Source organism: Phyllostomus hastatus, unplaced genomic scaffold (genome assembly GCF_019186645.2).
Source record: "Phyllostomus hastatus isolate PE091 unplaced genomic scaffold, TTU_PhHast_1.1 phas_scaffold_760, whole genome shotgun sequence".
Taxonomy (NCBI): Eukaryota; Metazoa; Chordata; class Mammalia; order Chiroptera; family Phyllostomidae; genus Phyllostomus; species Phyllostomus hastatus.
The window spans coordinates 186,167-253,181 of NW_025334040.1; the positions used below are offsets into that span (position 1 = coordinate 186,167).

A 67,015-nucleotide genomic window follows, 5' to 3' on the forward strand; every position below is an offset into this window, starting at 1 on the left:
ATATATAATGAAAACAATTGCTTTTATATCCTTGAATATGAATTACATCATCAAAGAAATTTCAGGACAAGTTTGGATTCATTGATTTTTGTACTTAAAATAGCTCATATTTTCCTAATTCTTTTTGAGAAAATTTTTTATAACATGTAAGGTATTGTGACTTTTCCCTTGTTGGGTATTCATATCTGTATTTCTGTTGATGTTTTTGATTTTTATATTTGGATTCAGGAAAGGTACTTGGACATATGATTGTTTGTCAGCTTGCTTTAATCACCTCTCCAATGGCACCAGAGCAACCTTTAGTTTGGGGCTAATTTTCTCACCACTGAGACAAAGCTCTTCTGACAAATCAACCTGAAGCCTGAATTGGCAGATTCTATCCCACTGGGCACAAGCACTACAGGCTGGTGTGCTGACCTGTGACTGTCCCCTCCCATGTCTTTGGGTGGCTCCCTCCTGAGTCTCAACTGGTTTCCTCCCACGTGCACTCACCGGTCTCGAGGAAAGGCTTGCAGAAACCCAGGGTACCATCTCTGTGGGCCCTCCCCTCTTCCACATGCTCCCCCTGGTCTGTTATTTCCTCTCTGAGGGCCCTGGAGACTCCCTCTTACACGGAGAACCTGTCAGGGGATTTGTCTGGAGGGAGGCCGAGGAGGGCAGACCCGCCGTGTGCTAATAACTGAGGACTGAGCAGGAAACTCTGCACAGTTATCCTCAGTGGAAGCAGGGCCTGGGGATCCTGGCATCAGGCAGTCACTCGACCTGAGTCACACTCAGAGGTAGGACACACCACCTGTTGGGGGTACAATTCTCTGCCACCACTGACTTCCCAGCGAGGGCACAGTGTGAGATGCCTGGGGCTTTCAGCAGCGGTGCGTGGGTGTGAAAGCCTTGATTAGGGATCAAGGTGGACACCACAGTGTCCACTACACCAGCCTGTTCCATTCAGAATCCCAGGATGCCAGGGAACCTGGGGCTTCAGAACCTCAGGTGAGCTGGGAGGGTCTGGGGATTACTCTAGTACATTTTGCCAAGGGGTAGCCCAGTCACCATACATGGAAATCCAAGGTCCACTGGACCTAGATTTCCATCTGTTTGTCCTTCAAGTCAAAACTTTCTGCAACTCGTACTTTCTCCTAGAGACATCAGAACAGCCTGGACCAGCCAGCCCTGAATTCACTCCTGACCCACCCTCTGCAGAGCTGCCCGAGGGCTCAGAGCAGGGGCAGCATCGGAATCTCAGATCAGGGGACCTGAGCAGATGGCTCAGTGATTTCCTGCACAGTCGCCCTGGGGCTGGAGGAGAGTGTGACACAGACAGAGGAAGGTTTGTGTCTCACTTCCCCTTTGGCCTGTGTCACTGTGAGCAGCACCACTGCTGTCCCATGACTGACAGTAATAGTCAGCCTCGTCCTCAGCCTGGGCACCACTGATGGTCAGGGTGGCTGTGTGTTCATAGCTGGAGCCTGAGAATTGGTCAGGGATCCCTGAGGGCCTATTGCTACCCTGGTAAATGACCAGCACAGGGGCCTGGCTGGGTTTCTGCTGGTACCAGTTCAGAACATATATTCTCTCCCTGTCTTCTTCCCCTATAAAGTCATAGTCCACGAAAATTTCTCCCTGGCAGGTGATGGTGGCCGTCTGTCCCAGGGCCACAGACACCGAGGAAGGCTGTGTCAGCTCAGAGGAAACCACAGAACCTGCAAGGGTGGGAGACAAGACAGGGATTGACAATTAAGAGCTCATTCCAATAAGGACCCACCTTAAGTCTGCATCTGGGTTGAGATCAAGGTTTGGGGGGGGGGCAGCTCCCTGTCCTGTTGGGCTGAGAGCCTGGCAGGGCCTGGGGGCAGCACCTGTGCAGAGAATAAGAAGGGGGAGCAGCAGAGGGGTCCAGGCCATGGTGCAGACACCCCAGAGCTCTGCCTCGTGAGTCCTCAAGGCACCGTGGGCTCCCCAGGCCTCTCTTGTGCCCTCTCAGTCCTCTGGGGCCCTGATGTTTCAGTGTTTATGCAAATGCACTCCCCATCTGGGTTCCAAAGTGAGCAGTTAGCAGAGATCACTTTTACCACTCCCAGGGGACAGGCCGGGTGACTGAGGAGGAAGGGCTGAGTGTCCAGATTATTCTAGCTGCTTCTCAGGTCAGAAAATTATCCCTGGACTCTCAGACCCCTGATCACCGTCACCTTCCTGGGGTCTGACTGAAACCCTCCCAGCCGGGCGTCTGTCCTGGGCCGGCACAGCAGGGCTGCAGGCCTTCCAGGAGCCTGGCCACAGGGCTGAGCTGGGCCCTCTGAGACATAAGTGACAACTCCTGACTCAGCAGGTGCAGGGCCCTGGTCCTGACCTCTTCCTACTCCTTCTTCACATCCTCTCTCTGTCCCCACACACGTACGAGTGTCCATCATCACCTTCATTAGACGTGGTTCCGTGGGGCGAGGATGTGTGGCGGTGCCTCTGGTGTGATGTGTTCCTTGTTCAATGTGCTCCTGCTTCGAGCGATTCACACCAGCTCCCAGTCTCCCCACACTGGTGTGTGTGTCCCTTCCTCCGAGCCCCTCTCCACACAGACTCGCTATGGGGGCTGTTGACCCTTTGGTCCTTCTAAAATGCTGCATCAGGGTTTTAGCTGACCTGGGAAAAGCTCCAGAAATCCACCTGACTGAGACCCCAGCTTCAGGCCCCATGTGCTCTGTGAGGGTCCCTGGGGACCTGGTCTTCACTCAGGTTGTGATGTCTGGGGACCAGACATTGTGGTCTCTCCTTTGAGGCGAACTTGTTCCTGACAAAGGACAGCCTGATGACCAGAGCTGGACTGGAGTAGGGAGAATCTACTCCATTCAGTCTCCTGAAGTGTCTGTGCTGCTCCAGGCAGGGACCAGAGGTTCTGACTCTGCCCACTTCTCCTGAGATGGCCCTGAGCAGAGCAGCTGCAGCCCCAGGGTCAGAGAGCACCCAGAGGTGGGAACAAGAGGCAGAGGGTGGCAGGTTACGATGTGTCTTTCCTACCCAGACAGGGAGTCAGGCCCAGGATTCCTTCCTACAGAGAGGTGACCTGCATTTCATGTGAAGCATTCACAGGTGCCTGTCAGGGTCCAGCAGTGACACTGTGTGAGTCTGACTGTCACAATGTGGTCATTGGGTCTCAAGGGGACAGATGGAACTTCCTGAAGTCCAGCGCCTGCACTGAGCCTTGGAACTGCTGACCCCAGGGCTGGTCTCCCTCTGAGGCTCCAGCTGGGCAGCCCCAGCTTCTGCCCAGGCTGCTCCTGGATGCAGCTCCACTGCCCCCTGCTGGTGGGAAGAACTCAGACTTGGAGTTTCCCTCTTGCAGGTCACCCAGAGTGCTTGTCACCTGAAAGAGTGTGACCCCTGCCCTGTGCAGCCCTGCTTTGAGAGGTCATATAAAGACTGCAAGAAGGCGGGAGGTGCAGTTCTGGTCACACTGTCCCAGGGGTACAATGGGCTTCCTGCTGATCGGTTTAGTTAGTAGAGTGGAGGGTGCACAATGAACTCTCCTGTTTTGCAAAGTGTCAAATCCCGTAGAAACCCACATGTTACCCTACAGGAGTCCAGGCTTTCAGTGTATCTCAAACCAGAGCTGTCTCTACCCTTACCCCAGTAAGGACTGTGGGACACAGATTTTCCTACACTGACATGAGCTGGGCACTGAACTCAGTGTCACTGCCGTCACCCCTAGGGCCGTGATTGCATCCCTGCTCTCACCTCCCAGAGTGAGCAGTGGGTGGGGTCTGCTCTGGCCCCTGTGGCCTTTGACCAGACTAGGAGCCTCCTGCTCCTTCCATCTGGGAGCGACCCCTTCCCACAGATGTCAGCATCTGCTGGTCCCTCTCTAGGTCCCCAGAGGATGGACTGGAGGTGCCAGACCTGAGCCCCAACTGACCTCCTGCCCAGTCTCTAAGACACTTTCTTTTCTTTTGTACCATTTAATTTGGGGGAATGAAGGAGTTTCCAAATTAAGTATAAAAGTTGCCACTTAATAGCAGGTAAAGCTGAGGCCTAAAGACTAGGTCCCCAGGAATATTGAGAAAATGCGGTGAGTCCAGGAGAGGAGTCCCAAGGTCCTGGACCCTGACTTTGGCTCTTTGGGGCCGAGTGTGACCAGAGGTGAAGGGGTTACGTGAGGGCCCGGCTGGGTGGTAGGGTGGTGTCCTCCGGGCTCATTGTTGTCCCCATGTCCTCCTGGCTGTCATGAGAATCCCCCTCACCAGGGATGTTGGGGTGTCAGTAGCTGCTTCCAAGTCAGAGCTGCAGAATCTCTGGGGACCCTGTAGCTGTTTTGCTCTGCAGGGTCTGGCCTGGGTCCTGCTGGATCTGCTCTGCCATACTGATTGGTCGTCAGCTCCCTAACCAGTGGGAGTGACAAGTGTGTCATGGCCACTCCAGTGAAAGCAACTGTGTCCTCAGGAGACCATGAACGTGCAGGTCCCAGAAACAGAGGGTCACTCTCAAGGGTCCTACCCCTTGCAGCATCCCCTGGGCTGAGCTCAGGCTCTGGGTTCAGTGAGTGTCAAGCCCACAGGCAGGGCCTGGGGCACCAACTGTGCAGAATGAGCAGGAGGGGGGCCCGGGCCTCAGGGGTGATGCTCCAAGTCCTGCAGCTGGTTCTGACCCCGGGGGCCCCAGCCTCCCTCAGCGCTCAGTAGTCCCTGTGAGAATGCTTTTCAGAGGCCTGTGCGGGACAGAGCTCTGTGTGGGCGGGATGTGTGGGTGTAGGTGATGCCAGGCACTTACCCCTTCTAACGTACCGAACCTTGTACTGACGTGCTCTGTTTCTTTGTTGTATTTGTCCTTTATTGCCAATCCCACAAGGTCAAAGCTCCAGGGGAAGGGCGTTTTGTCTGTCTCCTTCCCTGTAGCAGCAGCACAGTGCACAGGGTGTGAGACCGTCAGAGACTTGGCCCTCACTTCATACTGTTGCTCACGTGAAAGCTTCACGTGTCTGCAAGACATCAGATTACCACGCGTTATTCCAACTCCATTTCACATTGTCTGACAGATGGCTTAGTCTAATTAGTGACTTGGAGAAAAAGCAACGACTCAGCCTCAATGTTCCTAAGCAGCGGAGGCAGGTCACGGTGGTCCTCACGGGACCCATTCAGCCTTTCCAGGGCCCTGGGACTCTGCCTTTCTCTCCCTGGTGAGTAGTGGGACGTGCCAGGTAGCCTCTATCAGGTTCCTAGAGCACCTGGGCTCATGATCTGAAGAGTTTCTTCTCTCACAAGAGAAATGCAAAATCCTACAATCAGATGCAGGCACTCCAATGTTTTTCTTCAGAGAGAGGAGGACGAGAGGGGGAGGGGAAGGGGGAGGGGAAGGAGAGACACTGATCAGTAATTACACCCCTTCCTGCTAAAACAAGAACCACAGACACAGTGGTTTCATGGTAAATTCCATCAAACATGTGAGGAAGAGTAACTCCCACTCCACGGGGCTCTGCCACCACACTGCCACAGGGGACGCCCTTTCTTATCCATTCTCTGAGGTCAGCAGGGCTGTGATCCCTGAGACACCTTCACATAAAGCAAACTGCAGAGGAGCACCCCAGCAGCGAGTCCACAAGCCTCAGGGACCTGTCAGGGGGAGGGACCTCATGGAGCTACTCTGTGCACCCCAGGGTCCCCTCCGGACCCCCTAGACTCACTCTCTTTCCACCTGTGTCTGTACCGCAGTCCTGTTCACCTGGCAAGGTCATGTGGGTTTCTGGTAGGCAGCCTTTAGCTGAGTCTTGCTGGAAAATTCAGTCTCACTGTAACTCTCTTTGAATATATCTTCATGATTTCATGTTATTGCCCTTGGTGGCATTAAGTCTAACTGATGTTTAGAAAGGCTTTTATTTTAAGGGTTGTGGTAGCATCTGCAGGACACACCCGACTTACCAAAGTCCCCCTTCTAGTGCTGTCGTATCGCTTCACATATGACATAGGGACATTACATCATGGTTTTCACCCTCCAAAAATTTTGCTCACATTGTCCTGCATTTTGCTTTAACTAACATTATAAATCACTTCATACCCTGTTACTGTTCTTTTTCTTTGAACAATATAATAAAATGTTTCTCTTCATCCACGTAGTTACCTTATCTGGTGCCTTTCATTTCTTTGCATGGATTCCTCTTTCTGTCTGGGTCACGTCCCTTCCGTCGGAGGGGTGTCCTCCCTCCCTCCCTGCACTCAGGGTCTGCTAGTGGTCAGCTGTGCACGTGGCTGTGCGTGTGAGCAGGGGTGGTTCTGCCCCTTCCTCAGAGGCGTTTCTCTGGGCGGAGCTGGAAGCCGACAGCTTTTGTGTTGGGTTGTTGTCTGTGTTCTGAAGACGCTGCTCCTGGCTCCTCCTGGTTGTGTTACTTCCACCGAGAACCCTGTGCTCCCATTACGGATCTTCCTGTTTGGGGGACGTGACTTTTGCTCTGCTGCTTTTTGATGGTCTCCTCCACACGGGTGTGAGAGGTTTGGTTGTCATGTGTGTGGGCGCCGTTTCCTTTGTGTTTTAGGTGCTGGGGAGTGTGATGTTTCTTAGATCTGTGGGTTCTGAATGCTCACCAAAAGTAGAACGTTCTGGCCCATATTTCTTTCAGCTTTTTTCCTTTCTACCCTCCCCTCCCCACCCTTCACATCTGTTCAGGATCCCAGGCAGCCGTCAGATCCCAAGGCCTCAGGAGCTCAGAGCAGGAGGACAGTTCTGGGGACTGATTCAGAGCCGTGGGCCTGTGAGTGACACAGCCTCCATCACGTGGACATGCAGTGTCCTTCACTGCTGCGTGGATGTCTCCCTCTGTGTCCTTTCATTCAGGCCTTGTGTCCCTACTCACACCCTGGCCTAGAAATCCCCAGGACATCCTGGTCCTGCCAGCAGTGAATTTACTGCTGTCCCACCCTCTGCAGAGCTGGCTGAGAACTGGGAGGAGGGGACAGCATGGGGATCTCACACCTGGGGCCTGAGTGAGACCTGCTCATGGCCTTGTCTCTGGGCATATTTGGACAGAAAGCGAGTGTGGTGCACTCAGTGTTTTTTGTCTCACTTCCCCACCTGCCTGTGTCACTGTGAGTGTTACTACTACTCTCCCTCACCGCACAGAAGTAGTCAGCCTCGTCCTCAGCCCGGGCCCCACTGATGGTCAGGGTGTTCATGTCCCCTGAGTATGAGATAGAGAATTGATCTGGGATCCCTGAGGGTCGATTGTTGTTATCATAGATGACTGTTACAGGGGCCTGGCCTGGCTTCTGCTGCACCCAGGTAGGATAATAGTTTCTCAGAGCTTCCCCCTGGCAGGTGATCCTGGCCGTTTGTCCCAGGGTCACAGACACTGCTGAGGGCTGAGTCACTTCAGAAGAGGCCACCAAACCTGAAAGAGAGGACAGGAGAGGTGAGTGTGAGGATGAGGGTCTCCTTCCCAGAAGACACACACCCTGCAGGGTCCCCTGGGCTGAGCAAAGTTCAGGGCCAGGTCTCTCCTGGTTTCTTTGGGGGCTTAGCCTTGGGAGTCAGCACCTGTGCAGAGAGTGAGGAGGGGGAGCAGGAGCGGGGTCCAGGCCATGGTGGAGAAGCCCCAGGATCTTCCTCTGACCCACAGCTGAGGATGTGGCTTCGGGGCCTGTCTTATCCTGCATAAGGGGCTCCATGCAAATCCACTTCCTTCCCCTCGTGGCCTTGCTGAGTGGCACCCGCTGGGCAGAGAGCAGCTGGGGCCAGTGGAGGGTTTAAAGTTGGGTCCTCACCTCCAGGTCTGTGCCCAGGTTGCTCAGAGCTCTCTGTGGTATTGAGGGGACGGTGCTGACCCCTGACCAGCCCCTGCACCCACACCTGGGCTGAGTCTCCTGTCTGGTCTTGGGGAGAGCGCTCAGACGCCTCCAGTGATGAGATCACAGTGTGGTGTGGGGTGGGGGTGCTGGAACCAGGAGCCGGTAGGGACAGTGGTCAAGCTGGTGTCAGAGGCTGGACTTTGCTCCAGGACACAGTGACACTGGTCACGTGCCTCTGGGGGAGTTTCTATTATTTTTTTAAAAATCAGAAAATCATTTGCATCTTGGTCTTGGCAAAAGATCTTAGACTCATAAAAATCCTTGATAGGTAAAAAGAAAGAAAATAAGTGGAAACCCTTTAAAATTAAAAACTTTGTCCTACAAAAAGTCCTTTATGGAGCTAATTTAAGAAAACAATGAAGTGGGATAAAACACTTGGCAATCCCAGCCCGCCAGGGAACCATGTGTATAAAGTTTCAAAACTCATATGCAAAACAAACAGGCATGGCTGGGCCAGGGGTTGTGTGGCTCAGTTGGTTCGAGTGGCATCCAAATGCAGCAGGGGTTCGGGTCTGGCCCATGGTTGAGGGGCAGATGGGAGTCGACCAATGAGGCCACGAATGGGCAGAGCAACAGACACATGGTTTTCTCAAATCATTAACAAAATTTAAAAGATAAACAAAACAAAATTCTATTTGAAAATGGGCAAATGACAGAAATAGACAGTTGATGGAAAAATATACAGATGTCAAAAAAACACAGAAAAATGTTGATAAGTCGCCACCAGGGAAGGTAAGTTAAAACCGGAGCGAGACACCTGCACACCGGTCAGCACGGAGCAGACTGACTGAGGTGAAATCGGGGCAGCTCCAGACACTGGTCAGGCAGTGAGAAGGGGGTCACTCACTCAGGGCTGGTAGGAAGGTCAGATGGCAAAGCCACAGTGGACAAACAGCCGTGGACTTAGTATAACATGAACATGCAATTATCATACAGCCAGTCACTGCATCACTGGGCATTTATTTCATAAAATTAAAAACTTATGTTTACATAGAAATGCATACACAAGTGTTCACAGCACCTGTCGAGTCTCCTCAGACTGTAGTAACCAAACACCACTGAGTTGCTTAAAGTTGGAAGTCAGAGAGAGAGAGAGAGAGAGAGAGAGAGAGAGAGAGAGAGAGAATGACAGAGAGAGACAGTCTGGTCAGTGATCCCATTATACCAGAGCCCCACCCATGACACATCCTGTGGCTCCCATCACTTCCTTAGAGTCCCCGCCTCCACATACAGCTACACTGGGAGTAAGGACTTCAACGTCTAAACTTTGGAAGACACAATTGCTCAGTTCATACCAGCGCCTTTACACATAAGAACCCCAAACTAAAAGCAATTCAGAACTCCTTCAGGGTGATGGTTAAACAGACACTGGTACATGTAAATAACAGAATATTATTCAGCCAAAAAAATGGACTATGGATACACACAACACCATTGATGAGTATATGAGGAAATACAATGAATAAATGACCAATCAAAAATGTTACGTTCTGTAGGATTCTATTTATACATAATTTTCCAATGACAGACTTTGAGAGATGGGGAAGCAGGTGATGGCTGCAGGGCTGAGGGGCAGGGGAAGGGTCTGAGTGGGAGGAGGTGGGTGTCGTAAAAGGGAAACATGAAGAGTCCATCTGTGATGGGACCACATGGAATCCTGACCGCTGTGGTGGGCGTATGAGCCTGCACGTGGGAAGGAAGTGCATAGCGGTGGCTGGTGTGGCTCAGTTGGTTGGAGCATCATCCTCTGATCACAAGGTTGTGGGTTTGATACCTGGTCTGGGTGCCTATGGGAGGCAAACAATCAATGTTTCTCTCTCTCATTGATGTTTCTCTGTCTCCCTTCCCCTCTGTCCCTTTCTCCGTCACCAAAAGCAATGCAAAACAAAGTCCTTGGGTGAGGAAAATAAGTAAGTAAATAAATAAAATGTATAAGAAGAAATACACACTGACACACCCACAAACAGGAGGATCCAAATTTTTAAAAATATCTGTAGATCTGATCCAACACTTCACCAAGAAAGAAGATGCACATGTGAAAATAGGCACCTGAAGATCTGCTCACCGTCACAAGTCACTAAGGTGATGACATGACAGACAGATACAGAGGCACACACACCACGTGGAACAGGAAGAAAGTGGAGAAAGGGGTGCAGGACACGAGGTCAGGTAAGACAGGGTCAGCTGCTCTGGAGGGATGACACAGAACATGACTAAGAGGGAGAAACCCAGGTCTCACCAGAGTGACAGACAGACAGACAGAGAGACAGTCTGAGAGATGCAGAATGCACCAAGTGAAGGGGACAGCTCACCAAACAACTCTCACTTTCGGCCCAGCCTGACTGTCACCCCCTCAGCCACATCCCCTCCAGCTGCCTCCCAGGGCGTGCCCTGACAGCTGTGTCAGCTGCTCCCTGGAGTTACTGTCAAGGGCTCAGCAGGCTTTAATTATTCCCCTACTGTACCAGTGACACCGTGTGATGGCCATTCTGGAGATCCCAGCTAGATATCCTAGGATGAATCCCACAATCAAGAGACAAGACTGGCCTGAACCTGCTCAGGTGAGTCCCAGCATTGCCCCTCACCTACCTGTGAGCAGCAAACGAATCACTGTGGTCCACGCAACTGCTCCAGGCTAACTCTATGGTGTCGGTGTGAATGAAAGGTTCTGGTATTTCAGTTCCCGGAAAAGTCAGCAGAATATCAACCCATCCACTAGTCCTGTCTCCATCCCCCCACAGATGCAGTTGAGGCCGGTGACCCACAGGGCAGGGACTGGAGATAGGAGGTTGTTGACATAATTTCCACCTCAGCATTTCCATCCCCTGTGTCCCAGTGGACATTGTCCTGGCCTGTCCCTGGAAAACTCCCGTGGGCAGATGTGGAGCTTTCCTTAGCACCACGGGCTGAGAGTCTGGCACAGCTGGAGGACCCAGCCTGTGCTCCACGTGGGTCCTGCCCCAGACCTAACAACAGGCACCCGCTTCCCTCCTAGACCCAGCTCTGCTCCCAACATGGCATCAGGTCTCTCAGTCCTGCCTCCACTGAGGGACAAATGCTTCTTGCAGAACCTCAGTCCTGACAGCGCTCCTGCTTCACTCCCAGGTGTTCTGAGTCAATACAGTCACTGTCCCCACTTCCAGGGTCACCCCTGGAACACCAAAGTCTACGTTCCTTCCTTGAGAAGAACCTCAAAATGGGAGCAAAGGGCCAGGTGACTCCTGGAGACACAGTCATCTCAGTCCAGCCAGTTGGTCAGGGTCATGTTTTTGTCTGGGCTGCTCACGTTTGTCCCAGCATCCTGCATAGTGCCCTGTATTGGAGGAAACAGGACGTTGCTTTGTGAAAATGACCTACATTGTGACCATATGTGACTTTCCCCAGTGGGGGAGGAAGTACAGGATGAGGGGATTTGCAGGGGAAGATGTAAATGTCTCAGGGTCCTGGGCAAGGACAGGGAACAACTTAGCCCAAGTTCCTGTGGGAAAGGGGAAGGGGGATGGAGGTTTGGGCCACTTCCCTTTCATTTGTGTCACTGTGGCTTCTGTGAAAAGGCCGTTGTGTGCGTGGCTCTCACCACAGATATACTCAGTCTCCTCCTCAGACTTGATGTTGGAGATGGTTAAGTAGCAGTCAGCTCCAGAGCTGGAGCCCAAGAAACAGTCAGGGATCCTGTCCCCCTTGTTGTGACTTCCATCACTCTTAATGTACATCATGTACTGAGGGCCATTTCCTGGTCTCTGTTGATACCAGCAAATGGTGTAGGGTCTGTGCTCACTGCTGAGGGTGCAAGGGAGCTGGTCAGAAGCTCCCAGGGAGGCTGGGTCAGCACAGGTGCAGCACAGAGACCTGAAGACACAAAACATGGGGATGATGCCAAAGGCACCCAGACTGGACAGATGCCCCTTGGGACTGTGCTTGGAAGGAAACTATTGGGGAATAGGACCCCTGTGTGTCCAGGAATGCCCTGACCTGTGGAGAAAATCAGGGGCAAGAGGGAGAAGGGAGCCCAGTCCATGGTGGGAGTGGATTCCAGGAACTCTGCCCTGAGGCTGCTCAGCTGGCCCTGGTGTCTCCTAGCCCTTGTCTTATCCTCTGTCCTTGCAGCTCAACAGGGAGGAGCATGAATGCAAATCTGTCTCAGATCTCCTCTCAACCCCAAGCCTGACAGCCTCTTGCTGGTAATTTCCAGAGAAGGAGGAAGGTCCAGATGTGGGTTTCATTAAGAGTTGATTTTATCCAGTAAAACTATCTCCAAAGGAGCATCAGTCAAACTCTTTGCACTGAGCACAGCCCAGGGTTTTACACTATCAGAGTTCCCAAGGCAAGACCCATAGTGCCCCCTGGTGCCCCCAGGATTAATGTCATTCTCCATGTGAGTAGCTCAACCTATTGACTACTTTGGAGGCCTTAATAGGTGTCACATGGTTGGTGCGTGTTTGACATGCACCCCTCACCAGACATCATAATTATTCAACATGATCTTTGTGCTGAAGGCACCTTTCAATGAGCAGGGGGCCAACCTTGTAAGGTTATGATTTCCCCAGGGTCCCCCAGACTGTGATGCTGAGTCAAGGCTCCAATCCAGGGATGCAGGAGCTGGTTCTCAGGGCCTGACCTATGAATCCCCTGCCTGCCCAGGCCCTCTCCATGCCTACTGTCCTGTCCTCCCCTGTCTCATGTCCCAGCCTCCTGAGTCCCTGAGTCACAGCCCTGCCTTCTGTGTGCAGGTGCTCCGTCCCCCTGAGTCTGCTCTGAAGTGCGCTCGGATCTTCACAGTTTTGGAATCTGTGCTTCCCAGTGAAACCTGAGTCTCTCTGTGCACAGAGGTGGGGCCACGTCCACCACCACAGACAACACAGTGAGACATTGGGGATCAGGTTGGGATCCTCGGGAGAATTAGTACAGAATGCCTTTTGTAACATTGTCAAGGCCATTGAGTTTTCATGACTGTCAGAATAAGAAGAGAAATCTTTTAATATTAAGAAATACGATTGGCAAGGCACATTATTACCTAATATCTCAAACAAATGTATTTGTTTTCACATCAGTACGTTGAGAATCTAATGCAATTAATTTCCCTGAAAATGCTGGAGGCATTGACCTTGGAGGTGAGGGTGCAGCCTGGTGTGACTCCTGTGCACAGACAGACGGACAGACAGACAGACCCCTGACTCACTCCCTGAGTTTGTTCTGAGAGACAGTGGAAAGGGGACCAGGGTCTGGTGCCTGAGACACGCCCCCCACTGTCCCTAGCTGAGGGGACCACAGCAGCTCCTCTCTGCCCTTCCCACCCTGGGCATCCACTCCTCACACTCATACCTCAGGGTCCCCATGGAGCCCACTGGCCAATCCTGCAGGCCAGTGCTCACACCTTTGCTGTGGGTCTCCTGACCCCCTGGGAGGTCAGCTGTGAGTGCCATCCTGGGAGATTTCACCCTCAAAACACAATCTGTGCATGTGAGGTAAGCAAATGTATCCCTTTGTGGGGCACAGCATGTGACCCCAAATCAATAAAATCCATCTATTATTCTCCTTCTCTCTAGATCTTGGCACAAAATATAACCTTATGACTTGTGTTGATGTTAATGGAAATGATTTGCCCACTGAAGGGGTTTCTTGTACCAACAACTACTTACAAATGTATATAGACTGTGTCATTCATTCCACTAGTAAGAAAACCATGCTAGATGGATCAGAATCGTGTTTAAAATCATATTTGTATTTAGTATCGGGTCCTTGAGGACAGAAGTAGTGTGGACAGGTGACATAATAATTCCCCTTGTTCTGTCCTCAATATTTGTGGTGTAGTTGGCAAGTGGAGCAGACATTCCTTCCTAGTGACATCTGGTCACAGGATCCCCGCCCTCCTCATGCCCTGGTGGCTGCAAGGATGCGCTGCAGGGTCAGTGACACTGTCCTCTGCCCCCAGCCCAACGAGGATACGTCTCCCATCTGACCTGCTCTGACCAATGTGGTGTCCACAAGCCACATGTACCTCCTGAGGATGAAATGAGGGCGGTTCCAGTAGGAGGTGCTATAGTCTGAAATGCCCACCAGATTTTAAGATTTATGATGAAATAATGTAAAATTATCCACATTTTAATATTTAATTTATATGGAGACATTTCCACTAACAGAATTATACAGAATATATCCTGTAAATTAATCCCACCCATTTCCTGTCCTCCAGCTGTCACTAGGCCTGAGTCACACCCAGAGACAGTGCTGAACTGGGGGGCAGTTCCCTGCCACCATCCTGCTTCCCAGGGAGGGCCGAGCTGAGAGCAGCCGGGGGCCTGCAGCTGTGGTGGTGGGCGTGTGGGACCCGACTGGGCACCAGGGGATCTCACAGTGTCTGCTGCACTGGTCGGCTCCATTCAGAGCCCTGGGCGACCTCAGAGCCCGGGCCTCAGGAACTCAGTGGAGCTGGCAGCTCTGGGGATGAATCCAGAGCATTTTCACAGGGAGCAGCCCAGTCACGATAATATGGATTGTAGGACCGTGACTTCTGGACACAGGACTCAAGCAGGCTGTCATTTTGTGAGGCCCTCTTTTTAGAATTGATTCTGTGGCACAGACACAGGAGGCCAGCCTGGTCCTGCCCCCTGAATCCAGTCCTGACCCACCCTCTGCACAGCTGCCTGAGGCTGGGAGGAGGGGCCACTGGGAGACCTGAGAAAGGGGACCTGCTGAGAAAGGGGCCAAAGCTGCTCATGGCTTTGTTAGCAGTGCTGGTAGGGCCTGAGGAGAGTGTGACACAGACTGAGGTTTTTGTCTCACTTCCCCATCTGCCTGTGTCACCGTGAGAATTAGTACCACTACCCCTTGCTGCACAGTAATAGTCAGCCTCGTCCTGGGCCTGGGCCCTGCTGATGGTCAGGGTGGCCGTGTTCCCTGAGTTGGAGCCTGAGAACCGGTCAGGGATCCCTGAGGGCCGGTTGCTATCGCTGTAGATGACTGTTACAGGGGCCTGGCCGGGCTTCTGCTGGTACCAGTCAACACTTTTACCTCCAATGTTGTCTCCCCCGCAGGTGATCCTGGCTGTCTGTCCTGGCTGCACTGACATCGAGGGTGGCTGTGTCACCTCATAGGAGGCCACAGACTCTGCAAGAGAACAAAGGAGAGGTGGGCTTAAGGATGAAGGACCCCTTCCCAGGACACCTGGGCCTGCCCTTGTTGGAGAGATCTACAGGGATTCTGAGACTGGGTCATCAGTCTCAGCCCACATGTCCCACTGATGAGCTGATGCATGAAGCCTGTGAAGAAATGAGGATCCTTCTGTCCCTTTCTCCTGGCAGGTGCAGCCCCTCAGGCTCCCTCAGACCAGTGAGCACAGTGGAGGGTACAGCACCCCCATCCCCTCATCCTGCAGCTGGGTCAGGGGCACCTGGACTTCATAGGCTGAGGTCAGAATCAGGGATAGGCTTATCTAGACTCCTGGGGCTGGGGGAGGGTGAGAGTCTGGGTGCAGCACCTGTGCAGTGAGCAAGGAGGCCGAGGAGGAGAGGGGTCCAGGCCATGGTGGAGGTGCCCTGCTTCTGCTCCCTGAGGCCCCAGGCTGGGCAACTCTCCTCCCAGGTCTCTCTTATCCCCTTGCTGGAGAGACAGCTGCTGGGTATGCAAATCAGCCAGGGCTCAGGGGAGCTGCCTGAGGAGCTGTGTGGCTCCTGATGGGGGCTCAACCTGGGAGACTCAGGGAAGGGCAGGGTGGTCCCTGCAGACCCCACCTCATTCCCAGGGGATCCAGTTCCTCCCCTGGTACTGTCATGTGGGGCTGACATCTCTATACCCGACTGTCTCATGGCCTCACTCCTGGGCTGGCCTGACAAGAGCTAAGCTCAGAGGTGATGTCTGTCTGCATGTTCTGAACCCACTATAGAGCATTAACTGTAGCGGTGACAGTACAAGCCTGAGGTCTAAGCAGGGTCTCACCCCAGTGACAGAGTGTGAGCATCAGAGCCTGAAGGACATTCCCACCTTGCTCAGGGCACATGAAGCACTTGAAGCCTCTGAAATGCTGGAAGTTTCTAAGTCAGTTTCAGCTCCTGGGACAGGTGATAAATGCTGTGCCCCATGTCCCCAGTGTGTGCTAGTGCCAGGGTCAGCCCCAGTGTTAGAAAAGGTGTGACAGTTACAGAGTGTCAGCATGAATGGGGTGGGCTGGACAGGAATGAATTACCTGGACCTGAGACAGATACACAGGCCAATTCTACAGAACCCAATCTCAGAGACTCAGAGTCAGAATGCCACATCGTCCTTGTCAAAGGTGATGGTGTAGAAAACCTAGTACTCTTTCTACAGCTGTGAGTGGTGGTTAATGACCCCTGTTGACCACAATTAAATTATTTTCATTATTAATAAAGAGACACTTGGATCAAAAAATAAATGATAATATTCCCCCTGCATGGTAGAATTCCTTCCTCATGGTCTCCTTCCTCCCAGTCTCCAGGAGGTTTTTGCCAGGTGGTCTCTGCTGCCCCCTGGTGGCCTCCCCACACAGGCTGCTGGAGGAGCAGGTGTGTCCTGGGTCCAGGTGCAGAGTCTGAACCCACTACTGAGGTGGTAACTCCCTGATCCAGGGACTGAGGGTCCCAGGGGGGATTGCTATTCTCTCCATAACCACTGCCAGCCTCAAGACCAGGCACAGGAGGCTCAGATCACCCATAAAAGTACCAACAGGCTCTCTGTGGGGAGAAGAGGGCGGGTCCCACCTGAAGCATCTCTGACATATTCCTGGGGTGGCAGCTTGATTCTGGCACTTGCATGGGGGACACAGGACTCAGGGACTGCCTCTCACAGATGCCCACTGCTAGTGCAGGTTGAAGATAAGGCGCTGATGACAATTGCCCCAAAGACTGAGACAGGAGACGCTCACCCAGCAAACAGTGATTCAGCCCCACTGTGTCTGCCAGACACTGTGTCCTGGGTGAGACGTGTGAACGGGACCAGTCCTGCCTCTCAGATGCCAGTGTGCACAGGGGAGCCCACAGTGGACACGCTGGTGTGGGTGACACAGCACAGTCACCGCCATCTTTCCCTTGTATGTTGTCTCCAATCCTGTGTTCAAAGGTAGATGATTGGTCTTCCTGAGTCCCTCTTGGTGGGTGTTGAACTTGTGGCTCCGTGTTGACCCATGGGTGTGTCACTCAGCTGGGTTTTTTCCCGTGAACAACTTGAGCTCTTGTGAAGGAAAGAAACAGACTGGATTTGTGCAGCTCCTGTCTCCCTGGCCCTGGGTGTGACAGCTGAGCTGCAGCAGCCACACTGAGGTCCGTCTGCAACAAGAAGGAGAGCAGAGTCTGCACTGGAGAGATGTTGGCAAGAAAGTGAGAGACATGAGGACCTCCCAGGGCAGGTGAGTGTCTGCGGAACACCCGTCGGGCCCAGACTTGTGGCTGCAGGAGGAAAGAGGGTCCTGTCTGGCCACGTCTCTTATTGTTCTGTGTGTGTTTGCATTAAAAAAACTTTCCTGACTAATGAGGGAAATAATCAGCAGAAATCAATCGAGCCATGAAGGAAGATAATTACAGGGGAATAATTGTGCAGCAGCTGTTGTAGTATTCAGATATTGATTGCGATCACACAGGAACTGACAGGCAGGTCCCATGCGGGGAGAGGCTGGAGGGGTCTCTCTGGAGGGGACCCTGGAGCTGCCATCAGAACAGGAAGAGGAAGCAGCAGGAGGAAGGGAGTGCGGGGACAGCAGGGTCACTGCCCTGGGGGAGGGTCTGGTCTGTCTGAGCAGGAAGGACAGTGAGAAACTAAGGTGGTTGTGGTCCTAACCAGGTGGGCCCAATGTGACATGAATCTGTCACATTAAGGGATGAGGGGCAGGACTGACATCACACTGAGCACACACACCTGGCCCAGGATTCAGAGCAGCTGAAGGGGGACCCAGGGGAAGGAGAAGCCACTGCACTGTGACCCCTGTCCTGTGTCAGTGAGGTGAGGGAGCAGGTGTCCCACAGGGACTGTCACTACAGAGGGGCTGCTGCTTCCCTTCTGGTTTGCACAGGAAGTCACACGGGACCTTCTCTCCTGAGGCAGAGAATTCTGACAACACATCACTCCTGCTGCTGAACTTACAAACTTGTGAGAAAATGTCACATTCACCTGAACTAGGTGTGAGTGAGACACCTGAGTTTCTCATAACAGGTTACTCTTCCTCTCAAATCTCTGAGGTAACATTGTCATAACTTATTTTATCATATATTATAAACCACAACGTACATTGTTTTTTTGTCTTAAACAGTGATATTTTTTATGGAATATAATATGACAAAATGTTGTATATTTATCTTGGTGGTAATGATACTGGATCCCATTAATTTCTCTGTTTAGATTCCCATTTTCTCTGTCTCAGGCGGGTCCCCTGCTGTTTCTGGAACAGAGCGTCTGCGGGTGTCAGTTCTCTGAGTGTCTGTACATCTGAGAAAGTTTCACTTTGCTTCCTTTTGTGAAAGACATTTTCACTGGGAAAAGACTTGAAAGTGTACAGGTTTTTGTTGTCATCTTCTTGTTGCTGAAAGTTTTCTGCTGACTTTGCCCCCCTCTCCCCTCGTCTGTGTTGTTTCCAGGGAGATCTCTGCCCTGGTCCCTCTGCTCTGTACTCTCTGTGGACGGGCCTCGTGTCTCTGCGGCTTTTATGATTTTGTGACCTGGTCTGTGGTCCTTCTACTCATGCCCTTGTCTGTAACTCACACGCAGGCCCTGGAAACATCGGGTCAGGCCCTGTCCTGTGAGACTGAATCCACTGCTGTCCCACCCTCTGCACAGCTGCCTGAGGCTGAGGAAGAAGCCACCGGAATATCTGAGATCTGGGGACCGGGCCACACCTGATTATGGCATTGTCTCTGGTCGTGTTTGGGCTGGAGGAGAGTGTGACACAGATGGGGTTGGGAGTTTTTGTCTCACTTCCCTGTTGGCCTGTGTCACTGTGGCATTAATACCACTGCTCCATGTCTGACAGTAATAGTCAGCCTCGTCCTCAGACTGGAGGTTGGAGATGGTCAAGTAGCGGTTGGCCCCAGAGCTGGAGCCCGAGAACCGGTCGGGGATCCCGTCCCCCTTGCTGTGGCTTCCATCACTCTTAACATACATCAGATACCGAGGGGCCTTCCCTGGCTGCTGCTGGTGCCATGCAATGTTGTAGCCACTGTGCTCACTGCTGAGGGTGCAGGTGAGCTTGGCCGAGGCTCCCAGGGAGGCAGAAGCAGACGGGGGCTGGGTCAGCCTAAGTTCAGCACAGAGACCTGCAAACATAAAACACAGACATGATGCCGAATGCACCCAGACTGGACAGATGCCCCTGAAAACTGGGTTTGGAAGGGACCTCTAACTGCCCAGCGATGCCCTGACCTGTGGAGAACACCAGGGGCAGGAGGAAGAAGGGAGCCCAGTCCATGGTGGGAGTGACTCCAAGATCTCTGCCCTGAGGCTTCCCAGCTGGCCCTGGCCTCTCCAAGCCCCTGTTTATCCTCTCTCCTAGAAGCTCAAGAGGGAGGAGCATGAATGCAAATCTGTTCTCTGTTCTCAACTCTCTCAGCTCTGGTCTGAGTCCTGAGCCTAACAGCCTCCTGCTGGCAACTTCCTGAGGTCAGAACAAGGTCCAGGTGTTGCTTTCATTGTTAAGAGTTGATTTTACCCAATAGAAGTGTCTTCAAAGGAGCCTCAGTCATGCCCTTTGCCCTTGAGCCCAGCCAAGGGCACTTAACCTTTGAGTTCCCCAAACCAGGACCCGCAGTGCCCCCTGGTGTCCACAGGAGGAATATCATCCTACATGTGTAGCTAATTCATCAGATGGCTACTTCTAAGAAGTTAATGCAGGGGTGTCAAACTAATTTTCACAGGGGGCCACATGAACCTCATGGCTGCCTTCAAAGGGCTGAATGTAATTTCAGGACCGTATAAATGTAATTACTCCTTAACTCGGGGCAAGGAGCTTGGCGGTGCTGCCACTGGTAGAAACAAGGTGCCGGGCTGGATAAAACAAGACGGAGGGTCGGATTTGGCCCACAGGCCTGGTGTTTGCCACCTGTGACTTAAAGAATAGGGAACCTTGGGGAGTGTTTTATATGTACCCGTCACCTGACATCATAAAAATCCGACATCAGAATAACCCCACATGATCCCTGTGCTGAAGGCCTGGTCCCTCCTCCTGTGTGATGGGCAGGGGGCCGTCATTGTGAGGTTATGATTTTCTCAGAGCCCCCCAGACAGTGATTATGGATCAAGACTTCAGTCCAGGAGGCCGACCTTGAGCGTTTGGTCCTCTCCTTGCTCCATCCCTCTCTGGGCCCCATGTCCCTGCCCCCCCAACCCAGGACCCCTGTCCTGTCACTGCCCTCTACCCTGTTCCTGGGGGGCCGTCGTCCTGGAGTCTGCTGTGAAGAGCGCTCAGGTCCTCACGTGTCAGCACCTTTGTTTTTTAGTGACACGCGGGACTGTGTGTGGGAAACGAGGGGACCCTCCCACTGCTCCCTCCCTGGCAGAGGGCACAGGGTCCTGTGCCAAACAGGCATTGGCATCAGGTGACTGGAACAGGGTTCGCATCAGGCTGGGTCTCTAACAGTCTATGTCAGGGCTGGGTTTCTCATGTGGTCAACGCCGTTGAGTTTCCACAAGTGTCAGTATCAGGAGAGAAACCTTTTAATTTTACAAAACTGTAGGATTTCACATTTTCAAGAAAGCACTTTTTATGTGCTGTCCCACACAAATACATTGGGTGTCAGCCTGGTGGTGCTGAGGGTGCAGTGAAATGAGTTCACGTACAAAATGCTGGAGGCGCTCTGCTTGGAGGTGACGTAGCAGCCTTGTGTGACTGGAACACAGATAGACAGACAGACCCCTGACTCACTCCTCAGAGTTTGCTCTGAGAGACAGTGGAGAGGGGACCAGGGTCTGGTGCCTGAGACACGTCCCCCACTGTCCCCAGCTGAGGGGACCACAGCAGCTCCTCTCTGCCCTTCCCACCCTGGGGTGTCCACTCCTCACACTCATACCTCAGGGTCCCCATGGGACCTGCTGACCCCTCCTGCAGGCCTGTGCTCACACCTGTGCTGTGGGTCTCCTGACCACCTGGGAGGTCACCTGTGAGTAGCATCCTGGGAGATTTCACGTTCAGACCGTGACCCGTGTTTGTGAGGGAGGGAAATATATTCCTTTCTTAAAAATAGCAAGTCATCCTGCTTCAAGAAAATATTTCTTACTCTTCCCTCTAGATCACTGCACAAAATATAACATTATGACTTGAATGCCATTTATGGAAACAATAGCCCACTGAGAGGGAGATTATTTATTTAAAAATACAAAAGGAATATTGTCATCCTTACACTGACTAAAAATAAACATGTTCAATAACCCCAATTCAGGTTTAAAGCTGTAGTTGTATTTGATATTGTGTATTTGAGAATGGAACTAATGTGGGCACACATGTAAATATTCCCTCCATGTCCTGTTCTCAGCCTTCTTGGCTTGGTGGAAAGTGGAGCAGCTTTTCCTGACTATTGAGGCCTCTGTGTTATGAGACCCTCCATCGCCCCCTGGTGGCTGTCATATGTACTGCATAGACAGTTACCCAAGGTACTTTTGTCTCTAACCTTCTCTGTCCAATGTGGTGGCAACAAGTCATCACAGCTGTTGGGCATAAGATGTGGGTCATCCCAGGAGAGATGTGCTGTCGTTCTGAAAGACACAAAAATTTCAAAGCCAGTTTGAAAACAATGTAAAATATACCAATAGTTCTATATTTAATTCACATTGAAATATTTTCTTATTTTAAAACTTTTATTGTTATTCTGTTACAGTTGTCCCCATTCTTCCCCCTCTGCCTTCCTCCACCCAGCTCACCTGCCACTCCCACAGTCAGTCCCCACATTGTTTTCCATGGGTCATTCATAGTTGTTCTTTGACTAGTTCCTGCCCTTTCTTTCCACCATTGTCCCCTCCCCCTCCCCTCTGGTTTCTTTCAGTGTGTTCCACATTTCTGTAGTTCTATTTTCTCATTAGTTATTTTTTTTCCTTAGGTTCCTCTTATAGGTGAGATAATATGGTATTTTTATTTCACTCTGGCTTATTTCATTTAGCATAATATTCTCCAGTTCACGATGTCTCAAAAGGTAGGAGTTCCTTCTTTCTTTCTGCTGCACAGTATTCCATTATGTAAATGTACCACAATTTTTGATCCACTTGTTTACTGATGGGCACTTGGGTGGTTTCCAGCACTTGACTATTGTAGACAGCACTGCTATGAACATTGGGGTGCATAGGTTTTTTTGAATTGGTATATCAGGATTCTTAGGGTTTTGTTCCAGCAGTGAATTGCTGGATCAAAAGGCAGTTACATTTTTAGTGTTTTTTTCAGGAAATTCTATACTCTTTTTACAGTGGCTGCACCAGTGTGCATTCCCACCAACAGTGCAGGAGGGTTCCCTTTTCTCCACAGCCTCTCCAGCACTTGTTGTTTGTTGGTTTGTTCATGATGGCCATTCTGAAGGGTGTGGAGTGGTATCTTATTGTGGCTTTAATCTGCATCTCTCTGATAGCTAGTGATGTTGAGCATCTTTTCATATGCCCTGTGTGTCCTGCTTGGAAAAGTATCTATTCAGGCCTTTTGTCCATTTTTCAATTGGATTGTTCTTCTGCCTGGTGTTGAGTTGCATGATTTACTTACATATCTTGGAGATCAAACCCTTGTCCAATGTGTCAGGATGGGCAGGGTAGGACAATTGGGAACCTAATTACAATTATAGCATTTGGACTACAAATATGGCTGCCGTTTGGACTACAAGTAATACGGTGACTCAACTCTGACCCAGAAGAGGTGGCTGACGTCAGACCAGGAACCACCAATGATATGTTGCTTCTTTGTTCACCAAGAACCGTTCCTTGGCTCCCAAGCAAAGTCAAGCCAGGTAAAATTCCCACCCTTTCCCTTCTCCTGCAAGGTCTTTTCTTAGCCCTTTCTCCAGGCAGAGAAAACGGCGCCCGGGAGCACAAACTTCCAAAATAAAGCTCATCTGCCTGTTTCGATGGCTAATTGGCTGTTTATTTCCTTGGCAGGGTCTAAGAAAACCTTATACAATGTATCATTGGCAAATACGTTCTCCCATAGGGTCGTTTCCCTTTTCATTTTGATGATGGTTTCTTTAGCCATGCAGAAGCTTTTTAATTTCATGTAGCTTCAAACAAATGAAATCATTAGGCATAAATCAATAAACTGGTAAAGAACATTATGCTGAAAACTATTATCTGTTCATGACATTAATAAAAGATCTAAATGGACAGAGAAATATACTTTGTTTATGGATTAGAAGACTCAACATAGGAAAAATGTTAATTCTCCACAAACTGGCCTAAAGATTTAACAGAATGCAAATTAAAATCCCTGCACATTTTTTGTGGATATAAACATAAGGATTTCAAAACTCACATGGAAAGACAGAGGAACTAGACTATCCAAAATAAAGAATAAATTTAAGTAAACATATTTTTACTTCCTATAGTCTTAAGAGTAATGAAGACAGGGTGGAATTAGCAAAGAATAGACATGTTAAGCAATGGAGCATTATTGAGAATTTAGAAATAGACCCACAACAACATACTACTTAATCAAATCTTTTTTCTTTTGTTATTATTATTCAAGTACAGTTACCTCTATTTCCCCCCACCACTCCCCACACACCAGCATCTAACTGAATTAAACAAAATATATTATGAAAACTAATTCCAATGGTTTCATCTCATCTTTTAAACGTGGACCCTGCAAAATTTACAGTCATCTCTGTGTTTCATATGGGACAGGGCTGGCTGCACTTTGCAGCTCCAATACCACTCACTGGCTTCACAGAAAGGAGAAGTTCTCTCTGGCATTTGAAGGAAAGGCCGATCTTAGTTTTAGACCCAATGAGAGGCCACAGGATGGAGGAGAGGACCTGGGACTCTGGGGCTGTACCCCTGGTTTGCTGCCGGGTCCTCCCCTCTCTGGGGTGGACCTCAGACAAGGCTGCTGCCCATCTCAGCTTCCCTGTCTGTGAGGAGAGGAGATGACGAGAAGGCTCCTTCATTGCGTATTTGAGACTAAACAGTTTAGGAAATTTAAAGTGCTGTGAATGTGCTGACGTGTTTTATACACAGATGAATGCTACTCCTCCTGTTCTTATTAATATCCTTAATGCTTACACTTAATGGGAAGCAAGGACAACAGAATGGTGTGCAGAGGAAATCCTGGACAGGGAGAGTCTGGGACATCTGTCATCTCGAAACTTCTTGGCTGCACCAAAGCTCATGCACGTGTGCACACAGAGGTGCCCAGGCCCACACATGCCCTGCCCTTAGCACAGGTCATGGAGGCACATCAGCAGGCTGTGACATGCTCCCTGGGTCTCTAGTCTCAGGGACACGACTCTGGTGGTCAGCAGAAACCACACTGGATAGCACAGTAGGACCACCACACACACGGCTGCCGAGATTCGAGGTCTGTGGTATGAGTCATCTCACCCCACTTTCCCACTGGAGCCAGCCCCGCACGTGAGTCCCCATCCTGGGGGGGGACCTGGTTCTGCAGAGTCTCCAGCCTGACCTGTATGGCATTAACCTCAGGGCCTGTGCTGTGACCTGCCCACTGAGGGCAGCATGGAGGTTCGGGTGGCAGGTGAGGACCTGAAAGAGCAGGTCCCCTGTGATTGACAGATTGTGTCTTCCTGTGGTGACTGTCACTAAGCTGTGAGTGGCAGGTGGACAGCAGTGAAACCCTCCCAGTATGGTCCTAGGAGGGGTCATTCAACAGGCAGTTTCCCGAGCCCACCCTGACTGCTGCAGCTGCATCTGTATCTTAGTCCATCCCAGGGGACCTGTGTGCCCTGGTCTCAGTCACATGGAAACTCCCACTTCCTCCAGCTGTGTCCCCAACTCCTTTCTAGGCCACTGGGGCCTTGGTGCTGAACGGTCCTGTCCTCGTCAGACTGAGCTTCATTCAGGTGCCAGAACCTATAATGTCATGGAATAAAGGGTTTTACAGACATTTCCACCAGCCACATGTGTGTGGGGGTGGGGATCTGGGTGTGCCCATGGACATCTGGATAGAAATAAATGCTCACCACATCATTTGTTCTTCGCTCCAGCTGCTCTAGACTTTCCTGCTTTCCACAGGTGCTCTCCTCCATCTGCCTTGCAGCTTCTGCCTGTGTTTCTCTCTGGCTGACCCCTCCCGTGGCCCCGCTCCTCACCCAGTGCCTGCCTGAGCCCCAGCCTCCTTTCAGTTCTGTGTGCTCATCGCTTGTCTGGGAGGCGGCCTCTGACCACCACATGTTTGGAAAGACAGCGTTATGGCCCTTTATCATATTCTCAGGAGTGTGTTCACCATTAGGTGTGGGCCATTCAGAACCTTTGCCTGGAAGAACCCATCCCACCCCCTCTCCACACCAGCAATCACACCTTCTGAGGATGTGAGGGGACTAGAAACACAGCTAGAAGCAGTGGCTGCTGGTGTGAAGACATTGTGACTCCCAAGAAGAGGATGGTGCTTTGTTCTCTATTGTGTCCCTGTGGTGTATTGAGTTGACTGATGTGCAGGTGCTAAATCAACCCTGGTTCTGGGAATGAATGCCAGCCAGTCGTGGTGCATGCTCCTTGTGCAGGCGGCTGGACTGGTTTTCTAGGACGGTGTGGAGGTTTTGGTGTCTGTGTCGTAAGGGTTATTGATGTACAGTTTTCTTTCCTTGTGACATATTATCTGGTTTTTGGGTTCACAGTAAAGATGACCTCATTGAATGAGCTGGTAGGTGTCTTTTTCTCTTCTATTTTTTGGAAGAATTTATGAATAATTGGTAATAATTGTTCTTTAAATGTGTGGTGACATTCACCAGTGAAGTGTCTGTGACTGGGCCTTTCTGTGTGGCTAGTTTGTGATTACTTAGTCTCTGTGTTGTTGCGGATTTCATCAGTCTTCCTTAGTTTTCACTGAGTCAGTTTGAACATCTTCTGGTTTTCTAGAAACTTGTTCATTTCATCTACATTTTGTGGCATGCATTGGTTCCTAGTGTTCCCTTATTTCCTTAAAGTCATGTTTCATTTTTGCAGTGTCAGTAGTAACGGCTCCTCCTTATTTCATGTTTTTAGTAATTTATCTTTTCAAAATAATGTCAGTCTAGCCGTGACCAGTGTGGCTCAGTTGATTGAACACTATCCTGCCAAGCAAAAGGTCACTGGTTGGATTCCCGGCCAGGGCACATGCCTGGGTTGCGGGTTCTGTTCCCGGTCAGGGTGCACTTGAGAGGCAACTGATCATTGTTTCTCAGATTGAAGCTTCTCTCCCTTTTTTCCCCCTCCCTTCTGCTCTCTCTAAAAATAAATATATAAAACCTTTAATAAAAAATAAAAAATAAATAAAATATGATCAATCTAGCTAAAAAATTGTCAACGTTGTTGATGTTTTAAAACAACTAACTTTTAGTTTTGTTTATATTCTTCACTCCTTCTTTCCTCAATATTTAGTCTAATCTTTATTATTTATTTTGCCTGCTTTGGTTCAGCGTACTCTTCTTTTTACTATGTCTGAAATTGAAATGCTACATTACTGATTTGAGATTGTGTGTATATATATATATTAAAATTTAGAAACAGAAAACTATTTTTAACTCTATTTATTAATATACATTAAGTACATATAAATATATTTACACATAATAATTAACATAATACAGGATGGGCAAAAGTAGGTTTATAATTGTTTGTATAGAAAATAATACAATAATAAATAATAATAGAAGAATAAACTCTGTTTTTTCTGTTGGCTTCTGTTGGGCTGATGCGCCACGTCTTCACCATCATTCACTGTCCTCACATTTTCCCATTTTCCTTTGATTTCTCCATTGAGCCATTGACTATTTGGGTGTGTGCTTTCAAATTTCCATTTTCTTATCAATTCAAAAAAACTGTTTTATTGATTTCTAATTTTATTCCACTTTGGAGAAAATACAATGCATAATTTCTATCTTTTATTTATTTTTTTGATTGTAACTTTTTAATTGTATTTTTTCCATTACCATTTATCCTCATTATACTTTCTTCCCCTTCCCCCTCCCAGTTTCTCCCTTTTAAATACATTGAACCTGCTTTGTGTCCTAGAAAACAGTCTATTCTGGGGAGTGGTCTCATGTACTGGAGATGAGTATGCATTCCGTTGCTGCGGGACTGCGTGTTCTGTCTGCGTTTGCACGCCCAGAGTGTCATCTGTGTGCGACCCTCTCCTCACCCACACACTCCCCCATGGGCTGTTATTTAGTCTCGGGGGCCCTGGAGACTCCCTCTGACACAGTGAACCGGTCAGGGGATCTGTCTGGAGGGAAGCTGAGGAGGGCAGACCCGCCATGTGGTAACAACTGAGGACTGAGCAGGAAACTCTGCACAGTTATCCTCAGTGTAAGCAAGGCCTGGGGATCCTGGCATCAGGCAGTCACTCGACCTGAGTCACACTCAGAGAAAGGACACACCACCAGTGGTGGGAAAAATTCTCTGCCACCACTGACTTCCCAGTGAGGGCACATTTGGAGTTTTCTGGGGCTCCCACAGGGGTGTGTGGGTGTGAAAGCCATGATTAGGCATCAAGGTGGACACCACAGTGTCCACTACACCAGTCTGTTCCATTCAGAATCCCAGGCTGCCAGGGAACCTAGGGCTTCAGAACTCAGGTGAGCTGGGAGGGTCTGGGGATTGCTCAGTACATTTTGCCAAGGAGAAGCTTCTTGGGGCTATACATGGAAATCCAAGGCCCACTGGACATAGATTGTCATCTGGATATCCTTCAAGTGAGGACTTCTTTCTACAACTCATACTTTCTCCTGGAAACACCAGAACAGCCTGGACCAGCCAGCCCTGAATTCACTCCTGACCCACCCTCTGCAGAGCTGTTCGAGGGCTCAGAGGAGGGACAGTGTTGGGATCTCAGATCAGGGGACCTGAGCAGATGGCTCACTGATTTCCTGCACAGTTGCGCTAGGGATGGAGGAAAGTGATACACATACAGAGGAAGGGTTTGTGTCTCACTTCCCCATTGTCCTGTGTCACTGTGAGCATCACCACTGCTGCCCCATGACTGACAGTAATAGTCAGCCTCATCCTGGGCCTGGGCCCTGCTGATGGTCAGGGTGGCCGTGTTCCCTGAGCTGGAGCTTGAGAATCGGTCAGGGATCCCTGAGGGCCGGTTGCTATATCTAATAATGACCAGCACGGGGGTCTGGTCGGGCTTCTGTTGGTACCAGTGGACATCATTTTCTTGCTCGTAGTCATCATCAGATATCAACAAGATATCTCCCTGACAGGTGATGGTGGCCGTCTGTCCCAGGGCCACAGACACCGAGGAAGGCTGTGTCAGCTCAGAGGAAACCACAGAATCTGAAAGGGGGGGAGACAAGAGAGGGATTGAGAATTCAGGGACTATTCCCTTAAGGACCCACCTTAAGTCTGTATCTGGCTGAGATCAAGGTTTGGGGGGGCCAGCTCCCTGTCCTGTTGGGCTGAGAGGCAAGCAGGGCCTGGGGACAGCACCTGTGCAGAGAGTGAGAAGGGAGAGCAGCAGAGGGGTCCAGGCCATGGTGCAGACACCCCAGAGCTCTGCCTCCTGAGACCTCACAGCACCGTGGGCTCCCCAGGCCTCTCTTGTGCCCTCTCAGTCCTCTGGGGCCCTGATGTTTCAGTGTTTATGCAAATGCACTCCCCATCTGGGTTCTAAGGTGAGTAGTTAGCAGAGATCATTTTTACCACCCCCAGGGGCCAGGCTGGGTGACTGAGGAGGAAGGGCTGAGTGCCCAAATTCTTCTAGCTGCTTCTCAGGTCAGAAAATTATCCCTGGACTCTCACACCCCTGATGACGGTCACCTTCCTGGGGTCTGTCCCAAATGCTCCTAGCCAGGCGTCTGTCCTGGCCTGGCTCAGCAGGGCTGTGGGCCTTCCAGGAGCCTGGCCACAGGGCTGAGCTGGGCCCTCTGAGACTTAAGTGACAACTCCTGACTCAGCAGATACAGGGGCCTGGTCCCGACCTCTTCCTCCTCCTCCTTCACATCTTCTCTGTGTCCCCACGCACATATGAGTGTCCATCACTGGCTTTCTTTAGACGTGGTTCCATGGGGTCAGGATGCATGTGCGGTGCCTCTGGTGTGATGTGCTCCTTGTTCAATGTGCTCCTGCTTCGGGCGATTCACACCAGCTCCCAGTCTCACCCACACTGGTGTCTGTGCCCCTTCCTCCTCGCCCCTCTCCACACAGACTCGCTATGTGGGCTGTCGACTCTTTGGTTCTTTTACAATGCTGCATTAGGGTTTTAACCGACCTGAGAAAAGCTCCAGAAATCCACCTGACTGAGACCCCAGCTTCAGGCCCCATGTGCTCTGTGAGGGTCCCCCAAGCCCTGTTCTTCACACAGGTTGTAACCTCTGGGGACCAGACATTGTGGTCTCTCCTTTCAGGCTAAACTTGTTCCTGACCAAGGACAGCCTGGTGACCAGAGCTGGACCTGAGCAGGGAGAATCCCCTTCCCTCGGAGAGTCTCCTGAAGTGTCTGTGCTGCTCCAGGCAGGGACCAGAGGTTCTGACTCTGCCCTCTTCCCCTGAGATGGCCCTGAGCAAAGCAACTGCAGCCCCAGGGTCAGAGAGCACCCACAGGTGAGAACAAGAGGTAGAGGGCAGAGGTCAGGGTGTCCTTTTCCTACCCAGACACAGGGTCAGCCCCAGGATCCCTGCCTACAGAGAGGTGAGCTGCATTTCAGGTGAAGCACTCAGAGGTGCCTGTCAGGGTCCAGCAGTGACACTGTGTGAGTCTGACTGTCACAATGTGCTCATTGGGTCTCAGGGTAGAGATGGAACTTCCTGAAGTCCAGCACCTGCACTGAGCCTTGGAACTGCTGACCCCAGGGCTGGTCTCCCTCTGAGCCTCCAGCTGGGCAGCCCCAGCTTCTGCCCAGGCTGCTCCTGGATGCAGCTCCACTGCCCCCTGCCGGTGGGGAGAACTCAGACCTGGAGCTTAAGGCTTGCAGGTCACCCAGAGTGCTTGTCACCTGAGAGAGTGTGACCCCTGCCCTGTACAGCCCTGCTCTGAGAGGTCACATAAGGACTGCAAGAAGGCAGGAGGTGCTGTTCTGGTCACGCTGTCCCAGGGTTACAGGGCCCTTCCTGCTGATTGGTTTAGTTAGAAGAGTGGAGGGTGCAGAAGAAACTTTGTTCTTTTGCAAAGTGTCAAGTCCTGTAGAAACCTGCATGCTACCCTACAGGGACCCAGGCTTTCAGTGTATCTCAAACCAGAGCTGTCTCTACCCTTACCCCAGTACAGACTGTGGGACACAGACATTCCCATACTGACATCAGCTGGGCACTGAAATCAGTGTCACTGCTGTCACCCCTAGGGCAGTGAGTCCATCTCTGACTTGCCTCCCAGAGTGAGCAGTGGGCGGGGTCTGCTCTGGCCCCTGTGGCCTTTGATGAGACTGAGAGCCTCCTGCTCCTTCCATCTGGGAGCAACTCCTTCCCACAGATGTTAGCATCTGCTGGCCCCTCTCCCAGGTTCTCCAGAGGATGGACCAGGGGTGCCAGACCTGAGCCCCAACTGACCTCCTGCCCAGTGTCTAAGACACTTTCCTTTCTTTTGTACCATTTAATTTTGGGGGAATGAAAGAGTTTCCAAAATTAAGTATAAATCTTTACATTTCATAGCAGGTAAATTTGAGGCCTAGAGACTAGGTCCCCAGGAAAATTGAGAAAATGCGGTGAGTCCAGGAGAAGAGCCCCTAATTCCTAGACCCTGACCATGGCTCTTTGGGGCCGAGCATGACAGAGGCAATGGGGGAGCATCAGCTCCAGGCTGGGTGGTAGGGTGGTGTCCTCCACGCTCATTGTTGTCCCCCCTTATCCTCCTGAGTGTCATGAGAATCCCCCTCACCGGGGATGTTGGGGTGTTAGCAGCTGATCAGAAGTTGGAGCTGGAGAATTTCTGGGGACCCTCTGGCTGCTTTGCTCTGCAGGGTCTGGCCTGGGTCCTGCTGGATCTGCTTTGCTGCACTGATTGGTCGTCAGCTCCCTGACCAGTGAGAGTGACAGATGTGTCACAGCCACTCCAGTGAAAGCAACTGTATCTTTAGGAGACCATGAACGTGCAGGTCCCAGAAACAGAGGGTCACTCTCAAGGGCCCCACCCCTTGCAGCATTCCCTGGGCTGAGCTCAGGTTGTGGGTTCTGTGGGTGCAGAACCCACAGGCAGGGCCTGGGGACACCATGCTGTGCAGAACGAGCAGGAGAGGAGCCCTGGCCTCAGGGGCGATGCTCCGAGTCCTGCAGCCGGTTCTGACCCCGGGGGCCCCAGCCTCCCCCAGCGCTCAGCAGTCCCTGTGAGAATGCTTTTCAGAGGCCTGTGCGGGAGAGAGCTGTGTGTGGGCAGGATGTGTGGGTGCAGGTGGTGCCAGGCACTTACCCCTTCTCACGTACCCTACCTTGTACTGACGTGCTCTGTTTCTTTACTGTATTTGTTGTTTACTGCTGACCCCACGAGGTCAAAGCTCCACGGGGAGGGCGTTTAGTCTGTCTCCTTCCCTGTAGCAGCAGCACAGTGCACAGGGTGTGAGACCGTCAGAGACTTGGCCCTCACTTCATACAGTTGCTCCTGTGAAAGCTTCATGTGTCTACAAGACATCAGATTACCATGCGTTATTCCAACTTGATTTCAGATTCTCTGACAGGTGGCTTAGTCTAATTAATGACTTGGAGAAAAAGCAACGACTCAGCCTCAATCGTCCTAAGCAGCGGAGGCAGGTCACGGTGGTCCTCACGGGACCCATTCAGCCTTTCCAGGGCCCTGGGACTCTGCCTTTCTCTCCCTGGTGGGTAGTGGGATGTGCCAGGCGGCCTCTGTCAGGTTCCTAGAGCACCTGGGCTCATGATCTGAAGAGTTTCTTCTCTCACTGGACAAATGCAAAATCCCACAATCAGATGCAGGCACTTCAATATCTTCCTTCAGAGAGAGGAGGAAGAGAGGGGGAGGGGAAGGGGGAGGGGAAGGAGAGACATTGACCAGTAATTACACCCCTTCTTGCTAAAACAAGAACCACAGACACAGTGGCTTCATGGCAAATCCCATCAAACATGTGAGGAAGAGTAACTCCCACTCCACGGGGCTCTGTCACCACACCACCGCAGGGGGTGCCCTTTCTTATCCGTTCTCTGAGGTCAGCAGGGCTGTGATCCCCCTGACAGCTTCACACAAAGCAAACTGCAGAGGAGCACCCCAGCAGTGAGTCCACAAGCCTCAGGGACCTGTCAGGGGGAGGGATCTCACGCAGGTGCTCTGTGCACCCCAGGGGCCCCTCTGGACCCCTGGCCTTGCTCTCTCTCTCCACCTGTGTCTGCACCGCAGTCCTGTTCACCTGGCAAGGTCACGTGGGTTTCTGGTAGGCAGCCTTTAGCCGATTCTCGCTGAAAAATTCAATCTCCCCATAACTCTCTTTGAATATATTTACATGATTTCATGTTATCAGTCTTGGTGGCATTAAGTCTAACTGATGTTTAAAATGGGTTTTATTTTAAGGGTTGTGGTAGCATCTGCAGGACATACCCGATTTACCAAAGTCCCCCTTCTAGTGCTGTCGTATCGCTTCACATATGACATAGGGACATTACCTCATGTTTTTCACCCTCCGAAAATTTTGCTCACGTTGTCCTGCATTTTGCTTTAACTAACATTATAAATCACTTCATACCCTGTTACTGTTCTTTTGCTTTGAACAATATAATAAAATGTTTCTCTTCATCCATGTAGTTATCTTATCTTGTTCCTTTCATTTCTTTGCATGGATTCCTCTTTCTGTCTGGGTCACGTCCCTTCCGTCGGGGAGCTGTCCTCCCTCCCTCCCTGCACTCAGGGTCTGCTACTGGTCAGCTCTGCACGTGGCTGTGCATGTGAGCAGGGGTGGTTCTGCCCCTTCCTCAGAGGCATTTCTCTGGGCGGAACTGGAAGCCGACAGCTTTTGTGTTGGGTTGTTGTCCGTGTTCTGAAGACGCTGCTCCTGGCTCCTCCTGGTTGCGTTGCTTCCACTGAGAACCTTGCGCTTCCATTACGGATCTTCCTGTGTGGGGGAAGTGACTTTTGCTCTGCTGCTTTTTGATGGTCTCCTCCACACGGGTGTGAGGGCTTTGGTTGTGACGAGTGTGGGTGCTGTTTCCTTTGTGTTTTAGGTGCTGGGGTGTGTCATGTTCCTTGGATCTGTGGGTTCTTAATGCTCACCAAAACTGGAATGTTCTGGCCCATATTTCTTTAAACATTATCCCTTTCTACCCTGCCCACCCCACCCTTCACATCTGTTCAGGGTCCCAGGCAGCCGTCAGATCCTGCGGCCTCAGGAGCTCAGACCAGGAGGACAGTTCAGAGACCGTGGGCCCGTGAGTGACACAGCCTCCATCACGTGGACTTGCAGTGTCCTTCACCGCTGCGTGGATGTCTCCCCCTGTGTCCTTCCATTTAGCCCCCTGTGTTCCTAGTCACACCCTGGCCTTGAAATCCCCAGGACATCCTGGTTCTACCAGCCCTGAATGCAGTCCTGCCTGCCCTCGGAGAGCTGGGTGAGGGCTGGGAGGAGGGGGCAGCCTGGAGATCTCAGACCTGGGGCCTGAGTCAGACCTGCTCACAACTTTGTCTCTGCTCGTACTTGGGCAGGAGGAGAGTGTGCACAGATGGGGAAGGGGTTTTTGTCTCACTTCCCCGTCTGCCTGTGTCACTGTGAGTGTTACTACTGCTTTCTCCTGCATAACAGTAATAGACAGCCTCGTCCTCAGCCCGGGCCCCACTGATGATCAGGGTGGTTGTGTCCTCTGGTTCAGAAACAGAGAATCGGTCAGGGATCACTGAAGTTCGCTTCTCGTCACCATAGATGAGCAGCATGGGTGCCTGGCCTGGCTTCTGCTGGTACCAAGAAGGATAATATTTTCTTATGAACTCTCCTTGGCAAGTGATCCTGGTTGTCTGTCCCAAGGTCACAGACACTGCTGGGGGCTGAGTCACTTCAGAAGAGGCCACCAAACCTGTAAGGGAGGACAGGAGAGGTGAGTGTGAGGATCAGGGTCTCCTTCCCAGATTGCATACACCCTGCAGGGTCCCGTGTGCTGAGCAAAGTTCAGGGCCAGGTTGCTCCCTGGTTTCTGTGGGGGCTTAGCCTAGGGAGTCAGCACCTGTGTAGAGAGTGAGGAGGGGGAGCAGGAGAGGGGTCCAGGCCATGGTGGAGAAGCCCCAGGATCTTCCTCTGACCCACAGCTGATGATGTGGCTTCGGGGCCTGTCTTATCCTGCATAAGGGGCTCCATGCAAATCCACTTCCTTCCCCTCGTGGCCTTGCTGAGTGGCACCCGCTGGGCAGAGAGCAGCTGGGGTCAGTGGAGGGTTTAAAGTTGGGTCCTCACCTCCAGGTCTGTGCCCAGGTTGCTCAGAGCTCTCTGTGGTGTTGAGGGGAAGGTGCTGACCCCTGACTAGCCCCTGCACACATATCTGGGCTGAGTTTCCTCTCTGGTCTTGGGGAGAAGGCTCAGTCCCCTCCAGTGATGAGATCACAGTGTGGTGTGGGGTGGGGGTGCTGGAAACAGGAGCCGGTAGGGACAGTGGTCAAGCTGGTGTCAGAGGCTGGACTTTGCTCCAGGACACAGTGACACTGGTCATGTGCCTCTGGGGGAATTTCCATTACATTTTAGAAAAAAAGAGAAAAATCTTTTTTGCGTTGGTCTTGGTAAGAGTTCTTATATTTCATAGAAATGATTCATATGTAAGAGGATAGAAAATATATAGAAACCCTTTAAAATTAAAAACTTTGTTCTACAAAAGTCTCTTTTATGGAGTTAATGTGAAAAAACAATAAAGTGGGAGAAAGTACTTGGCAATCCCAATCCATCAAGGAACTAGTGTGTAAAGTGTTGAAACTAATTAATACACACAGCAAACAGCCCTGGCTGGGGCCTCAGTTGGCTGGAGCGGTGTCCAATGCACCAGGGGTTTGGGTCTGACCCCTGGTTGAGGGGCAGAGGGGAGTCGGCCAATGAGGGCGTGGATGGGCGGAGCAACAGAGGTGTGTTTTTCTCAAATTATTTAAAAAGTTTAAAAAATAAACAAAGAAAACAAAATTCAATTTGATAATGAACAAACGACACAGACAGTGGTTGGAAAAATATACACATGTCAAAAAACACACAGAGAAAAATGTTCATCAGCAGCCACCAGGGAAGGTAAGTTAAAACCAGAGCGAGACACTTGCACACTGGTCAGCACGGAGCAGACTGACTGAAGTGAAATCGGGGCAGCACCAGACACTGGTCAGGCAGCAAGAAGGGGTCACTCACTCAGTGCTGGTAGGAAGGTCAGATGGCAGAGCCACAATGGAAAAACAGTCATGTGATTAATATAGAGCTGAACATGCAGTTACCATACAACTAGTCACTGCATCACTGGGCATTTATCTCAGAAAATTAAAAACTTATGTTTACATAAAAACCCATACACAAGTGTTCACAGCACCTGTCTAGTCCCCTCAGTATGTGGTAACCAAACACCACTGAGTTGCTTGTTGGAAGAGAGAGAGAGAGAGACAGAGAGAGACAGTCTGGTCAGTGATCCCACCAGACCGGAGCCCCACCCATGACACATCCTGTGGCTTTTATTACTTCCTTGGAGTCCCCGTCTCCACATACAGCTACACTGGGAGTAACGACTTCAACGCCCGAACTTTGGAAGACACAGTCACTCAGTTGATACCAACACCCTTACACATAGGAGCCCCAAAATGAAAATAATTCAGATGTCCTTCGAGGTGATGGTTAAACAGACATTGGTACATGTGAATCACAGAATATTTTTCAGTAAAAAAAATGGACTATTGATAAACACAACATTCTTGACAAGTGTATGAGTAAATATGATGAATAAATGACCAGTTAAAAAATGTTACACAATGTAGGATTCTATTTCTACACAATTTTTCCAATGACAGACTTTGGGAGATGGAGAACCAGGTGATGGCTGCAGGGCTGAGGGGCAGGGGAAGGGTCTGGGTGGGAGGAGGTGGGTGTTGTAAAAGGGAAACACGAAGAGTCCACGTTTGATGGGACTGTGTGGAATCCTGACCGCTGTGGTGGGCACATGAGCCTGCACATGGGAGAAAAGGACATAGCCGTGGCCGGTGTGGCTCAGTTGGTCGGAGCATCATCCTCTGATCATAAGGTTGTGGGCTTGATACCTGGTCTGGGTGCATATGAGGCAAACAATCAATGTTTCTCTCTCTTCCTCTCTGTCCCTTTCTCTGTCACTAAGCAAAGAGAAATAAAGTCCTTGGGTGAGGAAAGTAAATAAATAAATAAATAAATGAATAAATAAAGTATATAGGAAGAAATACACCCTGATACACCTACAAATAGGAGGACCCAAATTTTGAAAAATATCTGTAGATTGGATCCAACACTTCACCATAAAAGAAGATGCACATGTGAAAATAGGCACCTGAAGATCTGCTCACCGTCACAAGTCACTAAGGTCATGAACACGACAGACAGATACAGAAGCACACACACCACGTGGGACAGGAAGAAAGTGGAGGAAGGGGTGCATGACCTGGGGTCAGGTAAGACAGGGTCAGCTGCTCTGGAGGATGACACAGAACATGACTAACAGGGAGAAAGCCAGATCTCACCAGAATGACAGACAGACAGACAGACAGAGACAGGGAGTGACAGTCTGAGAGATGCAGAATGCACCAAGGGAAGGGGACAGCTCACCACACACACTCTCACTTTCGGCCCAGCCTGCCTGTCACCCCCTCAGCCACATCCCCTCCAGCTGCCTCCAAGGGCAGGTCCTAGCACCTGTGTCAGCTGCTCCCTGAAGTTACTGTCAAGAGCTCAGCAGGCTTTAATTATTTCCCTACTATACCAGTGACACCGTGTGATGTTCATTCCGGAAATCACAGCTTGAAGTCCTGGGATGAATCCCACAATCATGAGACAGGACTGGCCTGAACCTGCTCAGGTGAGTGCCCGGCCTTGCCCCTCACCTACCTGTGAGCAGCAACCAGATCACTGTGGTCCACACAGCTGCTCCAGGTTAACTCTATGGTGTCGGTGTGAGTGAAATGTTCTGGTATTTCAGTCCCCAGCAAAGTCAGCAGAATATCAACCCATCCGTAATCCTGTCTCCATCCTCCCACAGATGCGGCTGAGTCCAGTGACCTACAGAGTAGAGACTGGAGGTAGGAGGCCGTCGACATATTTTCCACCTTAGCATTCCCATCCCCTGTGTCCCAGTGGACATCATCCTTGCCTTTCCCTAAAAAAGTTCTGTGGCTACATATGGAGCTTTCCTTGGTACCACAGGCTGAGAATCTGACACAGCTGAAGACCCAGCCCATGCTCTATGTGGGTCCTGCCCCAGATCACCCAATATGTTCCCACTTCCCTCCCAGAGCCAGACTACTCCCACATTAGGGTCAGGTCTCTGACCTGCCTCCCCTGAGGCACAAATGCTTCCTGCCAAACCCCACTCCTAACAGGACTCCTTCTTCACTCCCAGGTGTCCTGAGTCAATACAGTCACTGTCCCCACTTCCAGGGTCACCCCTGGAACACCAAGGTCTATGTTCTTTCCTTGAGAAGAACCCCAAGATGAAAGCAAAGTCCAGATGGCACCTGAGGTGGAGGTCATCTCAGCCCAGCCACGTGCTCAGGGTCATGTTTCTGTCTGGGCTGCTCAGGTCTCCCCCAGTGTCCTGCGTATACCCCTGTATTGGAGGAAACAGGACATTGCTTTGTCATAATGACCTAAATTGTGACCATATGTGACTGTCCCAAGTGGTGATTTGGGGAGGAAGTACAGGATGATGGGATTTGCAGGGGAAGATGTAAATGTCTCAGGATCCTGGGCAAGGACAGGGAGCAGCTTAGCCCAAGTCTCTGTGGGGGAGGGGAAGGGGGATGGAGGTTTGAGCCTCACTTCCCTTTTGTCTGTGTCACTGTGGCTTCTGTGAAAAGGCCGTCTTGTGCATGGCTCTCACCACAGATATACTCAGCCTCGTCCTCCGACTGGAGGTTGGAGATGGTTAAGTAGCGGTCGGCCCCAGAGCTGGAGCCTGAGAAGCGATCAGGGATCCCATCCCCACTGCTGTGACTTCCATCACTCTTAATGTACATCAGGTATCGAGGGCCATTTCCTGGTCTCTTTTGATACCAGCGAATGGTGTAGGTGCTGTACTCACTGCTGAGGGTGCAGGTGAGCTGGGCAGAGGCTCCCAGGGAGGCAGAAACAGATGGGGGCTGGGTCAGCACAGGCACAGCACAGAGACCTGCAAACACAAAACACAGGGATGATGCCAAAGGCACCCAGACTGGACAGATGCCCCTTGAGTCTGTGCTTGGAAAGAAACTATATTGGGGAGTGGGACCCCTGAGTGCCCAGGGATGCTCTGACCTGTGGAGAAAATCAGGGGCAGGAAGTAGAAGGAAGTCCAGTCCATGGTGGGAGTGGCTTCCAGGAGCTCTGCCCTGAGGCTGTCCAGCTGGCACTGGCCTCTCCAAGCCCCTGTCTTATCCTCTGTCCTTGCAGCTCAACAGGGAGGAGCATGAATGCAAATCTGTCTCAGATCTTGTCTCAACCCCAAGCCTGACAGCCTCTTGCTGGTAATTTCCTGAGGTTAGAAGAAGGTCCAGGTGTTGGTTTCATTAAGAGTTGATTTTACCCAATAAAACTGTCTTCAAAAGAGCATCAGTCACACGCATTGCACTGAGCACAGCCCAGGGGACTTGCACTATCAGAGTTCCCAAGGCAAGACCCACAGTGCCCCCTGGTGCTCCCAGGATGAATGTCATTCTCCTTGTGAGTAGCTCAACCTACTGACTACTTTGGAGGCCTTAATAGGTGCCAGCAGTTGGTGGGTGTTTGACATGCACCCCTCTCCAGACATCGTAATTATTCAACATGATCCTTCTGCTGAAGGCACCTTCCAATGATCAGGGAGCCGACCTTGTGAGGTTATGATTTCCCCAGAGCCCCCCAGACAGTGATGCTGAGTGAAAGCTCCAATCCAGGGATGCAGGAGCTGGCCTCAGAACCTGACCTGTGAATCCCTTCCCTGCCAGGCCCCTCTCCATGTCAGTTTATCCTGCTGTTACAGGGTGCAGCCAAGAGGGGGGACCCCAAATGGGCATTTGAAATGGGGTCCAGAACTTAAGGAGTCCAGGAGATTTTAAGATGTCTCCAAACCACACCCCCCCCACCCAGGGTGTGGGTTGGGGGAAGGGACAAATGGAGCAGGACCATTGAGAGCTGTTTTGCAGCTAAGCTCTGGCCTGGTCATTTAACATATCTATAGCCTTTGGCTGGTCGCTTAGATATGTTAAATAGCTGTGATCATCTCTGAGGGGGGCGGGGAATGGAAGTAACTTCCCCACCAACACGTGACTGGGGGCAGATCCCCCAAGCTACAGCACCTGCGTGGGAGCTCGGAGAAGATTGGCTCCAGGACATGGGGGCCACACCTGCCCAGACTCATGATGGCAGCCCAGTAAAGCTGGAAGGATACGAGTTCTGGCATGTGAAGCCGAGTGTGGGAGGAGTCGGAAATGAGGCTGCAGAGGAAGACTGGCCGCGGGGATTTAAAACCCAGACTTGGCGGCCATTGGGGAGAGAACTTGCGCATCTCAGAGAGAGAGAACTATGCACATCCCAGAGAGAGAGAACTATGCGCATCCCAGAGAGAGAGAACTATGCGCATCCCTCAGGAGAGAACCACGCGGCTTTGGCAGAGTGGGGGCTCTCCCCTTCCCGCAGCCCTGAGAGAGAGAACCACGAGGCCTGGACAGAGTGGGGACTCTCCAATTCCCGCAGCCCTGAGAGGGAGAACCACGAGGCCTGGACAGAGTGGGGACCCCCACAGCTTGAGAAGGGGGAACCACCACCTGGTTTTAGCAGAGATCCTGGCGACTCAGCCGAAGGTGCCGGGAACCCAGGGAGGTCTCCCAGTCGAGATGGAGGACTAAGAACCAGAGGACTGTCTGAGCCATGGACTTCATTTTCCTTCCCTGAAATACGGTACTCTGGACTTGGCAAAGGGGGAAGGAAGGAAGGACTGTGTGTGTTTGTGGGTGTTTTAAGTGACTTTGGGATTTTTGATAAAGACAGTAGGTCACTACTTTAAGTTTGTATAGCATTAAATAAACATTTCCTTTCCTTTTCACGAATCTCTGGCATTGAGAGATGTCTTTCCTCTGGCGGCAGACATAACGGACCCGGGGCCTTCTTTCAATAATAGTATATTGTTCCAGGCCCCCCTTGTTCTGTTCTGTAACACTGCTCCTCCCCAATTCCAAGTCCCAGCCTCCTGAGTCCCTGAGTCACAGCCCTGCCTTCTGTGTGCAGGTGCTCCGTCCCCCTGAGTCTGCTCTGAAGTGCGCTCGGATCTTCTTGGTGTTGGAATCTGCGTTTCCCAGGGAAACCCGGGTCTCTCTGTGCACAGAGGTGGGGCCACGTCCACCATGGCAGACAACACAGCGAGACATTGGGATCAGGTTGGGATCCTTGGAGAATTAGATCAGAATTCCTTTTGTAACATTACCAAGGTTGTTGAGTTTGGATGACTGTCAGAATAGGAAGAGAAATCTTTTACTATTAATAAATATGATTGGTAAGGTGCATTGTTACCTAATATCTCAAACAAATGTGTTTGTTTTCACGCCTGTACTGCTGAGAATATAATGTAATTAGTTCACCTGGGAAATGCTGGAGGCATTGTCCTTGGGGGTGAGGGTGCAGCCCTGCTCTGACTCATGTGTACAGACAGACAGACCCCTGACTCACTCCCTGAGTTTGGTCTGAGAGACAATGGAGAGGGGACCAGGGTTCAGTGCCTGAGACACTCCAATTACTGTCCCCAGCTGATGGGGCCACAGCAGCTCCTCTCTGCTATCCCACCCTGGGGTGTCCACTCCTCACACTCACACCTCAGGGTCCCCCATGGGGCCTGCTGGCCACTCCTGCAAGCCAGTGTCCATACCTGTGCCGTGGGTCTCCTGACCCCCTGGGAGGTCACCTGTGAGTGCCACCCTGGGAGATTTCGCCTTCAAAACACGATCTGTGCATCTGAGTTAGGCAAATATACTGCACTGTGGAGAACAGCCAGTCTTCCGTTTAAAAAAATAAAACAAAAACAAACAAAGAAAAAAACACCTTAGGATTCTCCTTCCATCTAAATCTCTGCCCAAAGTACTACTTTGTGACTTGTGTAACATTTATGGAAATGATCTTCCCAATGCAATGGATTGTTGAACCAATATTTATACAAAATTAATGTAGAGTTTGTCAATCATTATACTCATAACAAAAAGTGTGTTTGAGGGGTAAACTTCATCTTCAGAATTGTAGTTATATTTAATACCTTCTCTTCTGAATGGCAGTGTTGTCAAAACTTGTTATAGAAATCCCCTGCTTCTATGTGCCCTCAATGCTTCTGGTTTGGGTGGAAATTGGAGCAACCATTCCTCCCTAGTGCATCATGTGCTTCATGGATACCTCCTTCTCTCCCGGTGGCTGTGAGTATGTACTGCAGAGACACTTACCCAAGGTCACCTCCTCTAGCCTGCTCTGTCCAATATGGTGGCCAGAAGCCACAGGCAGCTGTTGAGAGTGAAATGTGTTCGTTTTAATAGAGGTGTGCTGTAGCTCTGAAATACACACACAATTTCAAAGACTTTGTATAAAATAATGTAAAATATGTCAATATTTTAAGATTTCATTCCCATTGAAATATAGCCTTATAAACAATAAGGCAGTGGTCCCTGACCTGTGTGGCTCAGTTGTCTGGGCAACCAGTTCAATTCCAAGTCAGGGCACATGCCCGGGTTGTGGTGTCAGTCCCCAGTAGGGGCTTGTGCAAGAGACAACTGATCAATGCTTCTCTCCCGCATCAATGTTTCTCTCCCTTTCTTTCACCCTCTTCCCCTCTCTCTAAAAATAAATAAATAAAATTAAATTAAGCAAAAGACTAGAGCAGTGATATTTGCTACAGCTGTTTCTGGAAGAATATACAAGACATGATGCATGTGATGGTCTTGAATATGGAGAACCAGGGCAGAGCCTGAGAGAGGAATGTGGGCCCATGTGATTTATTGGAGAGTACCCTTAAGAGAAACCTAAGAGTGAGACTGGGGACCTGGGTAAGGAAGGTAAGGAGGGAAGGCTCGCCTCTGCCTGACCTATCAGAATCTCTGGAGCATATGTTCCACACCATTGGGTGTGATGCCTTTAAGGTGAAGGAGTCAGGGCTTGTGTACCCTCACACCAGTCAGTCATTGGCTACAGAAGAGCCAAACTGGGTAGCTTCCAAGCCGCTCTTTGCAAAGTGACTTCAGTCTTCAGAGATGAACCTCTGCAGAGAAAGCTATCTGTGTGAACAATTAGCCAGCGCCCCCTCCATTGCTAGGCAGTGGGCACACCAACTGAGCTGCGGTACCAATAGCACTGACTACTGGTACCATCTGCAAATTTTCTGCTGATGTGCATGTATTAGCTAGTGTTCAAATTCTAATTCATTACATATAGTCTAAAGAATGCCACACATTCCCCATACAAAAATCCTGTGACCCCAAAGAATGCAAATCAGACCAACTTCACTCACACTTCCTTTCTTTTGCACTGACTGACAGTGAAGCAGGAAGGCAGCATCCACACTGCTCTAGAGGAAATCCATTTGTCCCAGGAACATGATATCCAATTTAACAACTGGCTGAGGGAGCAGAGTTGGGTTTTTGGTGGGTTTCAGCCCTCACCTGGTGTGGGGAGATTCTTTCTCTCTGCTCACATTGCTGCTACTCCAGGCTGAGCCTGGTGACGTTTGGATGCAGCTCTCATTACAAGCTGTCACTGTGAGGCAGGTGCATTGTGCCAGCCTACACAGAAGTACTTAGCTTCATCCTCAGGCTGCATTCCTGCAATAGTAAGGCAGCTTGGTCCCTGAGGACAGAGCCTGAAAAATGATTGGGAACAGATGTCAGGTGTTTGACCATCTGGTAGATGAGCCATGGAGGAGCTTGACCAAGGTCCTTCAGGAATCATCCTGGAGAACTCCCAGTTGTGACAGATCCCCTACTCACAGAGCAAGTGAAGGTGACTGTCAGCCCAGCCTCACGGTGAGGGAGGGCTCCTGAGTCACTACAGGCTGGGACCTGACAGCTGAGGAGAACAGAAAGAAATGGCCATGAACATTGCAGTTTGGGCAACTCCTCCACATGCCTGCTTGTTTTTGCCATGTCCTCAGCACCCAGGAAGTCTGCCCTGACCTGTGCAGAGGCTCACAAAGAGGACAGTGGTCCAGGACATGTTGGTGATGATCACGCAGATACTGCTTCCTGAGGACCTCATATCTAGGGCTGGACTCCTCCACCTTCAAATCTCCTCTGTCTCCACCTCTTCTGTGAAGGGCACTTCACGAAAATCTCCCAGCCAGTTTCCTGCTTGCACCCAGGGCTAAGTCCCAGTGGGCTAAACATCCTGCTAGGCAAAGTGAGGGTGGAAAGAAGAGAGGGGTGATGAGGGCTTTGCTTATGTTTTCCTTTTTCCTGTCGCCTGCCCTGCCTGACTGTGAGGGTCACTACAGCTGCCTGGGCACACCTGGTGGGCACCTATGGAAAATGCAAATGCTCTCTGTTGAAGAGCTTCATAACTGGGCCCAGGGTCCCCACAGACAGAGATGCGATCCCACAGTGTCCCCTGCTTCTCACACATCCAAAAAGATACTCAGGCCTGACACATTCAACTTTGGGTCTCTGGATAACTTCTAAAACAAACCTCAGCCCTTTCTCGAATGCTTCCAAGTAAAACTGTTGTCTTTCCAGTCAAAATGGAGGGCTTAGATGTCCTAGAATCAAGCCAGACATTCTGTATCAAACACTGTCTGTGGCCCCTGGAGCATTCTGCCAGGAAGAGGTGTATGTGGTGATCTGCAAACTTCTTTCTTTGATTGACACAGAGGCCTGGTCATTTGTGGACCTGGGGAACCAGGGAACCTGGAACTCTGTGTTCGTGTTTACATAGTAAGGCTTTTTCCAACTGATGGAGGGAGGATGAAGAGGTGGGCGTGGCCCTGATCTCTGGAACTGGGTTGAATATTTTGGGCATGCTAGTGCTCTCTTTAATTCAGTGAGATGGTGGCCCCCACATTGTAAGATGACTCAGTCAGCCTCAGGGATCTGGGAGCTGAAAGGCTGAGGCACCAGTAAGTCTCTGGAGATTATCTGCCTCCCAAATATTTGAACCCTACATGGAACCCAAGCACTCCTCAAGAAGTGACAATGACTTCCAATCACATGATAAGAGAATAAGAAAGGAACAAAAACAGAGCAATGTGCTTAATACAGGTATATATACACATAAGAATGTTCATAACAAAATAAACAGGACATACTCATGACACAGTTCTCATGTCTACAATGGTCATAGCTGGTATCTACACCTACCTTCTCTTACTGCCCATTCTCTATTCCTTTGGCCCTCAGCAAGCAGCTCAGCTGTTCATGGGTCTGGCCCTGGTGCATCAACCCAAACCTTCATTCTTGAATGGTCTGGGCTATTAGCAGTCCTGTCAGACTGCCAGGTCTGCCTTGGATTATGGAAGTCCATGTAACAGAGCCCACGCATAAACACCACCTCAACCAGTACTGCCACTTTGTTCATGAGGCCATTGGATAAACCCAAGGTGGCTAACTAATAACCACAGAACAGCTCATCCTACCCACATGATTTTTATTTTTTTCAATTACAGTTTATGGTCAATATTATTCTGTATTAGTTTTAGGTAGACAGCATAACGGTCAGACAATCATATACTTTACAAACTGTTCCCCCTGAGATTTCTAGTACCTACCTGGCACCATACGTAGATATTACAATAGTGTCAACTATATTTCTTTTACTGTACTTTACATCCCCATGATTGTTTTGTAACTACCAATCTGTATTTCTTAGTCTCTTCACCTTTTACACCCAGTTCCCCAACTCTCTTCTCCGCTGGCAGCCATCAGCCTGCTCTCTGTATCTATGAGTTTGCTTCTGTTTGGTCTGTTCATTTATATTTTTCTTTAGATTCCACATAGAAGTAAAACCATATGGTATTTGTCTTTCTCTGACTGACTTATTTCATTGAATATGATGCCCTCTAGGTCCATCCATGCAGTTTCAAATGGTAAAATTTTGTTCTTTTTTAGGGATGAGTAATATTCCATTGTATATCACAGTTTTTTTATTCACTTACTTATTGTTGGGCACTTGGGTTGCTTCCATATCTTGGCTATTGTAAATAATGCTGCAGTGAACATAGGGGTGCACATATTCTTTTGAATTAGTGTTTTTGGGTTTCTTCACCACCCACTTGATCTTTAAAATCTCTGCTGAAGTCACATATTGACGTGCATTCACATGGTATACAAATATTTTCACTTCTTTTCCTACTGAGACATACATCTTTCCCAAATTTATTTTTGCACCAATTTTTTAACATGTTCCTTCCAAGTCCCTGACCACCTGGCCAAACTAATGACTCGATACATAATTGCATATCTGGCCATTTCTCCTTCCGAAGTCTACAATGAGGTGAGCTGCTGGAAGCTCTGCACACTGGAAGAATTTCCTGTAACCACTGTTCTTCAAAGATGACTCAGAAAGGGGCTGCAGTGCTGTGGCTCTCCTCTTTTTGGTGGTTCTTGAGTGTTGTGCAGAACCACTTGTAAACCAGCCCTGAGTCTCATCTTGTTCTGTCAGCTGACTGTTGAAAGCTCTGCATGGGGCCAGGGGGTCAGGCTGGAAGACAGAAGGCAGTGGAGCAGGAGTAGGGACCATGGGTATTTGAGCCACTTCATGTAACGTACTTGTGCCTTCAGGAACGGCTCGGGCCTGGTCACGTAAACACCACTTTCCTTTGATAATGGAGTGTTGCTGTGCACACCCAGCTTTATGCTTTGGTGGGTCAGATAACACTGAGTTTCTGATAGGCAACTCAAGCCACAAGCTAACTACACTCTGGAACTGGAGAAGTAACCTCCAAATGGACCCAGGGATACCTTGGGCCCACTGTGAGACAGACTGAAATAATGCCCCATTTGTTCCATCTCCATGAGCCCTACTCTGCCTGGAGGGCCACAGTGATGTTTTGAGTCTCTTGGGATGAGTGACAGTTCAGAGACAATGTCCAGGAGTTTCTATAATGTCTGTGAGTTTCTTTCCCCTGATGCACACTTATCCTAACAAAAAAGCCATTGGTTTCCTTTGGGGAAGGCTGGGAGAAAAATCAGCAGTGCACCTTTTTTAGTAGTGTGCCGGGATCCTTCTTCAAGGGGACTCAGTCTCCCCTTCACTAAAGGGATTCTGGGTCTATGAACTGGCTCACATCTAGGAACTGCCTGAGGGGTTGTGACTCTCTGTTTTTGTGATTTGACTTGGCCTTTTGTTTGCTTGACCTATAAGTTTTCTGTTTTACAGATCAAGTGAGAATGTAGTGGGCTTTCTATCTGTTTTACTTCTAGGAACATTGTGATTAACTAGCCAGGGTCTGTACAAGTCAGGCTTCTTATTGCTGCTTTGACTCTGTTGTCACCTATGCTAACCACACCAACCTTGCCTTTGGCAGCTGGTGCCTTCACTTGGCTCCTGCCCTCCCTGGATCCAATCACTCCCATCACATTTAGTTTTCTGATTGAGTGACTGCTGCCCCCTCTGTAAGACCCTGCCTAGAGAAGAGTGATTATGGAGCTCTTCAAGGATGTTAAGGTTCCCTCATAAGATAATTTCTCAAAGTACTGATGGAAAATATGTCATTTGGACCCTCCCAGTGTGGGTGGGTGGGTCTCAAATGGTAAATACATTTTAACATTGCAATCTCCCTCCCACTCTGAATCCCTTCTTCTACATAAAAGCACGGTAGGTCAAGCTTTTCCAGTTGGCTCACTATGGGCCATATTTTGATTTATGTTACAGCCAATGAACTGTTAGAGCTCTTTCTGAGTCCCTGACTCTGCATAAAACATCAGTCCATTCAGCCTGATCCAACCACCATTATGCTCCTCCCACCATTATCCCACATCCTTAGTATCTGTTCCACACACACTCTTAGGATTTCTGTCTGTATAAACTAGAAGAATCCAATAGTCTTTTTGGAGTGTAATGTACCTACTGGTAGGTCACATTCTGTATGGCACCTTTGGAGGGGCCTGCTGGGACTTGTGTCTAATTATACGTCTAGTAGTAAACAGAGTGGTGTGAATGAGTCTTGAGGATAAACAGCAGTGCCTTGCATGGCAACTGCCTTAGGGTGGTCACAACACACCTTTTCAGGGGTTGCAGGGTTAATCCTATCAGACAGAGGTGGGGAGACCTATACCACTGGGTGTAAGGAGGCTACTTCTGCTGAAGTGGGGTGGGGAGCTTCTTCCACTGTCAAAGAAGACTCACCAGAATTGAGAGACTCAATATTCCCAGCTTCATCAAGATCTTCCCACACATTCCCATCCCAACTTATAGCATCCCAGTCTAATTTAGCCAATCAAAAGAAGAGGTTCTGCATTTGATTTTCAGCAATTTCAGTCCAGCTGCTACATGACTTAAGGCTTTTCTTCACAGCACACCTAGAAGCTCTTAAGTCACTTACAGGTCTCTTGAGCAGAGAATTGAAATCCCTGAGCTCATCTTTGTCTCTCAGAACTTTATCCAGCAACTCTAAAAGCAAGCAATCAATGATATTCCTTATCATTGATAAGGAATGTCATGTCATGATATTCCTTAGTGTTCCAAAAATGTTCAGAATCATCATGTACAGAATCATTTAGCTCTATGTTCCTTATAAGTGATTGATTAGCAGTATCCAATGCAGATGCATTGCTTATCTCAATAAACAGTTCAGGACATGGACTATCTGCGCTCTCTTTGCTAATGGAACTTGAATCATTGACATCATTACTTCTGATCAGATTAAACAGCCAATTTCAGAAATCTCAGAATCAATACAGAAAACTCATCATTAAAATTCTATTTAGAATGACTCTAGGTACCAACATATGTATTAAATCTGTATTAGTCAGTGTTCTCCAGAAAAACAGAATATATACAATAAAAATTAATTCATTCAGAAGATTCTGAGATTTCCCACAATCCACTGCAAGCTGGAGAACCAGGAAAGCCAGTGGTACAAGTTCAGTCTGTGTTGAAAGATCGTAGAATTGGGAGTGAACAGTGTCAGCTCTGGTTTGTGTCCCAAAAGTGAAGAACTGCAGTACCACTGTCCAAGGACAGGAAGAGATGGATATCTATGACTAAGCAGAGAGAGCAAATTCCCCCTTCCTCCACCTTTTGTTCAATCTAGACCCTCAAGTGATAGATGATGTCCATCAGCATTGGAAACAGCGATGTGCTTCACTCAGTCTACAGATTCGAATTTTCATACTTTCCAGAGACATCCTCCCAGCAACCAAGAAATAATGTTTTACCAGCTCTCTGGGCATCTGTTATCCCAGCCAAGTTAACACATATCATTAGCACATAATATTTACCATCATACCACTGTCAAAAGCTGGAAAGAGTGGCACATTTAGGGGTCACATCACACATTTGAAGAAAAAGCTGTCATTGCCTTAAGAAAATAAACCCAAGAGCATATTTCCTTTTGTGGTGGGGAGAGGAGCTGAGAGGGAAGTGAACTCTAGGCATACTGCATGAAGGCCCATCTGCTCATAGTGGGAAAGTATCTGCAGAGCAAGGAGGGAGCCTAAGAGCTCAGGGCAGGTTTTGGTCTCACTTCCCCATGAACTCGCACCACTGTGGAGAGTGCTATTCCTTGTATATGAACTACAGTAATAATCAGCCTCATCCTCAGTCTGGAGCCCAGAGATGGCCAGGGAGGCCGTGTTGCCAGACTTGCTGCCTAAGAAACGATCAGGGATCCCTGAGGGCCGACTGCTGGTACTATAAATCAGGAGGTTGGGGGCCATTCCAGGCTGTTGTTGGTACCAGGAGACATCACTAGTATACCCAACATCATTGCTGCTTCCAGCACAGGAGATGGCGACAGACTGTCCAGGAGACCCAGACACTGAGGGAGGCTGAGTCAGGGCAGCCTGAGCTCAGGAACCTGAAAAGAGTAAAAACACACTCAGTGCTCAGTTCAGTGCAGAGCCACGTGAGTCTGAGGAGGAGACAAAGAATCAGCCCAGATATCCCCATGGTCCCCTCCCTGAAGGCTTCACCTAAGCCCTGAGTGAGGATGGTGAGGAGGAGCAGAGCCCAGGTCATGGTGAAGATCTCCCAAGAGTGTTGTCTTCTGTGGCCCCAAGCTTGAGCCTGGCTCCCCTAAACCTCTCTTATCCCTCTTCCTGCCTCAGAGGAAGGAGTGGCCTCCATGCAAATCTGCTCTCTGCACCTGCTTCTCCTCACCCCACTCTGACCTGATCTTGGGTTCTAGATAAACTCACAACCCTGGACAGGAGAACTCAGTTGAGGCATTAGAAATCACTGACAATTATGATTTGTGAAACACATAGTTTGTTCTTGTATTATTATTTATTTATTATTGTATTATTTTCTATATGAACAACTCTAAACCTACTTTTTACCCACTGTACGTATGTATGTTTACATATATGTATTATAGATAGAAAAACATTTAAAATCTGCATTTAAGCAGGCCCATGCAGCTCAAATGCATGTTGAAGAGTCAACTATGTTTTCGATCCATGTTTGGGAATCCACATATGTAGAGAGCTTACTAGGTATACATGGATTTTCTAGCCTGTGGGTGGTGGGCCCCCCAACCCTCTTGTTGTAATATATACACACACATACACAAAATGAGGGTTTATATTGATGGGAAGCAGAATTTGTCAACCCAAGATACGCTTCTTGTGATGTTGATATATATATATTTATCTTCATTCTGTTTCTCTGAAGAATCTAGACTAATATAGCCACCTTACCAAAGAGCTCAATCTTCTCATAATATTCTCAACATCAATTATTTTCAAAATTTTGTTTTGCTGGGTATCTTGTGTCTTTCTCTAGTAAACAATCAATAACTTCATGCTTACACCATCTAGGCTTGAGCCATGTCACACATGGACACCTCGGCAGCTGCGTCACAGCACAATGGGACAGGTCCCCTCTACTGGACAGAGAATAATGTCCTGAGTCACAGCGCCTTGTCTATGCAAGCATGGTCAGAGGTCGCATCTGCCTGTAAAGTATGTGTCTTTGTGGAGACAAACAGCAGGTGGCAAAAGGGACACTGTCTGGTTAACCTCTGTGGCATCTAATATAAGACTTGCTCCCTGACTGAAATGGCATCACAGGACCTTCACATGACATAGGGGGGCAGGGAGCCACCCTTGCCTCTTCTAGTGTGTCTCCTTTTAAAGTGGGAACAGAATCACTTTCTAAGAGGTAGTCACTGTTTTTATAAGACAAAGAATTACCAAGAAAGCCACAACCCAGGTACTGAGTTAACAGAATCGTTTCAGTATGAGATTTCTGGAGCAAAGAGCCCTCATGTCTTGTATGTGGAATATTAGGCTGTAGGGACAGCGTCCTGAATTTTCTCAAATAATTAAACTATATATATTTAAAATTTCTTAAAAGGAAAAAAGTCCCCTTTGACAGAGATCATATAAAATGTTTTAGATGTCCTTATGGTCAATATTTCTACTGGTGTTTTTCTTATTCAGTGCAACGAGGGAATCAATATCTCAAGACAATTACCATTCATGTGACCATTAAATTTCTGGGTCAGGTGTCATTATAACTCTTCTGGATATTTTCTCTATCTTTTCTTTAAAAATTGCTATTGTTTAAGGAATCACACACATATTCAATTCATCATAAAAGGTAAGAACCCAGGAACTAATTTTTTTCTAAGAAGATATGCTTTGTTTTATTGGTTAGTAATCCTATCATGTGCAATTGGTAATTGTGCCTCCTTTTTGTGGTTGTCATGCTTATTATTTCTGTCGTATCTCATTGTGTGAGCACAAAACTCTAGAGGAACTTTAAAATGTGACTCCTGTATCGTGGGGGCCCTGAGCATGCTCCTAGTAGTGAAGGAACGTGAAATTGATCAAGGCCTAGCCTCCTGAAGATCGGTGCTTTCTTCTCTCAGCTGAGCCCGGCCACCTGCAATGCTCACAGGAGGCCTCTCCCCTGATCCCAAGAGAAAAGGACCCAAACCACTATCAGGCTCTGAACCGAGCCTCAGAGGCCTAGCTCACTGTATCACGAGAAGGTCATCAACAATTTACCATTGTATTATCATCTCAAAAAGTAGATATCATCATCTAAACGGATGCCTAAGTAATAGAGCACATAAATGTTTCAAACACACAAGAACAATAGCCTTAACTCTCAAACTATCATTTCTTCACCCACACATTTCCTTTTTAACCAGAAGCCACCACTTTGCTCATCCCAGGATCTCAGCTAGGGCCACACCTCCTACACGACCTTGAAAATACCTGACTCATGGTATGAACAGTGACACTAAAATAGTTTCATCAGAACACTTGGGTCCCAGAGGGGCACTGATCAGTTTTCGGTGGGGACGTCTCCAGTTCCATTCTGGAAAGGATCTGTCAGCCCTAATTATCGTTGCTCCAAACCGGTCTCCTGCTAGAAGACCATGCTAGGTCAAGCATCTCCAGTGGATGAGACTTTGCCTCAGGAGGTTGCACAGTTCTGAGTTAGTCTGCATGCACAGGGAGGCAAGGCTCAGAGCGTCCCATGTCCCCTGTGATGCACACCCTTGCTCTGATGATAAGTTCCTGAAACTGGGGTCCTGAGGACAAACCTGACCCAGGTCTCTTCCCCCACATCCCCAAACACCGGAATCTTCCTCTTGATTCTCATCAGGTCATTCTTCCTCCTGACTGAGCTCTCCCTCTTTGTTGCATTATTCCTTTTTCTAACCCTTTTGAGAATTTGATCTTCTCATGAGCCCCCTTTTCACATCTGCATACTTCCTGGGGCTGGGTTAAGTTCATGTGTAATGTTTCCTGAGCTGATATTCACCTCACATGCACTTACCCTGTGACAGAGCCTTCCTGCTATAAGCAAGGTAATCCTTAGGGGGAGCATTCTGGGCCACCAAATTTTGCATGTGGCATAAGTCATTCTGGAGGATGTTAAAGGGTCATGGACTGGCTCAGGAGGGATCAGGGGACTGGGAAATAAGCTGGGAAGGGGAGGAGGCAGGACAGAAGTTGGAGCAGATCATGGTGCTTGGCATTCACCATCTGAGCCCACCAGGGCTCAGCAAGGGTCTGACTTTGGGAAAGGTCATTTTTGTTGTTATTCTATCCTGTTTAAAGTCCCAGAAGCTGCTTCCTGAGTCATTCTTAAGTGGGACATGAAGGAAGAAAGGGGTGTTCAGTATCTACTGTGTCCCAATAATTCCTTTTCTAGGAGGGCCAGTAAACATCTCCAACAGAGGGGGATCAAGAAGGGGTTGAGGGAGAATGACAGATCCCCAGCTCTGCCTTTGGTCCCTGTGAAGAGCAGTAGCTGGATCTCCCTTCTCTCAGCCAGCCTGGGTTGGTCTCCTCACCTTTGTCCCACACAGCAGTTGGCGGATATCCTAGGACTCCTCTGCCATCCATACTGTGACTTCCACAACAGGAAGGTGAGGACACTCCAAGGCTGGCCTGATTCCATAGGCTCTGTCATGGGCTCAGTTGGCGGTGACTCAGAAAACATACAGGGTAGTGCAAAAGTAGGTTGACAATTGTGAATATGTGAAATAGGGAATTTATTCTAGTATTATTATTAATTAACTATTGTATTATGTTCCACACCAACAACTATAAACATACTTTTGCCCACCCCACATCTCTGTTCAAAGGAATGAGCCTTCGTGAGGAATTGGCTCTTGCATGTTAGTGATTACTGAGGCATGGAAGTCCCATGAGCTGCTATCTGCAAGCTAGAGAACCAGAAGAGCTGGTGTTGCAATTCAGCTTCAGTACAAGGACCTGAGAACCAGTAGAGCCCACCATGGAAATTTTTGTTATGAAGGCAGGAGACGAGATGAAATGTTCCCATTCGATCAGTGAGAAAAAAGAGGTGAATCACTTCTCCCTTCACCTTTTGTCCCACTCAGGTGCTCAGTAGGTTGTATGAGCCCAGTCACACGGAGAGTGGGGCAGTCTATCTACTCTACTGAGCCCACCAATTGAAATGCTAGTCTCATCCAGGAACACCCTCAGATGTCCCCAGAAACAATGTTTAATCTGGACACTCTGTAGTCCATTCAAGTTAACCATAAAAGCAATCGTCACAGCGACTCTTTCCTAATTTGCCCTGAGATTGAGGACCTTGCTAAGATATGGCACTTTCAGTGCTAAAATCAGGAAAATTCTGGTAAAATAGGAAGAGTTGGTCACAGTCCAGTTTTTCTGGTTCCTACTAAGCCTAGGTTCATTCAGATGGTCAAACAATTCTTAGCATTACATATACATTCCAGAAATATATATATATGCCAACAAGTAATTTCATTAATTTATCACAGAAAACAGATACATTTGGAGATTCTTGAAAAAAAAAGGGGGGGACACACCCACCAGATATCTCTTCCTTGTGGGAAAAAAAGAGTTATTTTGGAAGGAGCCTAGCTTGGTGGGATACAGGCATTGTGCAGAGTTGCTTCCAGATTAGGAATTCACTGCTCGAAAGAGAGTGGAAATTCTACACAAAAGAGAGGGGCAGCTCAAATTTGTTACTGCTCAGCATCTTAGGATATGGGGCCAGAATGAGGTACCCTAAAAGGAAAAGAGCATCTAGCCCCTTATCCTCAGTCCCTCAGCAACATCTTCACCTTCTCCTAGTTGGTATTCTTTCAACAGCCCAAGTGTCAGGTATCACCCACTGAGGAGGGCCATGTGGACCAGAGAGCATGGGGGACCCTGACTGAATAAGACAAGGTTCTTTTTGCAGAACTAAATCTACCATGGTTGGGCTGCTGTGGAGACCATGGCATTTAAAGTGAAGATTTTCCTGAGAATGGAGAAACCACCGCAGCATGCAACAGCTTGTCTCTCTGTTACTAGACGTGAGGAGGTGGGAAGAGTTGCACATTCAGGGATTTGGGAACGGTGACACACTTGCAAAGCGAAAACTGTTTATTGACCCACAACAAACTCAGAGAGTGGTATATTCTGCATGTGATGGTGAGAGAGGAGAGAGGAGCTGAGAGAATGATGGCCCAGGGCTTTGGGAATGAAGCCCAGACACTGTAGGGTGGAGAAGCACCTTCGGAGCCAAGAGGGAGCCTGTGAACGCAAGGCAGGTTTTGGTCTCACTTCCCCATGAACTTGCACCATTGTGGAAAGTGCTACTGCTTGTATATGAACAGCAGTAGTAATCAGCCTCATCCTCAGCCTGAAGCCCAGAGATGGTCAGGGAGGCCGTGTTGCCTGACTTGGAGCCAGAGAAGCGACCAGGAATCCCTGAGGGCCAATTTGTGACACCATAAATCAGGCGTTTGGGGGTCATGCCTGGTTGTTGTTGGAACCAAGAGACATGACTACCATACCCAACATCATTGCTGCTTCCAGCACAGGAGATGGTGACCGACTGTCCCAGAGCCCTGGATACTGAGGGAGGCTGAGTCAGGGCAGCCTGGGCCCAGGAACCTGAAATTAGTAAAACCACACTTAACGGTCAGGTCAGTAAACTGAAGAATCAGCCCAGATGTCCCCATGGTTTGTTGCCCGGAGGCCTCACCTGAGACCTGAGTGAGGAGGGTGAAGAGGAGCAGAGCCCAAGCCATGGTGGAGATCCCCCAAGTGTTGCCTTCTGAGCCCCCAGGCTTGGTTCTGGCTCCACCAGACCTCTCTTATCCCCTCTCCCTGCCTCCGAGGAGGAAGTGGGCTCTATGCAAATTTGCTTCCTGAGCCTGCCTCTCCTCACCCCACTCTGATCTGACCCTTAATCTAGATGTTTTAGCACACCCAATAGCACATCTAATCTGAGAGAATGAATATGGTTCAACATGGTTTATTCTCACTCAGCACACACTGAGACCAATAACTCAGGTGCCTAGGAAATGGAGCCCACCTGGATGTCCCTGTCCTTCTTACTGTAGGAATCAAGGTGGTTCCTGGCTCAGGAATATAGGGACTGCCCCTCTGAGACATCTGGGAGGAGGAGGAGGTCTTGTATTGGCTAGAAAAAAACAATTAATCCATTACTCAAGGGCCACAGGCAAAGCTGACATCTCTTCTTCTTCAACCTTTTCTTGAAGTTCTTTTGTCTAAGCGAACCTCATATATTCTTCGTCTGAATCTCTACAGTGTCTGAGATTCAGGGACATTTATGACCACTCCCACAGGTAAAAATATTGGGACACTACATATACATGCCATCCCTCACTCTCAATGACCCATGCTAGAGGATGTCAGGGAAATGGACTTTTGAGACATCATACAGGTCAGGGGAAACCTTAGTGAATACTGGTAGCTTCCCCAAATGCAGACAGTGCTGCCCCCTGCTGGCGTCAGATAACTCAGTCTGATTGGGAGCTAGAAAAATCTGCTGTTCCCTTCTCTATTTCCAGCCATCTCAGCAACAGGGCCCTAGGTATCTCTTACATCCATCTGAGCTTATTTATCTTTTTATGTCTCTTTGTTTAGAATGGAATATGACCTACCTAACGAAGAAGTCCAGACCCTCCCCACAGAACTATTGAGCTTGTCTCTCAGCTGTCTTGTCACACGGTTTGTGCTGCAGATCTAGATCTTGGCCTGGGTGTGGAACATTAGAAGTGAAATAAAATCAATTGCAGGGGAAAAAATGGATGAAAAATATGGAACAAAGGGAAGACAGATTGACTTCCCACAATGTTGAAATACAACATATCCATGAAGGAGACAGAGCTCAGTAGGATTCATTACCACCTAATGGAAAGCAAGAAGTGGAAATCTGGTGTTTGAGATATTTGGAGGAGACAAGTCAGATTTGGCAAAGAGCCCAACTCCTGGATTTGTCCTCAGAGTGTGTTTGTTGGTCACATGCAACATGCAATGACCTTCATTGTGCCCCCTACCTAGTATATTAAGATGACTTCACCTCAGAATTGTGTGAATTGTGAGTCAAAATCTCCTTGCCCCTCCAAAAAGGGAGATGCTTGCCCTGGTGTATCTTCTGGAAAGAGCTGGCTTTGGAGAACAGAGAAATCAGGAGTGGTTGGTCTGGCCAGATTAGAATGAAAATGTTCTCAGGAAATGACTAGAGGTTCTATGAAAAAGAGAGCTCAGAAAATACTATTTTAGTGTCACTGTTCACTCCACATCATGGACATTGTGAAAAGGAAAAAGAAGCTCTGGCCAAGGGAGCACACACATTTATGGCAGCCTCAGGCATTGGGAGAGAGGGAAGAGGGCATGGGAGGAAGTGCCAGTGTTCTACATGACACAGTTGTTTCAGTGCGGTCCCTCTAACCATCTAAGTGCTGTGACTTAGAGAATGATGTCTCTAGTGTGAAATCATAGTAAAATGGTAGTAATCAATGACCTGTTCAGAGATCCATCTGATGGGCCTGTGGATGAAGCAGATTGGATTCTTGTCTCCTGGGAAAACTGTGGAGCAGCCCCTTGGGTATATTCCAGTTATCCACATAGGACAGTAAGAAGCAAACCTCTGATCTTCAAGGGGTTCCACCCTGTCCTCATTCCCTGTTCTGATAGAACCAGGAACAACTCAGAGCCCCCATGCTGTGGGAGTCCCCATTCTCATTTAATAACACTCTGTATATCTGTGCCCACATGACAAGACGTGACACAGAAACCCTAAGCATGACAGCCATACTCAGGTCAAAACTAATATGATGATTCCCTTAAAAATTGCAATTATGCCCTGGCCAGTGTATCTCAGTTGAGTGAAGAATCATCCCATACAGAAGGATTATAGGTTTTGATTCCTGCTCAGGCCAGAGGCCAAGGTTGCAGGATAAACCCTAATCCTTGCAGGTACAATCCACAGTCTGGGTTTGTACAGGAAGCAACCATCGATGCTTCTCTCTAGCACTGATTTTTCTACTCTCCTTTTCTCTCTCTCTAAATCAATGAAAAAAAATGTCATTGGGTGAGGATGAAAGAAAAATTGCAATTAACGCATATTAAATTGCATGAAAAGAACATTAAATATCCAGAAGAGGTACAGTATAAAAAAAGTGGCACCTGACACAAAACATCCCATCGTAATGGCAAGACATCTCAGGTGCAGGGCTGCTTCCAGTAGAACCAATCAGGTGTGGGAGGTGAGGGGAGATTCTGAGAAACCATAGATTCTTTCACTTAAATTGTCACCTCAGAACTTCCTATTATGGGAAAGTTTAGGAGTATGGGAAAAAAGATGGAAAGAAAGACCTGACAGAAGAAAGAGTGGAAGGAAAGAAGGAAAGAAGGAAGGACAGAGAGGAGAGAGGGAGGGAGGAAGGAAGGAAAAGAAAAACTTCTTTATTTTCATTCCCACTTCATTTGTGGAGACCTGAATCCAGTTCGATCAACACAGGTGTGGAAGCCCAGGGAATTTAACGTGAAGATTTCGGTATCAGCCCATGGAAACACAGGAAGGGGCCGGTTCTGTGGACAATGACATCCCACTCACCCTATGGGACCCAGATGTGGGCTCTGCCACAGCTCTGGCTTCAGCTGTGCCCTGCAAGGTGATGTCCAAGGTGTCGGTGCTGAACGTGATGTTAAAGAAGGTGAGCCCTTTCCACACACCTTTCTGGTTCAAGATCAGCTTTGTGGACAGTGAGTCTCCTGTGGACCTCCTGCAGTAGATTATTCATGTCAGCCCAGCTCAGAGGAGTGTGATCAAACCTTAGACTCATTGCTGGTCAGCCCTGTCCCAGCAGGGAGACACATGTTTGTATTTGAAGATGCTGTCCCCAACCCACCCTTCATCCCTGAGAATGACACCATTGGTGTGACAGTGGGCCTCATCACCTTTACCTACCATGGTGGGGAGCTCTTCCACATGACTACTACGTCATCGATGAGAACTCTGACCCAGAGCTGCAGAGGAACCTGCCCCCAAGCTAGACTTCTCTCAGTGCCAATGGAACATCACAGCCTCTAATCCTTGGGTGATGCATTTCCACATCACCTGGAACAATAACATGAATAACCTGGAGGCCATAGAGAACCAAGACGCTGCCCTAAGCTGTAGCCCTGTCCCCTCAAACAACTGCACCCCTGTCAAGGGCCTGGGGCTCGCTGATTGTGTCCCTGGCCTCCTCCCCAAGGACTCCATGGACTCTACTTAACTGGGAGGCTCTAGGCCCTCCCTGGTTGCAGCCAGGACAGCAGCCAGTCTCCCCACACACCTAAAGGTGGTAGTCAAGCCTCCCAGAAAGCCTGTGGGGACCATCTGCAAGACCTTGAAACCATCAACTATATGCAGGCCTGTCAAACTTGTCCCCCAAAAAAGAATGGGGCTCAGGTCTCTCAAAACCACAGACAGAAGGATTATCTCAGCTTTACTTTCCAGCCCTGGCCAAGGCAGGCACTTCAGTTCTTAATTCTCTCTAACTTATGTCTTTTTCTTTTCTGCACACAACCCTTGTATCACCATGCTTCCTGATAAGCACCACTTACTCAGAGCACTTCCCACACACCTCTCTGGCCTGCCTCCAGGTTTTCTCAGTCAATGGCTGGCAAGCATCTGGTGCTGTTGGGCCAAAGACTCTGTCATTCCTTTCCTTTTCCAAATATCTGATGGGTCCACCCAGCTTCCTGGAGCCCCTTGGATCCTGGATTAGAAAGTGGACTCAGACACATTTTCTGTCCTTTTCCCAGGATGTATTTAGCCCTTTTCAATCCAGGAGACCCAGGAAAACTGTTCCCCAAAGTGTGATAAGAAGAATGCTGAGGAATGATGGTTGGCACTTTCTCTGAGTCACAACCACCTGTCATTTCCTGTAACTGGCTCAGGGTTTCCCTGGAGGCTGCTCCTGCAGGGAGATGGCCTGTTGGTGTTGAGCGTGGGTCACCGGCCAGCAGTGTTACAGGGTGCAGTCAAGAGGGGGGACCCCAAATGGGCATTTGAAATTGGGTCCAGAACTTAAGGTGTCCAGGAGATTCCCGCCCCCCCCAGGGTGTGGGTTGGGGGAAGGGACAAATGGAGCAGGACCATTGAGAGCTGTTTTGCAGCTAGGCTCTGGCGTGGTCATTTAACACGCCATTTAATAGCCTTTGGCTGGTTGCTTAGATATGTTAAATAGCTGTGATCATCTCTGAGCTGGGGGGAAATGGAAGTAACTTCCCCACCAACACGTGACTGGGGGCAGATCCCCCAAGCTGCAGCGCCTGCGTGGGAGCTCGGAGAAGATTGGCTCCAGGACATGGGGCCACACCTGCCCAGACTCATGATGGCAGCCCAGTAAATCTGGAAGTATACGAGTTCTGGCATGTGAAGCCGAGTGTGGGAGGAGTCGGAAATGAGGCTGCAGAGGAAGATTGGCCATGGGGATTTAAAACCCAGACTTGGCGGCCATTAGGAAGAGAGAACCACGCGGCAGCCATAGAAAAGAGAACCACGCGGCTTTGGCAGAGTGAGGACTCTCCCTTCCCGCAGCCATAGAAGAGAGAACCACGCGGCTTTGGGAGAGTGGGGGCTCTCCCCTTCCCGCAGCCCTGAGAGAGAGAACTATGCGCATCCCAGAGAGGGAGAACCATGTAGCTTTGGACAGAGTGAGGACTCTCCTCTTCCCTCAGCCCTGAGGAGGAGAACCACGCGGCTTTGGGAGAGTGGGGGCTCTCCCCTTCCCGCAGCCCTGAGAAGGAGAGCCATGCGCAGCCCCGAGAAAGAGAGAACCTTCCCACAGCCATAGGAGGGAGAACCACGCGGCTTTGGCAGAGTGGGGGCTCTCCCCTTCCCGCAACCCTGAGAAGGGAGAACTACGCGGCTTTGGGGGAGTGGGGGCTCTCCCCTTCCCGCAGCCCTGAGAGAGAGAACCATGCGTCTTTAGCAGAGTGGAGACTCCCGCATCCCAGAGAGAGAGAACCACGAGGCCTGGACAGAGTGGGGACCCCCGCAGCTTCAGAAGGGGGAACCACCACCTGGTTTTAGCAAAGATCCTGGCGACTCAGCCGAGGGTGCCGGGAACCCAGGGAGGTCTCCCAGTCGAGAAGGAGGACTAAGAACCAGAGGACTTTCTGAGCCATGGACTTCGTTTTCCTTCCCTGAGATACGGTACTCTGGACTGGGCAAAGGGGGAAGGAAGGAAGGACTGTGTGTGTTTGTGGGTGTTTTAAGTGACTTTGGGATTTTTGATAAAGACATTAGGTCACTACTTGAAGTTTATATAGCATTAAATATTTCCTTTCCTTTTCACGAATCTCTGGCATTGAGAGATGTCTTTCCTCTGGCGGCAGACATAACGGACCCGGGGCCTTCTTTCAATAATAGTATATTGTCTCAGGCCCCCCTTGTCTGTTCTGTAACAGCAGTGACCATGGAACGCTGTGGATGGCTCGATGATAAACGCGAGAAAAAACAACACATGCACAGAGACAAACTAGTTTCTGTGGGGAAGTAGGGACGAAATGGCCACCCCCCCTGGTGGGGAACACGCTGATTTACAGTCCATACCTGCTTTTATTAGGCTCATTTTGCATAATAATTCAGGTAAAGTACAGTACTCATTAGGGGAAGTAAGGAACTGTAGAAAACAAAGAACTCTGCCGGTCTATTGAGTTGGGGTCAAAGAACTGTAAGACTGAGGAACAAAATAACTTCCTCCTAAGACCCTTCTCATTCAACTGAGAGCATTCTAAACAAAGGAGGTTTCACAGTAATTTACATATTCTTTCTTAGGCCTGATCACCCTGGGGAATCCGCACTTCTCAGTACCGAGCTGCACCACCCTGTCATTGTTTCAGGCTTAGGTGGAGCAAGGGAACTAAGGCAACCAAGAAATAAGGAGATTTTCTCCCAGACGCTGAAAACTCAGGCTATGTCAGAGCCGAGGAGTGAGGGTCCATCACCCCCTTTTGCTGCAGCCCCCCAAGTCCTTCTTTTGGGGGGCCTCCCAAAGTGATCGTGCCTGTCTTAGGTCATTCCCCCCATGGGGAATCTTACCCGTCTTTGGCTAACCGACCAAGCTTTTTGGGGTTCAGTCATGAATAAAGCAGCAGAAGCAGCATTCCTGCCAGGAAAATAAGCTTTTGTCTCCTTGCTGGCTTACGGTTCCAAGGGCGTTCCCTTAGCTTTAGCCTAGGCGGGGGTTTCAGCTTCTGATACCAGTCAGGGCGGTTCCCAACAGTTGGAGCAACTGGCCCCACTCTGCCTCAGAGTGGGCATCACAGCCCCTCAGTGACTGGCCACTGTGATCTGTGCTCTGATAAGACCTTGTGCTCTTGAGGCTGCAGAGTGATGCTGTCATAGGGAGCAGAAGGAACCCAGAAAATCTCCCACCCATCCATGTTTTCTGCCACTTTCCCCACCGCATCACTTCTACGTGGAGGCTGTTGTGATTACTACTTGTATATTAAACAGTATTTTAAGATTTGAAATAGGTCTAGTTGTTCTAAAAATAAACGTAAAGTGAAAACTGCTGGAAATCTACCCAGCATCCCGTGCTGGGGCCTCCCAGTGGCTGTTACAATTAAGGGTTTGGTGAGTGGCTTTTTGGATCCACAAATCACAAGCAAAGGCAATAAACCAAAGACACCATTTCCTTTTGGATTTCATGTGAGAGAAGAGAACACCTGAAAAAGAAAAAGAAAAAATCCACTGCATTATCACACCTTTGAGTTAGGACACAGAAACAGGTAGTAAAAGCATCTTCAGAGCAAGGAGGGAGCTAATGAGCCCAGTGGAAGTTTTGGTCTCACTTCCCCATGAACTTGCATCACTGTGGTTAGTGCTACTGCTTGTATATGAAGCACAGTAATAATCAGCCTCATCCTCAGGCTGGAGCCCAGAGATGGTCAGGGAGGCCGTGTTGCCAGACTTGCTGCCAGAGAAGCGATCAGGGATCCCTGAGGGCCGATTATCATCATCATAAATTAGGAGTTTGGGGGCCATTCCTGGTTGTTGTTGGTACCAGGAGACATCATCACCCTGCCCAACATCACTGCTGCTTCCAGCACAGGAGATGGTGACCCTCTGTCCTGGGTTCCCAGACAGTGAGGGAGGCTGAGTCAGGGGAGCCTGGGCCCAAGAACCTGAAAAGAGTAAAAACACACTCAGTGCTCAGTTCAGTGCAGAGGCATGTGAGTCTGAGGAGGAGACAAAGAATCAGCCCAGATGTCCTCATGGTCCCCTCCTTGGGGGCCTCACCTGAGCCCTCAGTTAGGAGGGTGAAGAGTAGCAGAGCCCAGGACATGGTGGAGATTCCCTTCTGAGGCAAGAGTGTTGCCTTCTGAGACCCCAGCACTGAGTCTGGCTCCCCCAAACTTCTCTTATCCCCTCTTCTTTCCTCAGAGGAGGGAGTGACCTCCATGCAAATCTGCTTCTTGCATCTGCCTCTCATCACCACACTCTGACCTGACCCTTGATACAGATGCTTCGGCTCACCAAACAACACAGCTAATCTGGGACTATTTTAAATGTTTGACATGGAATTTTCTCACTGAGAACACGCTGTGACCATCATTCCAGTGTCCAGGAAATGGAGACCACATCTTATTGTAGGAATCAGGGTGGTTCTTGGTTGACAAATACAGGAACTTCCACTGAGAAACATCTGGGAAGAGGGTGAGGACAGGGTCTGAAGTTGGCTAGAAAATATTCCACTATCCAAGGACCACAGGCAAAGCCGGCATCTGGCTCAGTATTCTTTGTCCCAATCTCTACAGTGTTGTGGCTCAGGGACATTACTGTCCCTTGTAAAGTAGAAATATTGAAACACAACACATACAGGACATCTTCCCCTCAAGCACCCACTCAGGGGAACTTCCAGATAAGTCTTCATACAGGTCATGGTAAACCACACTTAAGTGCTTTCTCCAAGTTAGACTACACTGCCCCCTGGTGACTATAGATGATTCCACCCAAGCAACTGAAAAGGCAGTTGAATGGAAGCTGGAAAATTCTGCTCTGTTGCCTTCTCCTCCTCTTTTACTTCCAAACCAACTCACTCCCAGGGCTCTAGATATCCTTGACATCCATATGAGCTCATTATCTTCCTTTAGAACAGAATATCAACTGCCAAATGATTTGGTCCAGACCCTCCCCACAGAACCACTGAGGTCTTTGTTAGCCATCTTGTCACAGGGTTTGTGCTCCAGAGGTAGATATTGTCCTTGGTTGGAATAGTACACTTGAAATAGAATCAGTTGCAGGAGGAAAAATGGATGAAAGAAATGGGACAAAGGGAAGACAGACTGACTTCTCACAATGTCGAAATACAGCATAAGCAAGAGGGAGAGAGATCTCACTAGGACTGATTGCCATTGAATAGAAATCAGGAAGTGGAAATCTTGTGTTTGACATTCTGGGAGGTGAAATTCACTCAGGTTTGGCAAAGAGCCCAGCTCTGGGACTGTCCTTAGAGCATGTCTGTCTGTCACATGGGACACATAATGTCCTTCATCGTGCCCCCTCATAGTACATTGAAATGACCTCATCTGAGAGTTGTGTTACTTATTGAGGCAAAATCTCTCTCATCCACAGAGAGACGCTTGGCCTGGTGTATTTTTCTGGAAAGAGTTGGATTTGGAGAACAAACAAATCCAGACTGACTGGTCCTGGCCAGATTGGAATGGAAATGTCCTCAGAAAATAACTGGAGGTTCTATGGATTAAAAGACTCAGAGGACACTCTTTTAATGCCACTGTTCATTCTGAATCACAAATATTGAGAAGAGAAAAGAGACAGGAAATTCTGGCCCCGAGAAGGCACAGATTTATGGCAGCCTCAGACATTGGAGGAATGGAGAGGTGATATTAGAAAAAGTGCCAGAATTCTATTTCATACAATTGTTTCACCATTGGTGCACTAATCATTTATGTGCTATATGACATGGTTTAGAGAATAATGTCTCTAGTGTGAAATAATAGTAAAGTGGTAGTAATCAGTGAGCTGTTCAGACATCCATCCACTCCACCTGTGGATCAAGTAGACTGGATCCTTGTCTCCTGAGAAAACCATGCAGAAGCCCTCTTGGCACATTCCAGTTGTCCACATAGTACAGCAAGAAGCAAACTTCTGATCTAGGTTCCACCTTGTCCCCATGCTATGGGAGTCTCCCCTCTCATTTAACATTGTTCTGTATGTGTGTGACCACATGACAAGATGTGACACAGAAACACTAAGCATGACAGCCACCCAAGTAGGCAAAATGAACACTTGTAACTATGAATATTAATATTCTATAAAGCCAAACAAATAAATTAACTCACACAAATATTTATTCCCAAACTCATACTCAGATCAAAATGAATATGAGGATTCCTTTAAATATTGCAGTTATGCCCTGGCCAGCACAGCTCAATTGGTTGAAGAAATGTCCCATTACAGAAAGATTGAAGGTTTCGATACCTGGTCAGGGCAGAGGCCAAGGTTGCAGGTTCAATCCCTAGTTCTTGCAGGCATAGTCCCCAGTCTCAGCTGTATAAGAAGCAACCATTCATGCTTCCCTCTCACACTAATTTTTCTGCTCCCCCTTTCTCTCTTATAATCAATGAAAAAAATGTCATTGGGTGAGGATAAAAGAAAAATTGCAATTAACATTAAATTGCATGAAAAGAACAGTAAATATCCAGGAGAAGTACAGTGTAAAAAAAGTGGCACCTGAGACAAAAGATTCCATCAAAATTGGAAGAAATCTCAGGTGCAGGGCTGCTCCCAGTAGAACCAATCAGGTATCAGAGATGAGGGGAGATTCTGAGAAACCACGGAGTTTTTTACTTAAATTGTCAACTGAGAACTTCCTGTTATGGGACAGTTTAGGAGCATGTGAAGGGAGACAGAGAGAAGGAGCAGACAGAAGGAAAGGCATAAGGAGGAAGGAAAAAAAGAAGGAAGGAGGGGTGGGAGAAAAGGAGGGAGGGGAGGAGGGAGGGAGGGAGGAAGGAAGGAAGGAAGGGAAGAAGGAAGAAAGGGAAGGAAAGAAAAACACCTTTGTTTTCATTCCCACTTCATTTGTGGAGACCTGAATCCAGTTCGATCAACACAGGTGTGGAAGCCCAGGGAATTTAACGTGAGGATTTTGGTATCAGCCCATGGAAACACAGGAAGGGGCCGGTTCCAAGGCCAATGACGTCCCACTCACCTTATGGGACCCAGATGTGGACTCTGCCACAGCTTTGGCTTCAGCGCACCCTGCAAGGTAATGGCCAAGGTGTTGGTGCTGAACGTGGCAATTATGGAGAATGTGAGCCCTTTTCACACACCTTTCTGGTTCAAGATCAGCTTCGAGTGCAGTGAGTCTCCAGCAGACTTCCTGGAATGGAAGATCGTTTACGTCGGCTCAGCTCAGAGTGAAGAGTGTGATCAAACCCTAGACTTGGTGCTGGTCACCCTGTCCCAGCAGGGAGGCACACATTTGTATTTGAGGACTATGCCCCTACCCATCCCTCTTCCCTGAGAGTGCCACCATTGGTGTGACAGTGGGCCTCATCGCCTGCACCTACCATGGACAGGAACTCTTCTTCGTGACTACTATGTCATCAGTGAAAACCCTGACCCAGAGTTGCAGAGGAACCTGCCCCCAAGCTAGACTTCTCTCAGCGCCAATGGAACATCACAGCCTCTAATCCTTGGGTGACACACTTCCGCATCAACTGGAACAACAACATGAACAACCTGGAGGCCATAGAGAATCAAGAACCTGCCTTAAGCTGCAGCCCTCTCTCCATCAACTGCACCCCTGTCAAGGGCCTGGGGCTCCCTGACTGTGTCCCTGGCCTCCTCCCCAAGGACTCCATGGACTCTACCTAACTGGGAGGCTCTAGGCCTTCCCTGGTTGCAGCCAGGACAACAGCCAGTCTCCCACACACCTAAAGGTGGTAGTCAAGTCTCCCAGAAAGCCTGTGGGGACCATCTGCAAGATCTTGAAACCATCAACTATATGCAGGCCTGTCAAACTTGTCCCCAAGGAAAGAATGGGCCTCAGGTCTCTCATAACCACAGACAAAAGGATTATCTCAGCTTTACTTTCCAGCCCTGGCCAAAGCGGGCACTTCAGTTCTTAATCCCCTCTAATTTGTGTCTTTCACTCTTCCACACACAAGCCTTGTATCACCATTCTTCCTGATAAGCACCGCTCACTCAGAGTGCTTCCCACACACCTCCCTGGCCTGCCTCCAGGCTTTCTCGGTCAATGGCTGGCAAGCATCTGGTGCTATTGGGCCAAAGATTCTGTCATTCCTTTCCTTTTCCAAATATCTGATGGGTCCACCTAGCTTCCTGGAGCCCCTTGGATCCTGGATTAGAAAGTGGACTCAGACACATTTTCTGTCCTTTTCCCAGGATGTATTTAGGACTTTCCAATCCAGGATACCTGGGAAAACTGTTTCCCAAAGTGTGATAAGAAGAATGCTGAGGAATGATGGTTGGTGCTTCTTCTCAGCCACAGCCACCTTCATTTCCTGTAACTGGCTCAGGGTTTCCCTGGAGGCTGCTCCTGCAGGGAGATGGCCTGTTGGAGCAACCAGCTACACTCTGTGTCAGTGTGAGCATCAGGGCCCCTCCATCTCAGGCCACCACGATCTGCCCTCTGATAAGACGTCATGCTCTCAAAGCCACAGAGTGATGCTGGCACAGGGGTCAGTAGGAACCTAGAAAATCTCCCACCCATCCATGTTCTCTGCCACATTCTCCATCCCCTCTCGGCTACGTGGAGGCTGCTGTGATTACAGATAATATATTAAAAGGTTTTTTAATTTTTAATATGTTTGGTTGGTTAAAAATATAAATACATAAAGCGAGGACTGTGGGAAATTTTACCCATATTCAGTGCTCAGGTCCCTCTGGCTGTTACAATTAAGATTTTAGAATGAGTGGCTTTTTAGATTCACACATCACAAGAAAAAACAATAAACCAAAGACACCATTTCCTTCTGGATTACATGTGAGATAGAACACCTGAAAAAAAAAAAAAAAACAACCCAGTACTGCATTCCCAAAGCTTTGGGAGAGGAGACAGGAACACATAAGGAATACATTCAC

The 67,015-nt window shown here is 49.2% G+C and overlaps 2 pseudogenes and 7 gene segments (V, D, J or C); 2 read left to right on the forward strand and 7 right to left on the reverse strand.

Moving 5' to 3' along the window:
* Window positions 1-6,719: 6,719 nt before the first annotated feature.
* On the reverse strand, window positions 6,720-7,573 carry LOC123810985. The segment is given in 2 exon segments: window positions 6,720-7,363; window positions 7,510-7,573. Coding segments are annotated over 2 exon segments (531 nt in total).
* Window positions 7,574-11,255: 3,682 nt separating this feature from the next.
* On the reverse strand, window positions 11,256-15,377 carry LOC123810815. The segment is given in 4 exon segments: window positions 11,256-11,263; window positions 11,398-11,640; window positions 14,625-14,927; window positions 15,298-15,377. Coding segments are annotated over 4 exon segments (600 nt in total).
* Window positions 15,378-18,547: 3,170 nt separating this feature from the next.
* Window positions 18,548-19,283, reverse strand: LOC123810816. The segment is given in 3 exon segments: window positions 18,548-18,640; window positions 18,738-19,075; window positions 19,182-19,283. Coding segments are annotated over 3 exon segments (477 nt in total).
* A 463-nt stretch (window positions 19,284-19,746) lies between these two features.
* LOC123810817 lies at window positions 19,747-28,468 on the reverse strand. The segment is given in 3 exon segments: window positions 19,747-19,802; window positions 27,867-28,214; window positions 28,368-28,468. Coding segments are annotated over 3 exon segments (450 nt in total).
* Window positions 28,469-33,471: 5,003 nt separating this feature from the next.
* LOC123810818 lies at window positions 33,472-34,133 on the reverse strand. The segment is given in 2 exon segments: window positions 33,472-33,878; window positions 34,026-34,133. Coding segments are annotated over 2 exon segments (453 nt in total).
* A 23,427-nt stretch (window positions 34,134-57,560) lies between these two features.
* LOC123810819 lies at window positions 57,561-58,163 on the forward strand (annotated as a pseudogene).
* A 3,491-nt stretch (window positions 58,164-61,654) lies between these two features.
* LOC123810820 lies at window positions 61,655-62,310 on the reverse strand. The segment is given in 2 exon segments: window positions 61,655-62,067; window positions 62,183-62,310. Coding segments are annotated over 2 exon segments (459 nt in total).
* Window positions 62,311-65,177: 2,867 nt separating this feature from the next.
* On the forward strand, window positions 65,178-65,785 carry LOC123810821 (annotated as a pseudogene).
* A 661-nt stretch (window positions 65,786-66,446) lies between these two features.
* The window catches only part of LOC123810822, a 1,625-nt gene continuing 1,056 nt past the window's right edge, over window positions 66,447-67,015 (reverse strand). The window contains 1 exon segment of the V gene segment in view: window positions 66,447-66,485. Coding sequence covers window positions 66,447-66,485 — 39 coding nt within the window.